General features: G+C 32.8%; 1 long non-coding RNA gene across 1 annotated transcript; it reads left to right on the top strand.

Annotated features, from left to right (window-relative positions):
• Window positions 1-18527: 18527 nt before the first annotated feature.
• LOC143074826 (uncharacterized) lies at window positions 18528-24854 on the top strand. Its single transcript, XR_012978108.1, has 3 exons — window positions 18528-18577; window positions 20281-20543; window positions 24582-24854. It is a non-coding gene; the product is annotated as an uncharacterized LOC143074826 (long non-coding RNA).
• Window positions 24855-72089: the final 47235 nt, after the last annotated feature.

Consider the following 72089-nt stretch of genomic DNA (forward strand, 5'->3'; position numbering starts at 1 on the left):
TATACTAAATGTAGTAAGTCGAGTACACCTTATCAAGCTAAAACATGTTTCATAAGTTTTCAGGATGTGAATGTATTGAAATATATTTGTGTTATTTAGAAAAATGCCACTTTCTAATGTATCGTAAATAACTTTGAAATCACCACTAGAATACAGTGACATAAAGACTGATCATACAGTTTTAAAATAAACAAACGAGACTGATCGTACAGTGAGAAATTCAAACAAGTGTAATTTTCTTATTTCTGGCTTCAAAGATCTGGTTGAAACTTTTACCACCACTTGAAATATACTTCATTGAGTTAATTAAGTCTAGTTTTTACGTTAATTTGTACACTACGAGGGCAAAAAGATTGTTTTTAGGTTCGCCGACTGATTTTTCTTAGTGATGCACTTGAAAATCGCTTGATTAAGGCAAAGACACAAATATTGAATGTGCGGAATTTAATTCTAAACCATTTGAGAATATCGATGTCGGCTGAATTAATCATTAAGCAATGTACAGATGACCAACTTACCGTTTAATTCAGTATACCCATCAAATTTAAAATGTGATCCAAAAAGTTCTCGCTTCGAAAATCGCGACTTCCGGATAGCGTACAGAATAGTATCTACACTGTGGAAATGCTGAAAACAAAGTTCAAAGTTTTCGATGAGGTCAGGGTTTAAGACGTTAAAAACTCATTAAGATATGTAGACGAAAGAGGCATGAACATCTTCAAGCTTCTCTAAAAATTCATTATTTCTACGATATACATTGTATATCCTGAAATTATCACATTGATCGCCGGTGTGTAGTATCATGTGCAATCATACCACATCTCCTTATCTTATCCAAAATCTTATGCTTTTTTTTTAAATGAAACAGTTGTTGGTAAGTAGTATTTCATGATACCCCAAAAACACTCGAATTTGATTAGAAACGTAGACATACTTCACTAAAGGGTCTCGGTGACCGAGTGGTCTAAGAAGTTACTTCTGTAATCACTAGCCAGTCAACACTGATGTTGTGAGTTTGATCCAAGCTGGTGCGGGTGCACTCGTCTTCAACCTTAATTTCGCCTTTCAATGTTGATCTATTTATTATTTTCATTCTGAATGTCTGCACTTGCAGGACTGAATGTCCAGCCAAAAGGTTTCAACTTTCAAGATTTACAGCCGATTTCATTGAGTGTGAAGCCAAAGGTAAAATCTTTGGTAAGTTTGCTTGTTAGCTGAACCGTGAAGTCATTATTATGCAAGGTTTTCTACCCTCCTTTCGAAGTAGAATAGACCATCAGACAGATAGATTGGTTATCTGCTGGACTAGTATATTCTTAAAAGAGGGTAGTTAACCTGACCTAACAATGACTTTATGGTTCATCTAAAAAGCAAGCTAACTAAAAATATTACCTTTGACTTCACACTCAATGAAATCGGCTGTAGTATTCACCAAGTTAAACCTTTCCGGTATTGAATAAATATTTGAAGTTAATTAAAAAATCTTATTTATTGCATTAGGAATATAAAACTGTAGTACTAGTAGTGCAAGTTGTGCCTACAATAGCAAGTGAGAGGGAAAACAAGTTCAACTACCGTTTTTGGTGAATATTCAACAACTACCCTAATTGTTTTTTAAGTAGCAAGAAATATTGACTAAGTTCAAAAATCTGACATTTTTAGAATATTTGAAGAATAATAGAAATCCTATGGCAATACATGCTTCAATTATGTGTACAATAAACCTATTAGGTGTTAAAGCTGTATCTCAAAAACTGTAGGAGGATAACCGACTCTTAATATTTATAGCTTGTACCAAAAACCCCGGACATTTAAAGAAAATTTATTAAAAAATCAAACCCTGTAGACATACACACCTCTATTATAAATAAAAAGCTTTTTAGGTCAAAAACTGAAGGAGATAGCTAGACGTATATGTCTGGACAGAAACAGACGAACGGACGGGTGGATGGACGGACAGATCTAAATAAACGAACGTGCTCGACATTTTGTCCCGTGAGAGGAGGGGGGAATGTGAAATAGTATTAAGAGGACATAGTGTACATGTACATTAAACAGCTAGGTAAGAAGTACCAGTGCACTCAAGGAATCGGTATAGGTTTGACATGAAATTTTGTCACTTACATAGAACTCCAGATAAAACAAAATACACATTCGAAATGGCAAACAAATACACATGTTTTTTTCGCGCATACTTCATAAGTTTGTTTGCCATGGGTCTTATCCATTTTGTATTTATGCAAGTAAAATACGTTACAAGTGATTTTACCATTCTTCATTCAAATCACTTTTAAAATATGGACATAGCACTGGTCAAGTCCTAATACTTATGGTAACATAAAATTTGCACGAAATGGATATGATACATAAATCTATTTTTCTGTAGATGGTTAAATAGAAAACTTCAAAGTGCAAAATATATACGTTTTGATGAAATGATTTTCTTCATAACTACAAAAAGAGTTTGAATATATTGAGAATTTATTATAAAATTCATTTGTAAGATTTCGTTGAATATTTGAAAATTATAATGAATAAAAATTAATTCACCATATGTCAAGGGACACAACTCTGTATTTGGCTGCACAGTTTTAGACTATTTTGAACATTATGGGTCTAATTTCACGTACAACATATTTTTAAGAGAGTGACATGTCTTGATGACTGGATATGACATAACAATCCGTACGTGATATTCTGATCAATTATGGATCCCGGAATGATTTCGTACCCGTGCCGTTCCCTGTGACGTATTATATAATGACTTGTCAAAATATGCAAACAATCGGATTATTTTTCAAATTTTTAGACATGAGCGCCAACGTAGACCACCATGATATTTAATTATGTGAAAGATACATAAGAGTACAGTTGATGGTTGAAAATTTCAAGATGGTCTACGTTGGCGCTGATGTCAAATTTTGTCTCCGAACATGACGAAATTGTAGATTTTTTTACACTTTTCGTCGTTTAGGGCTTTTCAAGGTCTCAGTTTGAACACATTTGAGTACATAACACCTTAAAATAAGATTCTACATGGACGATCAGATACTGCAGTTCATTACACAGGCGTGATAGGTTTCAACTTCAAAGTTAAAATTCTCGAAAAAGGGGGGCCAGAAACGGCCCTTATCATACCTTTTCCTTTTCATATAGGCTAGTTTTGCCTGCTTAAATCAAATATGTAATAAAAAATATACCTTCATGTGCTACTTTTTAAGTTTAATGAGGTCGAAATTTTGTATATTTGCTCAAAATTCGGATGTGTGGCCGTATTTTCCCTTTCGAAAGAAAGCCATAACTTTTTTGTTTTAAAAGATAAACACAAATTGTTTTTTGTTAGATAATTTGTAATTTTTGTATTTTATAAGTATCCTAAAAAATTATGCATTTTTTTAATTTAGAAATAACTCATATTTATCAAATGGTCATGTATTAAGAAAAAAAATTTTTTTGCTGTATATTTATCAAAATTAAAAAAAAATCCTCTATTTACAATTTAATAAAATTTGGTCCACATAATCATCCTGCAAAATGAAACAAAATGTCGTTTTAAAAAATAGGGGTCCATGAACTTGTTTTCAAATTAAATCAGTTTGAATGATAAAAAATAGTCGAAAAATGCATCTTTTCCCGATATGTCGTAGTTTGACGTCGCGAAAATAACATTTTCCGTTAGCAACGTCATTACCCTCCCTTTAACAGTATCGTATGCCCTTTGTATAAAGAAAAAAATTATTTATTTTATAAAAACATTTCTGTACTCTTTACCTTACAACAAAATTATTTTGTTGTTCCGTGTACGTTATTGTATGTGGCGGCATTTTGTCAAATGTTATGGTTGTCTTCCTGACATCGATTTACATCTGACCTCTTTGTTTTATTAATTTTGTGTTTACATTGTGTTATAGATCAAACTATCAATGTATGTTCACTTGTGTTTTTCAATATGTCTTGTGATTGAGTTAAGCCATTACAATGCTGTTCGGTATGAGCCAAGGCTTTGTTTTGAAGGCCGTACTTTGACCTATAATGGTTTATTTTTACAAATTTTGACTTGGATAGAGAGATGTCTCATTGTCACTCAAACAAACGACGCAAAATATAGTACACAATAGCCATATTTAAACCTCAATTTAGGATAGCCTCTTAATTTTTGAGGATTTGAAATAGAATGAACGCATCGTATCAACCCGATGTCAAATATAATACAAGCCCAGACAAAAAATACAAGTCTAAATTGAAAATAAAGTTTAAATTTGTAAAGTTGTAAAAAATATAATTTTTATACGTGTGATCTTCATTAATTAAATGCCAAACCGAAAAATATAAACGAAAAAGATGGAATAACGCAAATAAAAGGAACAAAAATAAATACTAAATATTCGGATTTCGACAAGTAATGTCTCTTCAGTGATGTTAGGAATCAAACGGTATTTGGAAGCCATATTTATACCTCAATTTTGAATAGACTCTTGGCTTTTGAGAAGTCGAAATAGCACGGTAGTGATAGTGTCCGGCTAGGATCGAGGTTTTTCGAGTGATTTGGTCCGTTTTTTTCGAGTGTAGTTCGGGCTTTTTCGAGTGATAAAAAATGCGATAAGTTCAATTAACTGCTATTTCGTAATTATAACAGTTTTTGACATTACTACCCATCTTATATTGTATACTATACATGTTTTGGTCAACAAAGAAGCAAAATTTCCTTGTATTTAACCAAAAAATATAGTGTTTATTGTTGTCCGGTCTTTTTCAAGAGCACCTGTGAAATCGTCCGGGTCTTTAGACAAATGATCCGTTTTTTTACAGAAAATTTTAATAAGAAAAAAGATATTCTAGACTTTAAACAGTGACTTTTCTAGTTTACAGCTGTAATTTAATGAATGAAAATATCGTATATTCTCAATAAATAACATAAATATATTACTACATTGATCAAAATTAACCTTTTTGAATTTAATGAACAGGTTCTATCTGGTCGGAAAACGTTCTACCACAACTGTGCAGTATTAAAATTAGAAATTGTTGGATTCTTTAAAAGGTCTTTAGAACATAGTAAAGGGGAATCATAATCTTTTCAAATTCATTTCATAGTACTTTTGTTGTCAAAGTAAAAAACAAATTTCTGTGGTGAACCATGGAGTGTTTATATGCGACGTATTATGGTACCCCATTGTCCATCTGTCCATTGTCAGCATGTCGGACAAAAACTCAAAAACGCTGTAACCGATTTTCATGAAAATTGTCTTCGGTAAATTGTTTTCTATTGAGGTATCCTCCTTTCCAAATTTTATAAATTTTAGATTTTACGTTTCGGAGATATGGGATTTTATATGGGATTTTATTAAACAAGCTAGAATATCTAAAGAGCATGTGTCACTCACCTTGGTCTATTTGCTGCAGTGCAATTTAAACAAAGGACACTCTTCAACATTAAAGACAAGAATATAATTCATGACACAATTCTCTGTTTTGGAAATGATGACTTGTTTTTAGATCTTACTTTACTGAAATTTCTTGCAGTTATCTCTATCTATAATGAACTTTGTCAAGTAGTTTCAGAGGAGAAGATTTTGTAAAAATTAATGGACGACGAGCTAACGACGAACACTAAGTGATGAGAAAATCTCACTTGACCCTTTTTGGCCAGTTAGTCTAAATGTATATTGCAATATAACAATAAACGAGCCTTTGGCGAGTTATTTATTACTATTTGAATTAAATAATTTAATAAGACACAATTATGTATTAGAGAATAAACTTTGAAAACGTGGCAGGTGTATCGTGCGACCATGTCAGTGGCGGATACAAGGGGATGGGGTTCCGAGGGCGCAGCTGTTTATTAAAAAACGGAGTAGTAATAATAACAAAAATAATAATAAATTTTTTATTTAACGAAGGTTACTCATTTAACATACGATTATTAATCTCATACAAGGCCTTCACACATTTAAATGAACAAGTAAATATCAGTACCGGACAGCAAAGAAGACTCAGAGAATTTCTATGTATTAATAAAACACAATGTGACATTCTACTAAACGAGGCCTTCACAACAAAAAATTCATGAAGAAAAAATGGAGAAAAAAATCAAACACATACACACTTAATCCGCCCAATTTCTATTTTAATTGACAAAAACATTTGAATTAGATTTTATACATAATTAACAATGAAATGAATACCTCATCAGGAATACAAACTATCTCAATCCAAATTATCTATGCTTACATACAATGTAATATGACATCACGAGTATATACTGAACATGTCAGTTATAAGACATGAAAAACCACAATATATTATACAAATGGACGAATGTTTATAGCATTTAAGTATAAGAACACCACTATCAATCTGACGAATGCATTGGTTCGTGCCTGGGAAAGTACCTAATTTGAACCTTTGTTTATTGTTTTTGAACGTAAACATACTGACACATTACATGTATAACGTAACGGTACCCAAATTGCAACGAGTACCCAAATTGCACCTATTTAGCAAAAATAACAGTGGAAATCTCCTAGCGACTAAACAAGTTGTATTTTAATGATCCGACAGTATGCACGTCTTTCAACATAGGTGAATATATTTAGATATACACTAAACGTTTACAGTATTTATCAACAGATGAAGTGTTTACTGAAAAAGCAAAATGTACTGAAACGTCGCCATGCGACGTCATCAAAACGTCATCTTTTTAAAATTAGCAAATACAATATGCTTCAAGTATCCATTTCTTAAAAAAAAGAAGAGTCAGCATGGACAAATATCCAATTGTTCAAAATATTTGAAAAAAGTTAACAAAAGCTCTGTTATCCGACTTTTGACGATGCAAATTTAAGCATGGATGCAATTTGGGTACTCCTCTTTACAGAATCATTGATGGTTTGGAGGTTAGTTCAGACCAATTTTTCGATGATTCCATATGAATTGAATATACATGTATACCTATATATTAATAAAGAAGGATACAGCTACAAAATAAACACAAAATGGAAATGTTTGTCTTGATCATAAAAAAACGTAGTTGAAAAAACTGTCAAAATAGGTGCAATTTGGGTACCGTCACATTATAGAAAATTTTTATAATCACTCGAAAAAAAACTGACACACTCGAAAAAGCCCGGACTGCTCTCGAAAAAAACCCGCACATGAAGAAATGAATTTAGTCTCAAAATGTCGTTTTCAATGCAAAAACAAGAATTTTTGTAAGATGTCTGTATTTCTAAGGATATATAGATTTCATGTATGCAATTCCTTCAACATTATCAGTGTTATTTGTACAAAAATTGCTTTATTCTGTACATGTATTTTGGAATTAAAGTATTTTAAAGCTTATTTAAACTTTTTGAGACGAAAAATATTGTCGGATTAGTTATATCTTTTTATATCAAATACTATCAAACATAATATAACTTTGTATATTAAACTTAAGCGTCTATATCACGTCTTGTTAGAAAGGAAGTCTGTTTGTTTACATTTTTGTTCACATTCACTCGAAAAAGAAATGGTAACATTCGATAAAGCCCGATCTAATCACTCGAAAAAACACGATACCCTAGCCGGACACTAATACAAGTCCACACGAAAAAACAATTGAAAACAACGTTCAAACCTATGATTGCGTTGGATAAAAACTGCTATTATATTTTTATGTGTGCATTCAAAACACATTTCTTGGTAGAGGGGACTAAATACAGCACAAACAACATTTTCCAAAGTGAGAAGGTATATTTAAACAAAACATGCAAAACGCATTTAACTAGCAGGTCGAACGACAGATTTTTCAAAATTCTGCTGACTGAAAATGGCGATGCCAACTAAACGGATCACTAAATGTAACAAAATGGATCTGTATTTATTTAATACCATACCGAAAAACAATTAACTTGCGGAAAAGATAACTTATATCGCAAATTAAAGGTCATATCCGGATTTCGACAAGCAATGTCTCTTAAGTGATGTTGGATTGCAAAAAAAAATCAAGTTCCGGTAAAGCCATTACTTTTCCAAATAAGTTTAGCCTGCGTTTCCCAAATGCATGCTTAGAAGTTGTGATCTGGTCTTGAGGGACATAATTTTACTGATTTCATTATGATAATTATAACAAGAATGTGTCCATAGAACACAAATGTTCCAACCGCACTATTTATATCTAAGTTCAGTGGACAGTGAAAATAGGATGAAAACTCTTATTTGACATTAATATTTGAAAGAGCATATCATAGGGATTACTTGTACTAAGTTTCAAGTTGTTTAGACTTGAACATAAAAAACTGCCACCACCAAAAACTTTAACCTGAAGCAGGACAGACGGACGAACGGACGTCGAGACAAAAAAACATAATGCCCATAAATGGGGCATAAAAATAATGAGATATGGGATGATTGTCATAAAATATTAACTTTAATATAGGTACATGTCTTAACGCAACATACAACACTAAACAAAATCCGCTTAATGAAACAGTGAACATAGAATTCCGCTTTAAGCTTAAACATTTGAACTAAAAACAAAACACGGACAATGTCACAAAACAATCATTTGACTACAATTTAATGGTTGTACAAGTGTACACAGTATTTGACGGGTTAAACATGTGCATTAGCGCTTAACCCCCTCATAAAAATACATCAATGGCTAAAAGTGAAGGTAAAAAAGATTTAAACATGTTGTTTTGCCTATTGTTTTTAATATTTCTTGCAAATACTTTAGAGTATTCAATTTCAATGTCTCTTGTATATTTTTTATATTGTTGATGTTTTTTAAGTTTAAACAATTGAATAAAAAATCGGCAGAATTACACGAAGCGTCGTGTTGTTCAAATATAGAAAGTTCAAGCATGCTATATTTTCGAAATCGAAATTCTCCAATTATTCGATATTTTTTCTGTTATATATTTCAGGCTTTACAATGGCAATTCGTCTTTTTCTTCTACTTCGAGTTTACTTCGTTTTGATGATGTGTATTGTGATGACAACGCAATTTAAAAAAGGTACACTACTTCATATCTTTAACAAATGTACTGCTGACTTAAAAATTTATAGCGTCTCTCTCTTTTGCTATTTTTTTTTTAATTATGTGTATTTAGCGAATAACAGGAACTGTGACTACCAGCAAAATCATTACACATGCCCTTTGAAATTTTTGAACCAAATACATCAATGCTATTAAATATAACAAACACATTTATTCTTACGCTGGTAATGACACTTTATATATTTCGGTTTAAAACAGTTATAAAAGAAAAGTATTTAAAGCTTTTATTATTTTAAAACCTTATTATGCACAGTTTGATACAAACGTTGAAGGGATGAAAAAAATCAAAAAAGGACGTCATAAACAGTCATAAAACAGCATGACCCTTTGCAAAATAAACATATAAGTAAAACAATAGTATCGACAGGATGTAGGGCCATAATATTTCGCATACTAAAATTCTTAAACATCAAACAGTTTGTTCAATTTAATGTACATTAAAGAGAGTCCAAAATAAAAAAGGAAAATCCAAGAATGTCCTTTTTAGAGGTCGAAATTTGCTGTTATTGTGAAAATACCTAATTCTGCAATTTCATATGCTAATATTCTGCTTTTGATGGGTATTTTTTGCAAACAAACAGTGTTAGAAGAAATTTCTTCTCTGGCAAAGGGAACACATGGAGAAAAAACATCATTAATATGATTATTTTATTGGATATATATATTAAATTTGCATTCATATTTTACAAAACTTTCAAATCACAATGAAATGAAGAACATTAAACTATAAATTAATAAAATGGAAAGCAATATTCGTTCTCTATATTTTTTTCATAAAACTTTCCTGTCTTCTTGGAAGAAATTTCTTCCAACAAATTAGAAAATGTATCTCATTCCAATAAAATGTACAATTTTAGTTAATAAACTCAACTTGATCACTTCATTTTCATCCTCTCTCAAGTTGGAAGATGGAAGAAATTTCTTCCAAGTAATATCAAACATTCAAAATTTCTCCCATCAAATATAGAAACATGTAATACATCTACATATTAATTTCAATTTGTTTAACACAGATAGTTCACTTCATTTAATGTTCCTTCTTGGAAGAAATTTCTTCCAACTAATTAAAAAACTCATTTCTAATAAAGTAGGCAATTTTTGTTAATAAACTCAACTTGTTCACTTCATTTTCATCCTCTCTCAAGTTGGAAGAAATTTCTTCCAAGTAATTAATATCAAATCTTTCAAAAAATTTTCCAACAAATATAAAATTTAAACTTGTAATATATTTACAATTTTTTTCCCATTTGTTAAACACAGAAAGTTCACTTCATTTAATGTTCCTTCTTGGAAGAAATTTCTTCCAACAAATAAGAAAATATAATTCATTACTTATAAAATTTAATGCAATTATAGTTAATAATCTCAACTTGTTCACTTCATTTTTTATCCGCCTATCCTCTATCAATGCTACAGTCTACGAATCTCCCCCAGTGTATTGCCAGACCCTCCTATTATGGGATTGCAGAGTATGAATCCTTCAGTTTGTTGCGTCACCCTCCTATTTCCTTGATGCAGGCTATGAATTATCCAGTTGATCATATTTTGTTTGTACACTACATTTACACAATTCCAAGTTCTTTCACGATGACAGTCTGTCTTGTTATTATTAAAAAAACACAATATAAAAGTTATTCAGAGTGTTCAATTTATATTTTGTTTCTTTTATCTAAATAATTTGTAATGGAATTAAGAATTGACAATTTCTGCTCCGCGGGTAATAATATTTTACCATTTTAACATGTCCTTAAAATTCGGATAACAAATAATTTTAAATATTTCAAGAACATCATTGCTGTCCAGCTGAAGAGATGAATCTAACATTTTCTTCTTGCACAGCTGGTTGGTCAGCTTGCCAAGTTTTGCTATAGCTAATGTCATGGTCTTTTCTCTTATTGTTCCCAAATAAACGGTCAAGTTATTGTATTCTAAACTTAAACTGCCACTGCCACTGCATCTGTCACTGCCACCTGCAAAAAAATATATATACATAAAATTGAGAATGGAAATGGGGAATGTGTCAAAGAAACAACAACCCGATCATAGAGCAGACAACAGCAGAAGATCACCAACAGGTCGTCAAGGCAGCGAGAAATTTCCACATTCGGTGGCGTCCTTCAACTGGCCCCTAAACAAATAATTACTAGTTCAGTGACAATGAACGCCATACTAAACTCCAAATTGTACACAAGAAACTAAAATTAAAAATTACAAGAGTAACAAAAGCAAGAGGCTCCTGACTTGGGACAGGCGCATGAATTCGGAGGGGCTAAACATGTATATTAGATCTCAACCCTCCCCTATACCTTTAGCCAATGCAGAAAAGTAAACACATAACAATCCAATACGCACATTAAAATTCAGTTCAAGAGAAGTCCGAGAGAATGTCAGATGATGTAACCAAATAACCATGAAAAGAGGTCAAGATCAAATAACACCAGCCAGTTAGAGATGTACACCTTTCAATCATTGGATACACGAAATAGTGTAGACCCATTGCTCATAGTTTCTGAGAAATAGACTTGACAACGAAAACGACAACAATGACGTAAACGTGTAGTAAAAACAGTCTGGCGGGCATGAGGACCTTTAATGTATGCATAAACCAAATATAGTTATATATTTATACAAGAGTGCACACACTGAAATGTCTCGCCTTCTTTACTAATCATTGATATTATGTTGATACTCCTAAATATAAAGCTTTATTACGACTGTCACATAAACTTAACATGAACCATGATAATGAGGTCAAGGTCAGTTGAACCATATGCCAGGCAGACATGTACAGCTAACAATGCTTCCATACAACAAATAGAGTTGACCTATTGCTAATAGTTTAAGAAAATAGACCAAAACACAAAAACTTAACACTGAGCAATGAACTGTGAAAACCAGGTCAAGGTCAAATAAATTCTGCACGACTGACATATAGATCATAAAATATTTCAATACACCAAATATAGTTGACCTATGACATAAAGTATTAGATAAAAAGACCAAAACTCAAAAACTTAACTTGACCACTGAACCATGAAAATGAGGTCAAGGTCAGATGACATCTGCCCGTTAGACATGTACACATTACAATCATTCCATACAACAAATATAGTACACCTATTGCATAAAGTATGAGAAAAACAGACCAAAACACAAAAACTTAACTATAACCACTGAACCATGAAAATGAGGTCAAGGTCAGATGACATCTGCCCGCTAGACATGTACACCTTACAATCATTCCATACAACAAATGAAGTAAACCTATTGCATAAAGTATGAGAAAAACAGACATAAACACAAAAAATTAACTATAACCACTGAACCATGAAAATGAGGTCAAGGTCAGATGACACCTGCCAGTTGGACATGTACACCTTATAGTCCTTCCATACACCGAATATACTAGACCTATTGCTTATAGTATCTGAGATATGGACTTGACCACCAAAACTTAACCTTGTTCACTGATCCATGAAATGAGGTCGAGGTCAAGTGAAAACTGTCTGACGGGCATGAGGACCTTGCAAGGTACGCACATACTAAATATAGTTATCCTATTACTTACCGTAAGAGAGAATTTAACATTACAAAAAATCTGAACTTTTTTTTCAAGTGGTCACTAAACCATAAAAATGAGGTCAAGGACAATGGACATGTTACTGACGGAAACATCGTAACATGAGGCATTATAATACAAAATATGAAGCATCCAGGTCTTCCACCTTCTAAAATATATAGCTTTTCAGAAGTGAGCTAACACCGTCGCTGCCGACGCCGCCGCCGGATCACTATCCCTATGTCGAGCTTTCTGCAACAAAAGTTGCAGGCTCGATAAAAATGATATTACTAACAAGAATGCGTCCATAGTACACGGATGCCCCACCCGCAATATATTTTTCGATGTTTAGTTGACCGTGAAATTGGGTTAAAACACTTATTTGGCATTTAGAGTAGAGAGATCATAGCATAATCACTAGGGAACGTATGCACTAAGTTTCAAGTTGAATAGACTTCAACTTCATCAAAAAACTTAGCTACCTTGACCAAAAACTGAAGCGGGACAGGCGGGCGTACGAACGGACGAACAAACAGACACACAGACTCGGAAAAAAATAACGTGCGTTAAGTGAAGCATTATAAGAGGGGCACATTAAGTCTTTAACTTTTTTCAAGTAGTCAATGAAACATGAAAACGAGGTCAAGGACAATAGATATCTAAGACTGACAGATGGACACTTTTTAACACAAGGCATCTATATATAAAGTATTAAGGGTTCTACCTTCTGAAATATTAAGTTTTTGATAAGTTTTATAAAACCACTACCGCCGAAGCCGCCAGAGTACTTTATCCACATGTCAAGCTTTCTGGGACAGAAGTTACGTACAGGCTCGATAAAAAATGGTGTATTTCAAGTGTTAGTGCTCTTGTCATAAGACAAGTTCATTGAAAGCAGCAGGTAATGGTTTGATCCTTGCCCATGTAAAATTAAAAACAAGAAAATTGGTATTTGCTGCCTTTCCGCCAATTCGAGCAGACAAACGGTGTCAAGGCAAGTTATTCATATCTTCTAACTTCTGTTACCTTGTGAAAAAGCATGTCAAATATCTGGCTCATCATGCCAGTTAAGTATAAAGCATTGCTTATATTTAGATTTCATAACAGCTCTTCTATAGAAATATGCAAAACAAGACTTTGATCAACTTGCTTGCCTATGTTTGCTTTGATGTAAACAATAGGTAGGTGGCGTTTCAATATATACTGGGATTTGATTGGACATGAATTGAATTTAATGTTTATTGCTCAATCAAATTCCAGTATATAGTAAACACACTACCTACCTGTTGTTTACAGACATCCAAAAAAATACAGCAAGCAAATTGATCAATGGTTTGCTTTGCATGCTTTTATAGAAGAGCTCTAACATGTTCTCATTCTTTCATATTCATGCAATATTTGTCAATGAAGTTTACATACTTATCAGTCATTATAAACTTTAGAAGAGAAAAACTGTGACGGAGAGATCTGGCAAAAAAAAACATTTATTGTTCTTCACAAATAGATGAGTGTCCAAATTGACTGACTATCTTATGTAACAATATATATTGAACAGGGTTGGCAAGTATTACCAAGTCCAGAGGGAAATATTATATGTACTCAGAAAACCAGGGTTTTAGTAATAAAAACAGAATAATATTAAATATTAATATGAAAAGGAATCAGCGATCATTTAGAAACGCACTGATAAATATACAATTTCTTATATATACATGTTGTATATGACATAATAATCTTATTTTTGAGAGAATATATCTAAAGAGTATGAATTGGAAAAAGTAAAGATTCAGCAGCTCTTAAGAGATACACAAAGACATGTGCGAGGGGGCGGGCGTACTTGAGGTTCCTCTTGTTTAAAACTCTGTTTTCTTGATCTTATGCACTGAGCCGTTACATTCTTTCTTAATTTAATCAGGATCATTGATTTAGAAGAATATTTATGAAAAATTCTTCTACTTAGGCACGACATTTTTTTGTATTTTCCATAATTCTATTACTAAATCAAAGAATGGAAGTATTATATTGACAGGAACTCCAACGAAACACTGGCACATTCCCATCCCCCTGATTTCTTTAGGAAAATTTAAGGTTTCGACTAAGTTTTTCTAGTACGTGCTAACTCCTTTGTGGGGTATCTGCGATGCCGCCTTCGCCTTTTCTGTTAACTGAATCTAGTCTTATCTACATACCAAATTGAATGTAAATAAACACGGAAACTCCTGTGGTCATTTGTGAATCACCACATGAATAACGACATCTGTTTTTATTCTATAAACATGTCCAAACGTATTTGATATTTGGGAATAACTAATTAATGGATATATTCAAAAGTTCAAAATTAATTTAAGTACAGTCTTATTTGGGATATTAAAAAAGAAATTGTGGAGGTAATTACAAAAATGCAATGTAAACAAGTAAATATAGTAGCCTTAAAAAATTATCTAAAAGAAAATTTGTTAATTGATTTTTTTATATATAAAAACAAACCATTGTGCACAAAGAGCGTACGACTGCTGGAACCCCTGCCACTATTAATAAAATGGCTATACAAGTATTTTTTTACGTAGTAAAACTATCTACCTAATCAATGCTGCCTAGGTTAGCTTTAAATTTCCTTTTGTACAATTATTAATATTTACTGATAAGTTTGTCAAATGATTAAAAATATCAACCAAATGAACTCTTCTCGATTTTGCTATAAATACGATATGGACTTAATACTTACTATGAGTATTTATACATATAGTTTTTGACAAAAGGTCCAAGACACAATTGTCGTCCCTTGATTCTCGCAAATATAGTCCCTAGTGTTGACAGTGGGTAACTTCCCATTAATTTTCATACCTCTTCCAAATTCATTTCTCCATGTTTAATGCCTCAAATTGCAAGTAGGAAGGGGGGGGGGTGAAATTACACTGTAAAAAAATGGGTTCAGAATTTTAAAGGAAAGTAGTGATTTGGTCCAGCTGAAAAAGATTGAAAATTAACACTTCGGAAGCTTTCAAAAGATTTTAAGACGCCCTAAACATAAAAATTGTCCATATTTTGAGTTAGAGCCGATGAAGTTTTCTATAATTTTGATATAATTTGTCCCAAAAGTAGTACAACACACTGTAAAAATTTCATTATGAAAGCGCAGGTGGGAATTTTTTTAATTTTCGTTTATCTTCTAAAAGAAATAATTTTAATGCACTACGAAATAATTTAGCCTGGGATCCGGCCCAATCTAACTGCACGTCGTATACTGACAAGATTAGCCAGGACCCCAGGCTACGAAATAATTGTGGTCTCGGACCAATAAACACAATGCACAAAAAACACTGTACAGAATCGTGGGATCGCTGAGTTAAAAATTAAGGTTGTAAATTTATATCGAATTTTACAAGAATATTTGATATGGTTATCTCTATCGTCTAAACATGGAAAATATTCTAAACGTATTCAGAGATTTTAAAAGGTTGATAATATTATATGCACGCGATATTAAACCTCTTCATAGCGTGTATCTGGTTACGAGACAGATGAATTGTTACACCTGTTATAATAAAAATCTGAGACTATTATACTCAGTAAAAGTTGAAAAGTTAAAACCCATTTTCAACCTTTAACTTTATTCCGAGATTGCTCGAACTGACGTCTGATAGATTTTTTTTTTATGGGGAGGGGGGGGGGGGGTATGAATTGTTTCTTCAAAGTTGTTGAATTGTATGAAATATTTGCCATTAGACTTCTGTTAACAATTAAAATTTCTGAAATAAATGTTCTTCCGTTTTTTTTTTGTTAAGGGGTCGTTATCAAAATCATTAGATTGATAAATAAGTTCTTGTGTGTCATAATGAGACAAAAATACAATAGCATGTCGTAATAATTTTTACGATTATGTGAATGTTTAATATGAAAAACGGCATCATTGACCCCTCGGAGCTTGACTCCTATAATTTATCCATCTATTTAAATCATTGATTTAACGACTATTTGTTTGCCTACATGTATATATTCTAAAGCTACGTGTGTTTACATACCTCTACACGTCTAAGTTTCGAAGATTCTTTCAAACATTGTATATTGCTATCTTCAGAGTTTTGTTTTTTTACCAAGTGTCCTTCAATTTTCCACGAAACCATATTGTAAATTCTCTAAAGTCTTGTGAATGATCAAATAACACAACTGATTATAAAGTCTTATATATCAATTATTCATAACACCAAATCCTGTGGCCAAGCCTCAAGATATCACTCAGCTTGACGCTTAGATTTTATAATTTACGACATGTCAATATGCGACTTTGATGTACATAATCTAACCATGGGTGTACAAAGTTTTTTATACACCTATGTTCTAATTTAATTAGACGAGTACGGAGATCAGAACAGCAAAAAAATAAAATAGAATTGCTGGGTATCGGGTTAACTTAGGTTAATTTATTTTTTGCAAACTACGAATTATTTATCTGCTTTCAGTAGATATTAACAAAATTCGGTGTTAATCTAAGAGATATTTAAACGGAATTCATTCCGACGAAATCTTTAAATAACAGTAATTAAAACAAATCGATCATAGTATTACATTGACATTGCAAAAATAGTGTTTGGAATCGGAAGCGACAATGTGTCTCCATTACAAAATTATTCCCCTATTTTTTTCTTTTTTTTTTTGATAACTGAAGTAATAGATATAGACTTGTATAGCCTGCGGTCCTGGCTAATCTTGTCCTTACGACGCGCAGCTAGATATCGGGCCGGGATACCAGGCTATAAACATGTAATGAGAGAAAGTCTAAATAAAAGCCAAAATGCATTCTTTCAAGGTCGTCGGATCTTTAGGAAAACACGTACAAGATTTCATCTGTCTAGGAGCTTATAAAAAATAAACAGATACCGGATACATAATTGCGTGCGGCCAAGCAGCTGCAAGCTTTTAGTACAATGCCGGATGTCTGATAGCAAAAGTATTCTTTCAAATAAAAATAATGGCTCGCCTTTACTTTTCAAACTTCGCTTCAAAAAATTTGCAAAATTATTTTTTATTATATTAAAAATTTCAAATCGTTCGCTCGCTCGCCCCAATTTTTGGAGTCGAAAAATTCCGTAGAAGTTCAACATGAAATTAAATTGTTGTGACCTTATCTATAATTTGTAGACATGTCTTTTTATGAAATAGATGATCGTAACAAACTAATGAATATGATTTACTTGTGGCCAAACCATTAATTACTTGTGAGTAAACTAATTATTTTTGAATATATATAGACAAAAGATCCAGAATTTGTTGTATAAAACGGTCATCGTGCATGCAAACAAATGGAAGTTTTTAATGACCTTGACTGGCTAAACAGCCCTTGCACGGTCGGTTAATCCGTGCATGCATGACACTTATACGAGCATGTTTGACTTGCATCTTTAAGTTTCTTTATACCAATTAAAGAAATTTCATATATCTTCTATTGTCATATAGCCAGTCAGATTTTGATTCGTTTATTCAACGGAAAACATCAACGTAATGTGTATAAATGAAATTCATAAGTTTGGTTATGCCGTATGGACAGTTTTACTTCTATGATAAGGATTTGATTTTGTCAGATTTGTCAAGTATGACAAGGAGATGAAGACATATATTACTTAATAATTAGTTTAATAACGATGGGAAATGCATGCCCTTTTTTGTTACATATTAACAGAACTAATATGTCAATTGACCCTAAGCTAGTCTTATCATCAAACGCATCACACAGTGCGCATAACACATCACACTGGGTGCACAACATGCGTCCTAACTGTATTTGTTTCATTTAATAGTCGGGTGGTATGAAACAGTCCATTTGTAAGCAATATTTAATTATTAACACATCATATGTTTGAACAGAAATATTTTAAAATTTTAAGTTTGTGTTAAAAATCGGATGTTTCTTTTTATTGAGGAGAATAATTCTGGTCGTGGCTATGAGCGAACTTGTGGTTGCACCATATACTGACTCGGTGAGTAGAAATTTCAAAAACAATTGGATACAAATAATATCTAAAGTATTGTTTATTTTGTATGTGTACGTAACATCTGGGAACCATATATCTAACATATAAATATGTTCCTGGTAACATTTATCACATTTCAACTGAATGCGATATATGGTGGTTAGTTTTAATTCTCGACTAAGAAACATCAGATCGATTATTCGTGTCATTCTTGTCGGATTATATTTTTAATTAAATTATTTTTAAAAAAACATGTTCACAATTTTGACCGGGCTTTTTATTTTTTTGGTAAATTTTAATTCAAAGTTGAAAATTTGACTTCATCTTTATATTAAACAAGGAAGACTTCCGGTCAATTTCCCCCCGGTCAATTTTTAACCCTTTTTACGTAATGTAAATACATATCATACATTGTATATTTCTTTATATCATATTATTTTACATAAAATTATCTTTAAAATCATTTTCCAGATTTTGATCAGGTTACATGCTTTTATAAATTCGTGAAATTAAGATTTAAGATTCCGAAACGAATTGCTATGGTCACGCTAAGAGAGACTAATTCCAGTCAACTTTTCGGTGAAAATGCATACCTAAATTTTTTTAATCTGATAGTCTATTGTATAAACTTTCAAAATTTGTTTTAATTATTAATTTATCTTTAGCGGTTCTAGAGATATACCATTTTTTTCCGCGTTTTCCACTTCCGTGTTTTAGGCCCTGAGGGCTCCCCTTTTTATACCTGTTACCTGTTACCTAGTCTTTATCTCCCTCCTCTAGCAGGAGCTTAGCTTCTAAAGCGTACTTCTTATTTGCACCCTAACCCTTACACACGGGGCACTCATAAAATCAGTTATGCAATATTGTACATGCTCGTATACGTAGTTATTAATATATTAACAGTAACATATATAGAGCACCTTAAGGATGTACTTAGGTGAGGTTAGGTGAAAATTAAGAAATTAAGAAATTAAAATTGATACTATAAGTTGGTAGAGCATTCTTGAAGGATGAAAATAAGCTAAAATATTGATAGATCATGGACCTCCTTTCGAGATATTTGAGATTTAAAATATGGCGGGAAAAGTCTGACTCGGACTTTTACCTTACATTTGCATTGGTATTATTTGGGTCTCAAAACTAAAGAAAGAAAATCAAGAATCTTCTTAAATTTTGGAAAATGACCTTTCATGAGCTATAAAGTCTTGTATGAGAAAATAAATGGGTGTTATGGGACAAAATATTTTACCTTGTATTTTATGAAAAAACACCAAGGAGTCCGAACATTTGACACAAATTCCAAAACTTCACCTTAGTACATCCTTAATACCGTTGTATATTTAGGTCAATTAAAGGATTTCAGATCATGAGCAAAGCAATGCAAAATAACATTTAGGTCCATACCTCTTAACAGTTTAAGCATTTCACTTATAAAACATTTTTGTCAAATAGAAAAGGGTATAAGCCCAATTCCTGCATAAGTAATTTGACATATCAAATTTTCTTTTTTGTTTTATCAAATTGATAAATTGTTATATCAAATAATTATAATCTGTTATATCAAATTGAGAATCTATTATATTAAACAGATAATTTGTTATATCAAATTGTAAAAAGTAAATAAGCACGACGCTAAAAGGCTTCCATAAAAAATAAATGAAATAGAATATTTTGTCTCTAAAAGTAAAACAAAAATGATTTTTTTTTAGGTGGCAATGCTAGAAGAAAAGAAAAGGACGAAAGCACACTGACATGAGAAACGGAAACCAGCCGCCTTAAATGGCCCATCATGCTCATCTGGAAGGAAAGGAAAGAAACACAAAAAAAATCATCCTCAAAGAATAAAACCAAGCAAAACAGTACTTTAAAAGTTAACAAAGATTTTGGAAAGAAACCAACACATCAGCATAGGAAAATAGTTTCTAAATAAAAAAGAAACGGAAAAAACCAAGCAGCTCAAGAAAAGATTCTGGTAGGAATATAATTATTCTTTTTTTTATATTTTATATAATGATCTGATTTTTAGCTCACCTGGCCCTATGGGTCAAGTCATCTTTTCTCATCACTAGGCGTTCGTCGTCCGGCGTCTTTCGTCCGTCGTCCGTCAACTTTTACAAAAATCTTCCCTGATGAAACTTCTGAGCCAAAATTTAAGTAAACTTGGCCACAATCAACATTGGGGTATCTAGTTTAAGAAATATGTCCAATGATCCGAACAACCAACCAAGATGACCACCATCGCTAAAAATAGAACAAATGGGGGACAAATTTAAATTTTGGCTTATATCTCTGAATCCAAATCATTTAGAGCAAATTTGACAAGAAACAATTGGTTTTCATGTTTAGATCTATCTGTCCTGAAATTTCAGACGATCAGACAAGCTGTAAATTGTTTTGTTTTTGTCCCTGAATAAATAATTTTAAGGACATTTTAGTTATTATCTTGAATATTATTATTGATAGAGATAGAACTGTAAACAGCAATAATGGTCAGCAAAGTCAGATCTACAAATAAGTCAAATGACCAAAATGACTAATTGACCCCATAAGGAGTTATTTCTCTTTAAAATCAAATTATATATATTTTTTTTCGAAATCTTTAACAAAAGTCTTCTCCTGAAAAAACAGAGACAAATTTAATCAAACTGGCCAAAATCAGCATTTTGGTATATAGTTAAAAAAAAAAAAAATGTGTCCGATGACCCTGCTAACCAACCAACATGGCAGACATGGCTAAGAATAGACAATAGGGGGAAATGAAGCTCTTGACTTGTATCTCTGAAATTAAAGCAAAAGTTACAACGGTTGCATTATTTCATGCATCAATTGTAAATAAAAATATCAATGTGAGCAATGGAGCATCTTGTTCTATCTTACAATCACCTTTTACTAAGTGTTCCGAGCGACTGAACCGAACCCATCTGGTTGAGTTGGATTCCTCAATAGATGTCCTCTATACTGTCTGTTTTAGCAGTATTGACTCAACACATGGAAATATTTTGCAATATTACTTCAAAGAAACTGGTCCGTAACGGAAATTCACACTTCATTTACACCTTAAATGCTGGTTTACCTAATACATTTCTACAAACAAAATTCATGTAAATTGATTCCCTACGAAATCAACAGTTGCTGTTATTAAAAAAAGTTACACTTGTTTTTATTTAGATTGATATTTTATAGTGTGTGTTTCTAGGTTGTGATGTTATGCTACTGTTTCTGAAAAGGGAGAAGGTTTGGTACCATTAAAACGTTTAAACCATGATTCTGGAATCTGATGTTCAGTGGTTGTCGTTTATGTATGTGGTACATTAGTGTTTCTCGTTTCTCTTTCTAATAAGACCACAAACAAAAATGGTATCGTATAATACTATGATGTTGTCGTCTACGTGGTCGTCGTCGTCCGAAGACACAATGGTTTCCGGACAAAAACTTTAGTTTACGTAAAAGGATCTTTATGATTTTTGTTAGAAGGTTCAATATCATGCCTGTGATAAACTTTGGGCATGAGTGTCCCAAACGTTTAGGAATAAGAGGCCCAAAAGGGTCCTAAACAAGCATTTTTCTAGTTTCAGGATAATAACTTGTGTATGAATATTTCTATTGGTTTGAAATTGTACCAAAATGTTAAATACCACAAGTAGAAGGTTAGGATTCTGTTTAGGGGTTATGGGACCAACCATTTAAGAATGAAGGGCCGAAAAGGGGTCCAAAACCAGTCTTTTCTAGTTTTCAAATAATAACTTGTGTTTAGGTGTATCATATGGATCTCTCAAAGAGAATGATGGGATTGAGTTTGGGGTTTATTGCCCCAAACATGAAGGAATTAGGGTCAATAAGGCCAAAAAGAAGCATTTTTCTAGTTTCAGACAATAACTTGTGTTAAAGTATATGGATCGCGCTGGAATTGTACAGTAAGGTTCCAGATGAAATCTTCAATTTGCACACTGACAGTAACGAGCAATAGCTATAGATTTGCAAGATTTTTGACCACATTTATTTTGTGTCAAAACCTATATTATTTCAAACATTTGACCACATTCCAATTTCAGACAGTACCAAACTTGAATGTTGTGTCCATACTTGCCCAACTGTTCAGGGTTCAACCTTTGCGGTCGTATAAAGCTGCGCCCTGCGGAGCATCTAGTTTATGTTTTTACACTAGTAATTTTTGGGCCCTTTATACCTTGCTGTTCGGTGTGAGCCTAAGCTCTGTGTTGCAGACCTTACCTTGACCTATAATGATTTACTTTTATAAAATGTGACGTGGATGGAGCGTTGTCTTATTGTCACTTATACCACATCTTCCTATATTTATTATCATTTTACATTACTGTGTTATTAAAATAATTCGATTCATGCATAATTTTGAAATTTTTGTCTGTTGTTTCTTACACTTTATCATCTTCGCTTGGCAATGGTTACAATGTTATGCCCATTTCAACTACACAGCGATTTCTTTTAAGATGGTACTCTGACTAAAATCTTGTATGGGTTCTAATTGGACGATACAGGATTGCAATTACTTCTTATTGAAAGCTTATCCAATTTGATGTATAGAAAATATGTTTAAAAATCTTCACCTCAAGGTCATTAAAATTTACTTTTTTCATTAAGTGAAAGATTACATGTAGTTGCTGTTTTAAGCAGCATTTTAATATCACCATACGGCCTTCAACAATGAGCAAACCCATACCCAATAGTCGATCAGCTATACAAGGCCACGAAATGACAAGTTTAAATCAATTCTAACAAGAAAACCAACGGCCAAATTCATGTACAAAAAAATTAACTAAAACAAAAAAAATATATGTATCGCATCAACAAACGACAATCTCTGAATTACAGGCTTCTGACTTGGGACAGGCACATACATACAGAATGTGGCGGGGTTAAAAAGTAAAATCACAAAAATATAAAACTCCGAGGAAAATTCAATCGGGAAGTCCCTAACCACATGACAAAATAAAATGACAAAACACACCAAACGAATGGACAACGACTGTCATATTTCTGACCTGGTACAAGCGTTTTAAGTGTAGAAAATGGTGTATTGAACTTGATTTTATAGCGCTTAACCTCTCACCTAAACATGTTAGCGGGATCCAAAACCTCTCATAACCTGGGAAAGTGGCACAACAGTACAACATACATTTGTAAGAACGAACTATAAATTCAGTTGAAAAAGCCTAACTCATCAGGTGGATAAATAGAAATACATATAACAAAAACACACTGTGGACGTGGCCGGGTACTTGTATATCCCACAACAAAAAAGACGCTATCCATTTTTGCTGCATACCATGTATATGGCTTTGATTGTTGTGCAACACGGACATATCTAGTAACAGGAAATGCTACCCATTTTTCCTGTATAGTCTACATTGAGAAAAAATGAAGAATATACCACTGGTACCCTATGGGAATTGCATTATAGGAATAATATTGTTCTTTCGTAACATTCTTGACCAACGGAAACACTTGCACTCACTGAAGTGTTGAGGTTTTAAAAAAAATTTTGTCCACTAGTATAACATACATTCCTGGAAGCAGGAACCAGAAGGATACGTTGATATTCAAACATTTGCGTGTAAAGTAACATATAGGAATTTCAATTAGTTGATTAAGAACTTTCAAATTGTCGTCTTATAATGTTTTTGGGTTTCAGACTTGATGCATAATCACCACATGGCAATCGTTTATTATTTTTTCTACATTCACACATGCTCATTAAACATGTTAAAGGCCCTTCGAATCATTTTAATTGAATGCTGCAAGTTACAAATGGGACCAATATATTCATTACCTCACTGATACAAAATTCTATCTTAAACAGCCAAGAGTGGAGAGGATGGGACTTGGTCATATCCCTTAGCCAGATTATATAACTTAAAAGAAATTTATTTTGTTTTTATGAATATTGGTGTATTATTTGAGTTAAGTTCATGCTATTGATACATCTTCATGTTTTAGACAGAGAACATAATTATGCGGTTCTCTATTTTTTCAGATAAAACAAAGGCAACAAAGAAACAGAAACAAAGTACATTCTTGTGTGAACTAATAATACTATTACCAGAGAACTGCAGGAATAGACAAACTAAGAAATTCCTTAGAACTAATTTTGGTTTTTGAACTTAATATTATGTTTTGTTGATATTGTATTGCAATGCATTTATCTGTTGTAGAATTATTGTTTGTGTTCGATTAATTGATCATATTTCATCTTGAAGTGACTTTACATAATCTCATTACTACTGTTATTACCGGAGAAATGAATTGCTTTGTTAATGCCCGCGTCACACTGTCCCGATTTTTACGCCGATGGCAACACGATAATGGAAATTTTCAAAATCGGGACTGATCGTATCCAGATCGGGCTATTCGTAGTGCCATCTTTAACCATCTTTAACCATCGGCCACTTTTTCTAGCCTTCGGGGACAACTTCGAGAAGGGTTCTAAATTTTTTAACATGTTAAAAAATCCCCGAAGGTGCGTCCGATGTTGCTAGTTCGTATTGAGTTCGGTTCACCATCCTCACCATCGTAATGTCACCGGGAATGCATCTTTGCACATCGTATTGCATTCGTGTTTTCATCGTTTCCATCGGGCAGTTTTGACATTACGATGTCTACATGAATGAATCACGAAGATACCCGAAGGTCTTACGATGGCAACACGACTTCGTGAAGACCTCGTAATCCAGTCGTGTTGCCATCGAATAAAAGTACGAAGGCGACAAGATGGAACTACGACGGCAATAAATCCAGCTAAATGTAAATTAATTTTCGCGCTAAAATACATTTATTTGAAGTGCCATGCGCGATATGCACTGGTCAGTCTAATACGACAGTTAAGAAAGACGTTCACAAAACATGGAGCTCATATCATATGATTCTATGAAAACAAGAAAGGCGACAGCGTTGTTTCTATTAATTCAAATGGAACAAGAAGAGCAGCTATTACAGGCTTAGGATTTACTTTTACAAGAAAAATATTATTTTTTGTCAATTTTTCATATCAAGTAGCATAATGAAAATCATAAACGCGCCTCGTACACCAACACTGCAGGTACACGTATATAGGGAAACCAACTTTTTCTTCATTATTCTAATTTTTTAGGTATCGTCTGAGTTGTTGTCACACGAATGTTTACTCCATAACCATTTTTTTTCTATATGTCATATTTTGCCGCATTTGTTGCTTTCCCCACATCCTTCCTTTTGTCTATATTATTATGATATTCTCCTGGAAAGAGCTCTTTTTGAATAAAAGGGATCAACGAACCCATTACCTTACCTTTAAGATAGATCAGTAAACATGGGCATAATTATGGGTGATTATTCAGACGTGCACACATTTTACAGTTCAAACATGGCAATGCCGAGCGTGGCATCCCCTCGTATGTAACATATTGGTGACAAATATGGACACTATATTTGTATATGACACATGCAGAAAATGGTAAATTGAATATGCATATATACATAAACTATTTTGTTTAGAAATCAACCAAAACATTCAGTAACTGGAAATACCTTTAATATTGTCTTTAGAACCAACAGGTAAAAAATGAGCAACCAATTTCCTGTGTATTATGCTATTTCAAGGAGAAAAAACAAGTCCATCTGCATGACCTTGACCTTTGGTCTTGAACGTAAAAAATGTCAGATCATTACAAGGAGGAACAATATACCAAATGTGGTTAAAATCTTTTGAAGCATATTGGTTTTAGAGTGTCCACAAGGGTGATATTGCCTTGTATTACAACTGCCACTGTGACCTTGACCTTTGAACTTTAAAGTCCATAGCGCTTAAGATATTCTTAACGAGTAACACCATACAAAGTTTTGATCATTTTGGTTCTAGAGTGTCCATAACAATTTCATCTACACGCAACTTACACGTAGAAGCCGAGGGGATAATAAACTAAGTTTTATAAGAATTAGACAAAAAGATCGATTTCCCGCCATGCATGGCAGACTTGTACAGAAACGATATGTTGTCGAAATTCTGTTCGTATCTTTTAGACATCGTATGGCCATCGCACCATCATCGTAATCCATCGTTTAGCCTTCATAATCCATCGTTTAGCCTTCGTGGTCCATCGTGTAGGCTTCGGCTGAGATATGAAGCTTAAATACCCGTCTTCGGTTAACCTTCGTATGTCCATCTTTTGCTATCGTATATAATTTCGGCACCATCGTATAGACTTCGTTATTCATCGTACTTGCTTCGGTCACTTTTTGGTATTTTAACGAGATCGGGACCAACTTCGTACGAACTTACAATTTTCGCATTCGGGTGTCCATCGTATATAAAAATCGGGACAGTGTGACGCGGGCATTAACGATATGCCAAAACCAGCTAATAGTAGTGTACTGTTAAGCATTCTAGTTAGTGGTTGTAGTGCATAAGGCAACAATTAGTACCTATTTTGTAAAATCACATTCTCTTACTTTTGAAACCTCTATGTTAAAAACAGTCAAACAAATATGTAAGCTTCAAATTTATGGCCAGCCTCAAATCTGTTTTCTATATTGTACTGTCGTAGACGTCACAAATCTATGTCCTGTCCTTTTTATAGAAATTTAATATGCACTGTTGGTGTCAGAATTAGCAAAAAGTCTTGAAGGATAAGAATAGACATGTTCGAAAAATGCCTTTAACCAAATATTAGTCTGGGAGTAGGGTATATGAATCAGGGACGCATGTTCACCCCTTCTACTGTACATTAAAAAGTGCAAATAACTAATTCTTCAGATTCCCCCTCCTTATTGTCTCCCCCTTATTAATATTAAATAGTAACATGTATTTGGTGTTTTGCATTATTGTTTTATGTAATATGTATGTGCTAGCTATTTAAAATTTAATAAATTAACTTCAGCGTTCAAGTCTAACATGAGTTCTAAAAAAAACTGTTTCATGTAATACTTGTTAAAATGTACTTCATTTTTTCTAGAATTCTTAAAAGGTTTAAAATAATTTTATAAATGTAGAGGAATAAAATATACTGTGGGAAAAAAATGACGAAATAAAAAAAATATTCCAAGAAATGACGAAGCCTTTATAGGAAACGAAATGACAATATTTCACATGGCTATAAATGCACTTGGAAGAAATTTCTTCCAACCAGTATCACTAACAACAAATTTGTACACTCAACAACAAAAAATTCTTACGGGTGTAAATGAACTTGGAAGAAATTTCTTCCAAGTAGTGGTGGAGACTTTATACAGAATGGAATGTTTTTTTTCTTTCTACTGTAAAAGTTCTTGGAAGAAATTTCTTCCAAGATTGAGTCTTGAAATGGAGTGACTTATTTTTTTTATAATATAAATACCAAATATAAATATGTTTCTTTGTTTAATATGTTGAAAATTATGTTGAATAATTAATAATGTATTGGCAATTTTTTTTTTTTGCTAAATTCAATTGAAACTTCTGCAGTGCACTGTGGAATTTTTTTTTTTTAATCTTTAAAGAAATTTCTTACTGTTGTAAAAGTAACTGGAAGAAATTTCTTCCAAGAAGGAACATTAAATAAGTGAACTATCTGTGTTGAACAAATGGACAATAATTTGTAAAAATATTACATGTTTCTATATTTGTTGGAACAAGTTTTGGATGATTTAAATTTACTTGGAAGAAATTTCTTCCAACGTGTGAGGGGATACAAAATGAAGTGAAAAAGTTGAGTTTATGAACTAAAATTGTACGATACTTTATTGGAAATGAAATAAATTTTCTAATTTGTTGGAAGAAATTTCTTCCAAGGAGACGGGAAATTTATATGAACAAAATTTATTGAACAATTTATGGCTTTCCATTTTATTAATTAATAGGTTACTGTTCCTTCATTTCATTGTAATTTGAATGTTTTGTAAAATATGAATAGTAATTTAATATATATATCCAATAAAATTGTCAAACTAATGATGTTTTTTTCTCCATGTGTTTCCTTTGCCAGAGAAGAAATTTCTTCTAACACTGTTTGTTTGCAAAAAATACCCACCAAAAGCAGAATATTAGCATATGAAATTGCAGAATTAGGTATTTTCACAATAACAGCAAATTTCGACCTGTAAAAAGGACATTCTTGGATTTTCCTTTTTTATTTTGGACTCTCTTATTATTAAATGTTTCTCAATTTACAAAATTTAGTAAACATTATTGGTTGAACCATTTAAGTCGAAGATAGATTTTGAAACGAAATAAATGTCGGTGTTATTTTGCATTTTGTTTTTCTTTTGCCAACAGACTTCCTTCCAAGGTTGATAATGCTTCAAGTAAAACGATTGGATTTTGACGAATCTATTTTGTTAAAACTTAATTGCTCCTCTACAAGACAAAGTTTTGGCAACAGTGCGGAATTTATAGTCAATGGACGAACCGTAGATCACATTTCGTTTCATGCCAACACATGTTATAATAGTAAAAGAGAAGAATGTATTACAGACAACTGCCAATGTTTCCCAGATGACAATGTTTACATCTATAACTTTAAAAAGAAAGAACAAACTGCTGAACTAACACTTGGATGCCAGATGAGATTTGCTGACAATATCACTTCACAAATATTCCAAGTGATTACTTCTGTAAAGATCAATGGATCGGGTAATTTGTTGTATATTCTTTGACATATTTTTTTTCCATCTTTTTTTCTTTATGAGCTCAGTAGTAGAACATATTTAAGAAGCATAAGACCACGCAAAACACTTCGCGAATTATTTTCTTTTGAAGGAGAATATATTTTAATATAAAACAAAATCATAGGGCTTTATTTTATTTTTTCTAACTTAAAACGATACATGTAAAATTTTATACTGATCATTATCAATCAACACGTATAACAGTAATTAAAATGCAGATACTATAATAAATTAACACATGGCAAGAGTAAAATCTCTTTTTTCTTACTGTGCTATAATCTGGATAATGGACAGCAAAGGTGTGCATTAACTACCTCAGATATACTGCACAGTTCAAATATATGTTTACCTTTTGGGGCGGTTCCTGGATTTTGAAAGGGGCGGTATTCTAGTTTAAACATATTTTTTATTGTCCAAAAAAAAACATTGACAATAGGATTGGACACAAGTTTTGCAACTTAGAACGTCTTCTCCATTACATACAAATAATACATATCCGAACAAATATGAAATACATAATAATAACATCATAAACAATATTAATATGAAGACATGAAATTAACAAGAATTTATACGACATGGTTCATCGATTCAGTCGAGTTGACCGTAAATTTTTATGAAAGACCTACCTAATAGGTTGTTTTAATCTTGGAATAAATATTCACTCAAAAGGTAAGTTTTTATTGTATTTTGAACAATTAAATTAAAGTGTTGTTGTCAACTGATGGATAATAAAATCAAATTGATGATCCATGTCTTAGGAAAAATTCGAAGTCAACAAAAAGTAATAACATTGTTATTGGTATATATTTAACCATAATGTTTATAAACTATGAAAAGCGATTGGTCTCTTTAATATAATTCTGCACTTTTATAAAAATTAGCGTGTTTATGTTGATATTAAACAAAGCATTGCCGTACATTAAATTTTCAAAGTCGGTAGGTATATTTTCTTTTCTAAGTTCAAAAAATAATTTATTCCTTTGCACTGTATAATTTTTACACGAGAGGAAATAATGTTGAGCATTTTCATATAAATAACCACATTGACACATTGCGTTAGTTTTAATATTTGCGTGATACAGATCCATGTTCAGGGCACTGCATTTGTTTCTTAATCTTGCGTGTAAAACATTTAAATATCTATCGCCAATATTGAAATATGTAGGGGGTGATTTGTTTTTAAAATATTTCTGTTTAATTTTTAATTCAAACATATTTAAAGAAAGTTCATTTCTAATACTTAAATCGAGCGAATTCCACAGTTTGATACTAGATGGAATAAATGATTCCTGATAAAGAGACAGTCTGCTAGAGGTTTGGTATATATTTTGACTGCTTCGTAGATTGTAGTTGTTCGTTTCTGCAATTGTAGGGGGTATTAAATCTAATAAGTATTCTGGGGCGTCCTCTTTCATAATTTTGTAAAATAAAGTTAATTTCTTCACTTCCCGTCTTGTTTTTAATTTTTCCCATCCCGTCTCTAAATAAAGTGATTGAGTGCTAGCATAGCTTGTTAGACCAGTGACAATACGTGCTGCTTCCAGTTGTAATTTTTCTAATCTTTCAGAATTCAACTGACCACAATTATCCCAAACTTCAGAAGAATATTCTAGAACAGGCCTTATAAAAGTTAAATATATTCTTTCTAAATATTCCCTTTTTAGTCGGAATTTCAAACGTCTAAGAACATTTAATTGTTTTGATACCTTTTCTATTAGAGAATCAACATGCTTGGTCCACTTACAGTCACTGCTAAAAAATATGCCTAAATGTTTATGACTAGTAACCGTATCTACCTGAACTGCGCCAAAATGAAAAATCAAGTTATTTTTTGAATTTTTGTTACTAAATAACATAATATTAGTTTTATTTGGATTGAATTTAACTAGCCAATCATTTGCCCAGGAATTAATATTTTGCAGATCGATATTTATCATAGATTGAGAGTAGTTTCATCTGGAGCAGTATTTCCAATAGATGTATCGTCTGCAAACATTCTACTCAATCCAATCATATCATCTGCAATGTCATTAATGAATATTAAAAATAAAAGAGGACCCAGTACCGAACCCTGTGGAACACCAGCTTTAAGATTACCTAATTCTGAAGTCGCATCTTTTAATACTACCCTCTGAGTTCTATTTGTTAAGTAACTTTCGATCCATAATAACAGATTACCTTTTATACCATATCTTTCTAACTTAAGAAGTAGACCCCTTATCCATACTCGATCGAATGCCTTGCTTACATCGGCAAAAGTTAAACTTGTATAGAATTTATTGTCTAAAGCATATACGATAGAATGATACATCTCAATTAGTTGATGAAAAGTAGAGCAGCCGGGTAGGAAACCAGACTGAAATTTATACAAAAGTTTATTAGAAACTAAATGATTGAATATATGTTTATATATTATTTTTTCTAGTACCTTGCTTACGCAAGAAAGAAGTGATACTGGTCTATAATTACACGGCATTGACTTATCTCCATTTTTAAATAAAGGAATAACATATGCCAATTTCCAATCTTTAGGAAATATATTTTGAGAGAGCGATTTGTTAAAAAGAATACATAAGGGAAGAGCAATTTCATTTTTTACTGCTATAAGCATTCTATTACTAATTTTGTCAGGACCAACAGCTTTATTTGGATCTAAAGTGGAAATAATATCTTTAACGTCTTCTAAAGTTACTGTAATTTTAGACAAAATGTTAATACCTCTATCATCGAACTCGGGCAATTTTTTGTTTTCATCATCTAGACTAGCTATTGAACAAAAATATCTATTTAGAATATCAACTTTTTCTTTTGCATCATAAGAAAATTCAAAATTATTACTAGGGTTTTGCATCGGTGGAATATCATTTGAAGATCTGTCTTCTTTTAATAAGGAGTTTATTATTTTCCAATATACTCTACTACTCGTTTCAATTGCTTTAGTTCATTTAAGTTTTCATTAATATTTTCATAAAAGTTTTGTTTAATTTGTTTCTTTAAATTATTCACTCGATTCCTTTGGTTTTTAAATTTCTTTTCGTTTGTCATGCTTTTATTTTTTATAAATATTTTACGAAACCTGTCTCGTTTTCTTATTTCTTTACGGAGATTTGAATGAAACCAAATTTTATCATTAGATCTAATAATTACTTCTTTTTTCGGAATGCAAGATTCAGTCACTTTTAAAAATTCGTCCGTAAATATATTGCAAGATTCATGGATGCTAATATCATTATCCAGTAATTTATTCCATTCGACCTCTGAAACCATCTGTTTCATTAAATTATAATCCCCCCTTTTATAGTCCCATATTGTACGTTTGAAACTCTTCGAGTTACTGAACCCGCTTCTGACTGTTATGTAAGTACCTTCATGATCACTTATGTCTCTATTGATAGGTATAATACCCGAGTCAATAAATTGAATGGAATCAGTTATCAATATTGGGTCTAATAAGGACAACGATCCAGTTCGAGAATCAAAATGAGTAGCATCGCTAATTGTATTAAATAGACCATTTATACTTAGTATATCACTGATACAGTTAGGAAGGTTGAGAAAAAAATTTTTGTTTAGATCACCCAAACAAATAATATGATTACTTTCGTCTAATGCCCTTATCAACATCATATCGTATAACGACCAAAATTTGGACGGTGAAAAACGTTCAGATCGATAAGTTATGTTTATCAATATCACGTGCAATTTTGTTTTCAACTCAAACCACATAATTTCTATACTATCATGCTCCAAATCCAGGCGCCGCTTTATGTTAATGTTACTTTTATAATACATAATAACACCGCCTCCATCGGAGTTCCTGTCTTTTCTTATTGGTGTTTCAAATTCCGGGAGTGCTATTTTTTTATTGGTAATAAAAGGGGCCAGATGAGTTTCTGTGAAAAATACGATATCGAACTCTTCTATAACATTTGAAATATAATCCAGTTTGTTTCTCAAACTGCGTATATTACAGTGGAAAATTGATAAACTTTGATCAGAAATGTCAACTGCGGGGCCTGGATTTGATTCAACATCTCCTGCCAAAATCAACATATTTACATATATAAGACATATAAACAAGAATGATAAAATGTTTTTCAGCATGGATAATTGGTTTTTAACTAAGCCACACAGCCATAGTATAAATGAACAAAATATATCATATATATTGACATGTATTTTTATCGCTTTTCTTGTAAGTACTCCACTAATTTTGTCGTAAAATAGCCCTGTTGTTATTCTATGTGTGATTGCGTCACTACCCATTGTCAAAAATGGATCTGACACACATGCTTAAAAAGGGCTGTATAAAAACTAAACAAAGAAAAAATAACATAATTGTTGACTTCGAATGGTAAGAATGAAAACATTTGAACATAAAAAACAAAAAACAGTATATGTACAAGGAATATTTGCGTTCTGTAAATCGATGTATGGTTGCAAATATCAAAATTGGAAAAAAGGAAATGATATACCTTTTAACTGTAGATTGAAAAATCATACTATAAATGAATATATATATTTATATTTGTTTATACCTATTAAATTTTATCATGATAGTAATTGAAATTTGAATATCTACATTAGTTTTAATTTAACTTGGAAAGTCTAAAACTTTAAATATGTGATCAGACACAACGATTTTTTAATTTTAATTTTTTTTTTAATTACTGAAATACAACTAGCACAGGTAAGTCACTGAAAAACAAATCAAAATTTCCGGTTGGGTGGTTTTAGATTAATAATAGAACTGTTACATCGAGAAAGCGCTTACTAGTATCTATTTTAAGACAAGTTTGTATACAGTATAGAGTTTGTAAACAATGATACACGTGTAGCCGTAAACGGTTTAATAATCTTCGTCTTCATCGGAAATTTCACCTCCTAGGTCTCTGATATCCTGGTTGCACGAAATAACGATATAATCTTCCGATTCTGGTGTTTCTTTAGCTATGATTTTACCATCATGGGTCCAAAAAGTATGAATTTTTTCGGTGAACCGTAGGACATTCAAATGTTTCAGAAGCCCATAGCGGTATGTTGTAAGGTTTTCCGAAATAAAAAGTTTATCTTCGTTGTTTTTTAGTTTCCTTTTGTTTGAGAAAACCAATTGACGTGTTCTATAAGACAGGAAACGAACTATTACAGACATTTTACCATTCTTAACCTTTCCTATTGGATGTGTTCTACCAAGATCCTTTAAATTTATATCAAGACCTAATTGCTCATTGCAGATCTGCAAAACTAGATAGTCAGTAACACTGGACACTTTAAATTTGCAAAACACTCATTTGCAAATCCGCCGCCGCCTCAAATAAGAGCTACAATGTCATGTATATAACCAAAATGTGCGGAATTACATGGGATTCAATAATTTCATTTGTTTTCTACTGTTACTATTATATTTATTTTGCTATTTGATTTATAAAAACATGGGATTTTCAATATCCCATGGGACAGGGCAAAATCCCATGGGATTTACCATTATCCCATGGGATTTTTTTTGGTCCCATGGGATAATTGTAGTCCCATGGGATATTTGTTGTCCCATTTTTCGTTCATTTATTTATATAAATAAGGCCATTATTTTTCTCGTTTTAATTGTTTTACATTGTCTTATCGGGGCCTTTTATAGCTGACTATGCGGTATGGGCATTGCTCATTGTTGAAGGCCGTACGGTGACATTTAGTTGTTAATTCTGAGTCATTTTGGTCTCTTGTGGACAGTTGTATCATTGGCAATTATACCACATCTTCTTTTTCATATTTGTTCATTGTTAAGGTTGTAGGGTGACCTTGAGTTGTTAATTTCTGTTTCATTTGGTCTCTCATGGGGAGTTGTCCAATTATACCCCATCTTCTTTTTTTTATATTGTCCTATGTACTATGAAAATAAAGTAAGATGAAACTTCTCAGTCAGACATATGCACCTAGTCATGCTAGTTGACCTCTTGCTAATTTGAAAATAGGAAAATAGAGAAACTGGCCAAAAAAACAAAAAAGTAACATTAAGCAATGAACCATAAAAATGAGGTCAAAATTAAATAAAACATGCCAGTCTAACATGTACATCCCTAAAAATTTTCATACAACAAATATACTTGACATGTGCATACAATATTAGGAAACCCGACCAAAACACAAAAACTTAACAATAATCACTGAACCATGAAAATGGACCTCAAAGAGGATAGAAAACCATATAAATTGACACAAATCCCTGTGGTAAGACAAAATGTGCCATAATATTAGTCCAAATGATAATGAAGTCTTGCATGGCTATTCTGTTCTGTTCTGGTTTAGAAAATCCCTCCTTCAAAGGAGCACTTCGCACAATGACGAATAAATGTTTATATATATATATATATATATATACCTAAAAAGACATACTAGGTACGCCTCGTGAGATGAGTGTTGGTTACTGTAAAAGACCCTTACGCTTGCTTGGCAGAAGGTTTTTAATTATGAATACGAGTTCGTAGTCCATGAAGAGCAAAGCAAAGCTTCCTTGTTATGTATTCTAGTGTAGCAGGCATCCATGCATTTACATTTGCAACCACAAGCACATATAAAGCTACTAGGGTCCAATATAAAGTTAGTGTCTAACGTGACGGTACCCAAATTGCACCTATTTTGACAGTTTTTTCATCTACGTTTTTTTATGATGAAAACAAAAATGTCCATTCTGTGTTTATTTTGTAGCCCTATCCTTCTTTATTATAAAGGTACACCAATTTGATTTTTATTCCTTATGGAATCATAGAAAAAGTGGTCTAAACTGACCTCCAAACCATCAATGATTCTGAAATGAGGAGTACCCAAATTGCTTCCATGCTTAAATTCACATAGTCAAAAGTCTAATAACAGAGCTTTTGTTTAATTTCTTTAAATATTTTGAACAATTGGATATTAGTCCATGCTTACTCTTCATTATTTTTTAAATGGATACTTGTAACATATTGTATTTGCTCATTTTAAAAAGATGACGTTTTGATGACGTCGCATGGCGACGTTTCAGTACATTTTGCTTTTTCAGTAAATACTTCATCTGTTGTTTGATACTGTGAACGTTTTGTGCATATCTAAATAGTTTTACCTATGTTGAAAGATGTGCTTAGTATCAAATCATAAAAAAACAAATTGTTTAGTCTCTAGAAAATCTTGTAAGATTTTCGCTGCTAGTTTTGCTAAATAGGTGCAATTTGGGTACTCGGTGCAATTTGGGTACCGTTATGTTAGCTATTTCAACTTTTTTCTTGGACGCCGTCATAGTAAAAAAAAATCCTTTCAAGGCGTAATAATTGTTTGTATTACAAAAAGAAGAAACCTAAATCTTACTTGTTAGTAAAAAAGATTTTTTTAAAGTTGGTTATACATACAATACAACATAAGCTCTAGAGCTTTTATCCAACATACATATATGACAAGCACAATACATAAAACATTAAGTTCATCACTGAGATAGTAGTCTCAGAAAGAGGGAGACGGGGTCAACCAAACCCCTATTCAATCTGAATGTAGGACAGAAAGTCACAGGACAAAAAGTCACGGTCAACAAGTCACAGACAAAAAGTCACAATTCAGTTAGAGATTATTTTTCTTTGACATGTTTGAACAAGAAAACACTTTTTTTTGTATTTTTCTTGAAGTTTAATATAAGAAGCAACTTATTAATTAAAATTTATTCAATAAATATCAATAATAATCAAATAATTGTTATGAAAACAAAATGTCAAAGTGGCTTGGTACTTAAATGGCTTCAATTTGCCAATAAATATGGCCCCATAAATATATCCTTTGCAAGATTAAAATCTAATACATTTCCATTTATCATGTTTATGAAGCTTTATGAGCAATTTCCGAATGTATGTAATAAAAAGAAAATATTTCAAGATCTTTTTCATATATATTCAAACAAATTGTCAACAATTTGTTTGTGACTTTTTGTCCAATCAAATTTGTGACTTTATGTCCTGTGACTTTTTGTGCTGCGACTTTCTGTCCGTTTACCTTCCATCTAAATCAGTTAACTGAATAATTGTTTTTGCAGTAGTCCGGGTAACGAGTCGATATCTGTTATTAATCATGCAAATTGCGAGTAAACACTTACACACCTTTTTTAGAATGTCAGCTAAAAACAAAGAATCACTGGTGATAGGGGAGTGTAACCGATGAATTGATCCTAAATCAGATAAGATTTTCCAAGTATTACGGAGAAACCTCTTTATTTGATCACACTCGCCTGGAGATTTAATAATAGGCTACTAAAACATTTTATTTCCCCATGTTCGCTGTTTTTCGCTATAATTATTAAGCTGAATAAAGCTATTTGAAAAATACATTAATTTGTGTTTTTTACTGAGCACACTACAAGATATTTGAATAAAATGCTAATTACGCACCAGTTGCTGAGCAGAGAATCATTCTAAGCCAGGAACAGTATATACTAACTGTTAACAGTAAGAATAGAAATTCCCTGTAAAAAGGCAGTCAAATCTTAACAGTACTGTAACTTAATGATACATGTATATCAAGTTCCAGCACCTCACCCAGCAAACTGGTGTGTGTCAGTCCATGGAAGTAACATTACTTCCAGTCTTATAATATAAAACTGCGTAGGTTCATATCGTTAGATTTATCGTTTGATTGGACATTTTTAGGATCGTTGTAAAATTATATATCTTAAACTTTGTTAAAATACTATTTTAAATTGTTCAATTCCTTATATTTCATAATTTTGTCAAAGTGTACTTTTTAAAGTTTTAAATTTTAAAGATATAAAAATGAATATATATATATATATATATATATATATATATATATATATATATTCCATTTTGATTTGAGGAAAATCTGTTTGAACTGTAATGACATGGTCAGTCAACTGATTTGTTGCAAAGCTGATTACAGGTAATTATAACATACAGTAATTTTCCATTACGACCGTGCGTGTACTCTCCGGTGTGTATAACGTAAAGTTTTCTAGAGAACATCCTGTCTACGTGTAATACAGATTGATGGCATTACACACTAGTGTTGGATAATCGGTTGAAATTACCAACCGATTATCTATTACAATCGGATGACAGCAACCAACCGACTATCGGTTATAATCGCTTCATAATACCTTGCCCTTTTGTTTTAAATGAAATCATGCATTTAGTCTCATTGTTCATGTCTAATGTGTATATTCCATATCATTGCAGAGTTTATATATTCATATTTATGATCTTTTATTTCCCTTTCATATTCTGGCGTACTAAATTATAATCCTGGTACCTTTGATAATTATTTATTTAGCAGTTAAAACAATGAATTAATAAGAATCAAGATTCATATAAAAGATATTTTATCTCATAATTACAACATTAATTACCAACAGTGACACTAACATTTCTAAATTTCAATGGTGTAACTCACAATAAAATTTCAATAACATAGCTGTATAAACATTTGAATGCTTCTAATTAGGAAAAGATATAATAAGTTTTTAACTTTAAGAAATTTAAAATTAACAGAAAAAAATACAACAATGCATTTGCATTATAATATATACAGTAAACAATTGAAAGGGGATTAAACCAAGTCTGTTAATTCGTGTAGAATGCTTTTTTTTTCATTTTTGTGATCATTATTTTCTGTCAATTGTGTCATTTGTGCGTCTGAACTTATAATTGCAAGAATGCGGAATTATTACATAGTTGAACCGTATCCGATTCGTGATTCTTATATTTATTAATGGCGGACAAATTTCGGAAATTTTACAAAAATAAACGATGTTTGGCAAGCAATTTGGAAAGGAATATGACGTTTTTTATGCTACAAATGGATAAAACATTAATAAAAGGCAATTTGCAATACGTTCTAATGAAGCAAAAAATTATTTTGTCTAAAATCAGAATGATTTGTACGCTCTCATGTTACAAGTACTGGTATTGAAAGAAAGTATTTCATACAAAGTTATTAATCTTAAATAACATTCCTTCAATCTACAATTTGGCCCGCTTGGAGATCTTAATAATTGTTTGTTCTAATGAAGCAAAAAATTATTTTGTCTAAAATCAGAATGATTTGTACGCTCTCATGTTACAAGTACTGGTATTGAAAGAAAGTATTTCATACAAAGTTATTAATCTTAAATAACATTCCTTCAATCTGCAAATATGTATAGTCAATGCTTTTGTCACGTTTATAAAGAAGGAAATTGGTTATTGGTAATTATAGGATGTTTGACATTGTTATTGTCATCGACTGGTATTTTTGTTATTATTTGTTTGACTGCGCATATAAAATGCAAACCGTAAACGGACCGGAAGTTGACAAGCTAAAAGTCCGGAAACTTTAACGACAATCGATTGAACAAAATCCCAATCGATTATCGACATCGCCAGGCCCAACCAACTGATTTCCGACTTATTCCGATCATTGGAACAACACTATTACACACAATTTCTGTTGTTAAATGTGCTTAGGTATCTGTGTCTATTCCCTATTTAAACACCACAAATTTTTCGAAGAAATTAATAAAAAAAAATCAATTATATGAAATAAAGAAGAAAAGTAGCAAATATCAACTTCAGTAACTAGTAACTGAGCATTGAGTAAACATAATTTCAATATTGCATGAACCAACAAATGGAAGTTTTTAACGAATACAGCCCTTGCACGGTCGGTAATGAATCAACCCTTGACAAAACGTATACATGTAGGCCTATGTAGAAGTGTTTAAAAAGACCATTTCCTATTGGTTATATTTCACACTAGGACCTTAGATAACTAGAACTAAGCAGTGGTTGATCCAGAAATTTTCATAAGTGGGGACCCATTGACTCCCTAAGAGGGGGTCCCTGCCAGTCATGCTTCAGTGATTCCCTATATAACCTCCCATTTTCCAAGATTACAAAATGCTTCAAATATATGCATATATAATAATGGTGCGTCTAAAAACCGTTAAGGATCTCCTCGGTGCACGCAAGACATAAAAGTCACTTAGGACATGTATTTTAGTGTTGAGGGTATTCATTCGATTCATAACTTATTTCATAATCTTGTAATTTTTGTTTTGATAAAATTTGAGACATAAATACATGTATTGAGACATATATTACATGTATTATATGTCTCTGATAAAATAAAACCAACTTTAAAGAAGTTATTTAAGTTTGAATCGGCTGTCACTTGTGCTTTGCATTGGGATGCCAAAACATTAATGTTATTTACAAAAATGCCAAAACCTGCAAATATATTTTAGACAAAAAGAGACATTTATAAATCGATGATTTTTACACTAAACGTTTTTGTAATTTGTTATAGAAATATTAATAAGTACATGTTCATAGTTTTATCAAGGATTTGTATAGTAACTATACACATCCTTGGTTTTATAAAGTCCTTCATTGCTTCAACCCCTTGGTGAAATTTAAATGGCGAGACGATAATTAATAAACTATCTATCTATCTATCGACATGCGCCGTTATTTGGGATTTAAGAATACGTCACGGATGACCGATGATCATATTCAATACCAATCATCATTTGAATTTGGTCAATTGATCTTTAATGATTAGGACTGATTGGTGATGGCAGAGAATGTGTCTCTGTTGATGGTTATAAACACATAGAAGTACACTTTACAAAAAAAAGTTTACTTGGAAAAAAATATAAAATTATATGAATATGCTAAATAATTTTTTCTTTGGTATGTAATAATTGAAGACGTTTAGAAAATATAAAAAATCTTCACATAGTTGGGAAATTTTCTATTCAAGTTATATCATTTAAAAACATTTAGAAATATAGATCTTTTTCGATGTACAATTTGGCCCGCTTGGAGATCTTAATAATTGTTTGTCTACTTTCGTCTATTTATATTGCTGAAATTCTTTAATCAAGGATTTGTGCAAGCCCTTGCTATAATATAATGAATCTCGTCGTCAATATCACCATAATAACTTAAAGAACAGATACAATTTTATCCTAAATAGTTTGCCATCTAACAATTCAAAAAGAATTTTTTGAGTCGAAACTGAAGTACCAAATCTTTAAAAAGAATCACCTTTTTGGAACAGTATAGACGTCGAAAATTAAACTGTATATATATATTCTTTTTTCAAAACTCCTGAAATAATTTAAAATTATCTTTAGACAGCTTTCATATGCAAATCTTTTTAGAAGTATGTGAGCGTATTACCCCCCCTTTTTTTTCCTTCTATAATAAACTATTGAATGAATCTGAATCTATAAAATTTATTTGTAAACGATTTTGTGTCTTAATTTGTGTTTGCTAATTAATTGCGGTCCATGCTGTCAAAAGTCAAAAATGTAACGTCTCCTTGTGTATAAGTTATTGATAAAAAAATATTTGAAGCCGCCAGAAGAATAAATCATTTCCTGAACTTAAATACATTTATCTGTAAATAAAGACAATTTGCCTAAAACATTCTCGCATATATTTAAACAATTGTAAAATAATTAATTCAACGACTTTCTTTTCCTTTTTACTTTTCTTCTTCAGTTTTTTTTTATACCCATTGCTTTTTTTTATCCTATTTTCGTATAACATGTTAGCAGTTGAACGGAATTAAGTACATTTTTCAGGAATTTACAACTTAAATTTTCAACAACAAAATTCCACACTTTTTTACTTGATTTTTTTTTCTGTTTTGAAGGCGCCACCAGTGACCCCGTAGCACACATAACCAACACCTCACATGGCGTATTCACGATGTTGAGGTATTGATATACAATCACATTTATCAATATACAGCAAGTAGGTAATTTGTGTTGAATGCCAGTAGGTCAGAATTTGTTAATTGAATTTTACCTGTAAAAGGGTCACTACTAGCTGTCAAATTCATGTTCATCGATTTTAATCAAATTCACATAACGTGTGGTGTTGAATTGTTTATTAAAATTCCACGCACAATCTTGGCTGATATGCATAAAACCATTATTTCATGAACCTGCATGAAATATTGACTTATCACAGAACTAAAAAAAATAAACCACCGAAAGTCCACATAAGAGGGTATGGTGGATGTGAATTAACAGAATAGAGAATAACGGGCAAAGAAAAAAAGGAACAAAGAATAGTGAAAGAAAAAGAATATTGGTAAAACGTGTAAGTCATTAAAAAATATAGCTTAAAAAAAGAAGCCTCTGTCATCAATTTGAGGAATTTACCCAAGGTTAATTTTACGGCGGCTTATTTTATTTTGGATTAAAAATAAACACAATTGACAAGTTTCCTTCCCCTGCATTTTCGATCGCACATGTAAATAGCACGTTGGTCTCAAATAAGACACTGATACATTACAACACTTGCCGTCAGTATATGAAAATATTAAGAAGGTATAGAAAATTAATGCACGCACACTATTATCCTTCACAGTCCTAAATCGTTAGTCCGCAAACAACGAGGGTGATAAAAAACCCAGCACTTTGAACACAGCCACCGGCATGCTATGAATTTGAAAGCTTCCCAAATTAGCAACTATCAATTTCTACCCATAGAAAACTTTTGTCCTTCTTTAAGAAAAATGAAATATGTTGATATTAATGGTATAAAAGTTAAATCAATTTATTCATATATTTGACCGACTAGAATTAATTGGGGAATTTAAACCAATTCCTATTGTAAGTGATAAAACTATTAAAATTTATATCAGATCATATCAGGGTGATTGAAATGAGGAAAAGGGGGGTGGTGGTGATCAGGTATTTTTGGGGGAAGAAAGAAGGGAGGGTGAGTCCCTTGGGGGGTAATCCTCACCCTCTTCAATTTGAGAATATGCTATTATCTTGTAAACGGTTTAGATCCCCACCCTTAAACCATATATATTCTTGAATGGGACAATAAAACGAATCAATTAAAATTAAAGGGAAGTCCCTGGGGGTCACCCCACCCCGTTCAATTGGAGAATGTGCTATTATCTTGTAAACAGTTTAGATCCCCACCCCTAAACCATATATATTCTTGAATGGGACTATAAAACAAATCAATTAAAATTAAAGGTTAGTCCCTTGGGGTCACCCTCCTGTTCAATTTGAGAATGTGCTATTATCTTGTAAACGGTCCAGATCCCCACCCCTAAACCATATATATTCTTGAATGGGACGATAAAACAAATCAATTAAAATTAAAAGGAAGTCCCTGGGGGTCACCCATCCCGTTCAATTTGAGAATGTACTATTATCTTGTAAACGGTCAAGATCCCCACCCCTAAACCATATATATTCTTGTATTGAACAATTAAACACATCAAATGAAATATAGGGAGAGTCCATGGGGGGTCAGGGGTCACCCCCACCCTCACATGTTTGAAAAACTTTGAAATGGTTGAGATCCCCAGTGGTTAAGTGAAAAAAAATCCGGATCACAGGGGGGGGGGGATTCTAGGGGTTGGAAGTTCAATTTGGAACCCCCCCTTTTTTTTTGGACAATCAATGCATTTGAATGGGAACATAAAGTTGGAACCACTCCTCCTAAATCCTGGGTTGGGAACAGGGAACCCCCTTTATAAAATGGCTGGATCCATCCAGGCATACCATCTAGCTAGCTATTAAGGCTTTAAAAATATGAAATAAATTAAACAAGGAAATTAACGGTGTAGGCAACTGTTTTGAATTTAAAAAAAAAGCCTTTATTAACAATGTTAAATTTTGTGTGCATTTATTTTTGCTTATTTTCAATAACAAATAAATAATGGACAGAATTGCGTGATTGATTATTGTAATTTACGAAAAATCTGCATACATGTTATAAAATGGGAAGTAGAAACTGGGAATTTGTCAAAGAGACAACAACACAACCAAAGAGCAGACAACGGTTGAAGGTCACCTATGGGTCTTCAATGCAGTGAGGAAGTTTTGGCACTGGTCTTCAGCTCATAAATATGTCTCAGAAATGAGAATGATATACAGCTCTCATTTGCATTAATAAAAACCTCACAATATGTTCTGAATATCCGAATATACAGTGTTGCAAGATACTCTCATATTGTACACATGGAGCTGAGAAACTGTAAAATTAATCATGCTAATTTAACATTCAAGTCCTCAGAATTAATCTTAGTATGCATACAAAGGAATATAAGTATGCAAAAGACATATATATATATATATATATGGTCTTCAAAAATAAGAGTATCAATGCTATTAATTTATGACAAGATCTTAATCAAGTAATAATTTTGGTTTGTTTAAATATTTCGGAGGTTAGTATGACCTCCTTTTTTGTGATGATGTTTTCCTTTTAAGCTGGGAAAAATTGTTTGTATCAACAAAAATAAAAACACAAAGTTAATCTAGAATTATGTTTTTATCATTTTTTTATGTTTAGATCATGTAGATTGTCAGCAAGATGAAAAGAAAAAAAAATATGCAGTTCAAAAGTCAAAATGTGGTTAAGCTGAGGTTCAAGGTCCTACTTTTGCAGATTTTCATATTTTGCATGAAGAATTTAAGGTTTATACCATGGACAGCAGAGAAAGAAAAAAAAAACTTTTCAATTTTCCTGCTTCTGAAGAATAAATGTAAAACATCTTGTTTTTGGTAAGTTTTATGCTCTGTCTTAATAGTGTTTGTGCATTCATCTGTCCAGTCCTTCCTCTAAATTGTATCCTCTTTAATTTTTTGGTGAGTGTTTGCCCTGAATTTCAGTAAGTAGCCTGTGGATTTACATATATATATACTCAAAATTAAGTACTATTATTAAGGGATTTTAGCATGACATCCTGTCGAATGCTTGTTAATCATGTTTATGTTCCAGAACATATGAGTATTAAGACTACGCGTACAGTCTGCCCAATTTTAAGAAGTTGGTCAAGTTTATTAGAAACAAATATACATTACAGATCAACATAACTGAAATCTTTAATAGATTAATACAAAAAGTTTAATTGCAGTAGAAATAAAAATACATGTTTGGTTGAGCTCTGGTATTAGACAGTACAAGTACTGGGTATACTCAAATGGTCTGATTGTATGCATATGGTCGGACTGTAAGAGTATACTTATATGTTTCGGACCGTAAACGTACGATCCAAATACTTATGGTCTGGAACATTTAAACATGTCTTAAAACTAGTATCTGACAAACACGTTGGTGTTTGTGAACTTGGTAATAAGTTATTCGATAGAAATATAATGTTTTCAGATTATAAAAATAATATCCCATATTTACTTTTAATAAAGAAGAAGATAATTGATGTATGTATAACTGTAAAATGAGACAGCAAGCCAACAACACAAAAAATAAATATAAAACAATATATTTTTTTGTATCAATGTTATAATTTCCAATATGTCCGAAGATTTCAAGGTATTTTTACATTGAAATTAAACAGAAATTGAACTCTGTCAGAACTTCAAAAGCTTAAAGATATATTGTTTCTGTTGTCTGCATTTTGTATAATATATTGAAAATTCTAGTGAATAATGGAATATGTTATTATACTTGCCTAAAGTTTTAACATTGATCTTTATATATATATGATATATATAACTTGGGAAAATACCCTAAAGTTTTAACATTGATCTTTATATATATATGATATATATAACTTGGGAAAATACCCAAATATTTTAAAGAAGAATAAATTAATTGATTGTTATATACCGGTAGTATTAGAATAGGAAGATGTGGTATATTGCTAATTTGACAACTCTCCATCAGAGACCAAAGGATGCAAGAGGTTAGCAACTGATGACACTGGACAACCTTTAACAATCAGTAAAATCCATACCGCATAGCTATTTTTATTAAAAATCATATTATTGCTACATGTATGCAAAAAAATTTATATAATACTTCAGATTTTATTGGTTCTTTTTCAGAAGGATTGAAATTCATCACCTAGAATAAATGGAGAAAACATAGAAACAAGACCAGAATAAATTCAAAGACATAAGTTGGTTCAGCTATTATTTTCATCACTCAGTCAATGATTTGAAGATCTTTTAAATACCAAAAGATATTGAAACCACAATAATTTCAATGTTCTGTGCTGAATGACCAAAAAGTGGACTATAAGATCACACAATGCTGGATGATAAGAAACTATTAATGTTTTGTGTGGAGAGATATTGTGAAAAAAATAGATTTACTTAAATAGCTACTGTAAATTCAAGAATTATTGTGAGGGTTTATATTTGCAAAAATTGCAACACAGTTGTAAAAGCAATAATTTAAACTCCCATTTAGAAATATTTCATATGAATTAAACTGATCTCAAAATCGTAAAAAATTAAAATCTCATTTTAGTCTTAAATGACAAAAATCCAATAATAAATGCACGCAATAATTTCTGAATTTACAGTACTAGTATGATCTAGTATGATCAGCCTTATATTAGAGTTTTTCATTGATTTCAAATGGTAAATAATAGTGTTTCAAAGTATTCTATATTAAATTCATAAATAAACATATATTGATACTTACATTATCTACTTTGTTGTTTAAAAGTTAAGTTTTGAACAGTTATAGAACAATATGTTGAATTAACATTTCCAAAGAAAAAAGATATTCAATTAAAAATATTCATCTTATAACAATTTACTACCAAATAGAATACATTGTAACATACACATTACTGTATATTTATATCTATATATTTATAATTTGAATCCCATAGGATTTTATTTTGTCCCATGGGATATTAAAAATCCCATGGGATAATAATAATCCCATGGGACAACAAATATCCTATGGGACTACAATTATCCCATGGGACCAAAAAAAATCCCATGGGATTTAACCAAAATCCCATGGGATAATGGTAAATCCCATGGGATTTTGCCCTGTCCCATGGGATATTGAAAATCCCATGTTTTTATAAATCAAATAGCAAAATAAACATAATAGTAACAGTAGAAAACAAATGAAATTATTGAATCCCATGTAATTCCGCACATTTTGGTTATATACATGACACTGTAGCTCTTATTTGAGGCGGCGGCGGATTTGCAAATGAGTGTTTTGCAAATTTAAAGTGTCCAGTGTTCAGTATTAACTGGTTTTATCATTCTACCATTGCCATTTGTTGGTATCTTGATGTTGTTAAAGCGAAGACTTGTTCTTCTTGAGTATTGCTCTTGCTCTTCAACCCTTTTTCCAAGATTAGTTAATTTGGTTTGCAGCTTATTGATTGTATCTTGTTGATCTTTAATGGTTATGTTTTGTGATGTTAAGGCTTGTTTATTTTGATCAATTGTTTCTATATAAGGTTGAATTTTGTCAGATACCATTTGCTCGACCATGGGTTTTATATCTAGAAGCACTTTTTCTAACACCATTGGAAATATTGCCTGGACGAACTGAGGGTTGTTTATTACGGACAATACCACTTCTGATAGCTGAAGCACAGTCTCGCCCTGAGCGGATATAATTGTGGGTTGTGACATCTCAGAGACTTGTAATGAGGTATTTGGAGATGTTGAATCTGGAATTGTTTTTGCTGATTTACCTACTTGTATTTGTGAAGGAGAAATATCAGATGGGCTAAATGAGAGTTCCCTTTTCAAACCTGCTTTATTCGGAGTATTGTTCATATTGTTTACATGTCCAGTCTGTGTGTCCTTGTGTCCTTGAATATTAATCACAGGTATATATTCGCACTAACTACTAAATTGTCACTAAATTGTTATCTCAAACATATATATTCACATATATTTACAGTTGTTAACGTTTCTACAGCATTTACATATCTCAAAATTAGATGTTTTTCACCTTTTTCACCTTTTTTTTCTCGTTCAAAATTTCATGTCACCATACCAAGGACCGGTAACTCTCTTTCGGCGGTATTCTATCAAATTAAAAAAAAATATCACCGAGTGTAGCGAGACTAAAGACAATATTGACGATTTTAAGCTAAAACACGATACTTTGTCCAATCCAAGGGTAAACGACCCGTTCGCCCCCACCCCCGAATCTGCCATCTGCCTTGAAATTACGACAAAGTTGAACTTCGTACAAACATCGTAATTTCAAAATAGGTAAAAAGATAGGTTTCTCATTCCTTTATTTTTTTTATCTAAGCTGGGACATCCAGTATTTTATTATATTTTGTGTTTAACGTAAATCTAAATCAGTGTTTTAAAGTTAGAAAGATAGTTTAACAATTTCTGGTAATTTCTGCCAGAAAAAAATGTATCAAAGAATATCCGAATTAAAGAAATATGATTTGGATTAGGTTCAGACTCAATGGAAATTATAACGACTTTTTGAATAATTATTCCTATAAAGAGACTATTTTTGGATCGGATTTAATGAGGACCATATTTAAGTTTGTTTTAAAACCGGGTGATTAGCTGGAGATCAATCAGACTTTATTTAGTGGACGTGTCTTAAAAAGTAATACCGCAGATTAAAAGAAATTGGGGGGGGGGGGGGGGGGTGCGGTGAGTAAAAGGTTTTGAAAGAGAATTATTTAACATTTTAAATTTAGGTAATACAACATCTTCCTCGGTTCTTTTAAGCATATCATTGAGGGAAAGAAATTCAAAAGCAAATAATCTTATTTAAACTCAATAACCCTTGCAGTTATGTTTTTTTTCAAACACCGATTTGAAAGTACACAATTTATCAAAGACTTAATAGTCACCAATTAAATAAAAATTGGGAATAAATTAACGGAAACAATTTAAAAAACATATACCATTAAATCGCTATTTTTAGAATGAGTCTAAATATAAAAAAAAAGGATTAATTTAAAACTTACCAAAGTCGTATTTCCCCCTTTTTTTACCCTACAAGAAATTTTCCTATGACCCGTGTATTGCAGAATAACGTCCACATTTCTAAAACGTTCACGTAAATTGATTGCGTCATGTGTTAAAACAGTAAATCGGTATATGTAATTTAATCTGCACAGCACGAGATGACCCAATAACCCGAACTTCTTACTCCTGCGTCGTTTGGGTTATTGGGTCATCTCGCGCTGTGCAGATTAAATGACATATACCGACTTGCTTGGTCAATAACTATAACAAAGTGTTTAGGCTTTCGAGGACCCAAATTTCTATTATGTGTTATTCTTGTTTTTCCTTTTTTTCTAAACATATTTTATTACTTATTTCCTATAACATCAACCCTAAGTGTCCCAGGGAAGTAACTAAGGCGGCCCCAAATTTGTACAGTCTCATTAGTCGGGAGAAAAGCAAATGAGGAAAAAAACCTCCAATTCTAACTAATAAACATCTATCTTTATTATTATTATCTATCAATGTACAAATGTACATGTAATTATCCTCTTTCTATACATTTATACATCTCACCACATATATCTGTATTTATACTGCAACTAGTTGTGTTTTTTCCTAAATACAGTAGTGTTGTCAACGGGTAACCGTCGGAATACCAAAAACGCTAGCCGGTTAACCGGGCTTTTTTTTTTTTAGTAGATTTGATATAAAAGTATATTAAAATCATTTATATAAAATATATCGTCGTAGTAATTAATTGGACAGATCAATTTTCCAGTATATTGATTGCTGTTGTTAATAAAAAGAATTATTAAAATTAATAAGAATATAGCAAAGTGCTCTCGACTAATGAAATATAATAGGATCTGGGGTTTCTTAATTGTTAAGAATGAATGAAATCATGTTCGTAGTAAGGGATTATTCTATTGTTTAGGCTTATTTACATGGACACCATCACGAATCGGTTGATCCATACGATATATCTTTGTCTAAACTAACTATATATATAGAGATTTTTACCACGTGTTAGACTGTGGTTTGTCATTACGTCGTCTGATCTTTTTATAACCGAACGTGACTTATTCCCGAATGTGACTGTTTTGCTGAGTGTGAATACACCTTATCGCTATTTGTCCGCCATTACTAGATATCACAAAGGTTCTCGCAAAATTTTGACGTCATAAAATAAAATATCTGACGTCACAATGAAAAAGTGATTGTTGTATGCGTCAAAAGTTCAAGCGGCCGGGTCAGCCATGATTAGCGATAAGGTGTATTCGTATTACTATCACTGGGTCAATGCCTCTGCTGGTAGACTGTTAGTCTCCGAGGGTATCACCAGCCCAGTGGCCAGTACATGAAAATACAGTTTTTTTTGTGTTATTAAAATTTGATGTTACAAAATGTTAGAAATTATTATAAATTTAGGAATGTATCAGAATTTATACTTTGGCAAAGACCCCACCCAGAGACGAAACATTATCTCGTTCTCTTTAATAACCCCCTTGATCGACAGCCCATCAAAAATTGTATTTATTTGTTCATAATTAAAGTATCAGCACCTGATAGTCTTTTTTGCTTGAGCCCTATCGTCGGCTATACTTAAGGGACCATGCAATATTTATCAGGCAGCTGGCACCGGTTCAAATTCTAATTATGACCAAAAAAAGCGCATGTCCTATACTGATTTGGACTGTAAAAACTCAATATCCTATTACTTGAATGCAGAAAAAGTATATATATGTACTTTTACACTACAAACTGCACAGAGTATGAACCAAACTGACATTGGTAAAAAGCTGAAATACAAATAAAATACAATTTTACAATGTGTTGAAATAATGTTATAACGATATGTCATATATAATTGATAACAGTCGATGGAATTCGAGAAAATATTGTACTTTCAAGAACAGTTAAATTTCCATAAATTTTCAAATATGTAGAAAGTAATTTGAAGGCTTCAGATACAATGTTATAAAATTAACTCACTCTGTGGTTAGCCAGGAATTGTGTCCGAGGTGACGTTTGTCCTTAAATGTTTTCCAGTACTGGGATGACACTGCAATTCAGTTCGAGATACGTATACGAAAGGGAAACGGTAACGATGATACGATGTTTTTAAATTAAAGTTTTTACAAGTTCTGAACAGTTCTTATAAGGTTATAGATGAATAATCCTCCTTAACTTGATCACTTAAACAGATTAAGAATATAATCAAACAAACTATTTATATTAAGGAACAGGATACTCAACGTCAGTAGTCCTTTTAACAAAAAAAATCATAAGTGTTTAATTGATCGTAAGTCTAAATATTCCTTAACAATTCAAAAAAATATTTTTTATCGTAAGACTAATTTTACACTGAAGATTTTTTGCGAAAAGGGCTACTGATGTCTATCTGCAGGCGCGGATCCAGAGGGGGGGTTCCGGGGGTTGGAACCCCCCTTTTTTTGGACGATCAATGCATTTGAATGGGGACATGTAGTTGGAACCCCCCCTTTGTCCTGGGTTAGGAACCCTCCCTTTTTAAAATGGCTGGATCCGCCCCTGATCTGATATCACATTTCCATAACTAAAACGCATATGAATATATGATAAATAATAAACCCAAACATAAATTGAATATGTAAGAAAGAAATGTCCACAGGTTGTGTTAGAAATATCGTTATCACCAGCCCAGTAGTGAGCTCTTCTGTGCTGACATTAATTATCATTGATATGGTCATATTTATAATTAACTTTTAACAAAATCTAAAATTTTTGAAATACTACGGCTTTTCTACCTCAGGAATAGATTAACCTAGCTTAGCACTTGGCACAACTTTCAGGAATTTTGGTCCCAGTTCTTTTCAACTTCGTACTTTGTTTTGCCTTTTTAACCGTTTTTGGATTCGAGCGTCACTGATGAGTCTTTTGTAGACGAAACGCGGGTCTGGCGTATATACAAAACGTAATCCTGATGAGTTTGTCTGTTCGCAACTTTACACTTTAAGTTTCCTGAATAAATATATCCCACGAGAAACCTGGTTCGGCACAGTTTCTTGTCCTTCAGAAGAAGGATTTCTCCGATGAGATCATTTGTGATAGTAGAATGTTCCATTCTTGCCGTGTCGGTAGTGATTGTGGGACAGTATGACCCGTAAACCTCGGACGCAGACGCGAACGCTATATTTAGACCTGCGCGTGTACACTGACGCTATATGTGGGCATAAACGCGGACGTCATAGTTGGTCTTGACATTGGGATGCATACCTAAGGTAGCACTCCACAGTTAGAAAATAAAATCAAAAATGAGTCACAAAATGTTTTATCATCTCCTATTCATGGATTTCTAATACATTAACCTAACTGTTTGTGTTGTACCATGTGCATATGTATGTAATCAGTATATTCCATAGATTTGATTTTCAAAAGTTAAAAGAGTGAAAATTAATTCCTTTTATGTGTATCCATGGCAACATTCTGCATTTATTTACCATAAAATATTGCAAAAAGGGGGTGGATATGTCACATATCCCCCCCAAAATTTGGATCAAACTAGAATTTCAATGCCTTTGAGTGATATCTTTTTAGAGACTGTTTTCACAAATCTTCCAAATGATCAAATAAAAAATGGGTGTCTTTCGCCTCATTTTTTTGTAAAATCCAATCAGAAAGTTCGTGCGATAAAAATTTGAAAAAAACATTTCAATAATTGACAGACCAATGTATGGTAGGGACATGCAAATACGGACTGTCATACAGAAAACAGCCTATATAACATACATTACATAATCTTGATGTTCATATAAACCCAATACAAAGACTATTTTAATACTCAGCTATCCAAAAATGAATTTTATTGCACACTAGCTCTAATATTTGAAAAATCCACAGGGGCCAAAATGCGAAACTACACATCTAACTGTGGAGTGCTACCTAAGGATATGACTCGCACGGACGCCGTATTTGGGCGCGGACGCTGACGCTATATTTGGGCTTTAACCCTGGACACCATACCTGAATGTTAGACCAGGCGGACACTTTTAATGACCTTAGAAATTGGTTTTCGGATAAATCTTTCTCAAACTTCCAGATGCCAGATTTTGTTCAGGACTTGAGACCTGCTACACATCCATTTAGGTGTTTAACGATTGTTTTCTTCTTTTTTATATCATTATTTTTTTCTTCTCTTTTGTATCAATATTTTTTGTTTAACCAAATAGGGCTACGAGTTTGCTGTCATTCTTAATCATTGTTAATCAAGTCAGTGGATGAAAAGTTGTTGAAATGTCCTTCATCTCGAGTCCGTGACATCTCAATTTGACGTAATAAATGCAATAAAGGCCACAGGTATTTGCATTATTGGATTGGATTTGATTGCCAACCACACAGTATTCCGGTCCATTAACGATGAGTACATTTCTGAATAAGTGTTGGTACGTTTCCGGGTATCGTCCTAAGGAGTCGAAAAATTCGGGTGGACCCGATGCGGGGAAATGAGAAGCAACCCAATGACTCTCCTGTTGGTCGCAGTTGTCCGTATTGACCATAAACGTTCTAGGCCTGTCGCACACATATCTAGGCAAGTCTTTTGCACAGCACACAGTCACGGGAAATCCGCTTAAAGCATCCTCTACATCTTTCCCGGTCATCGGGAGAGCAATGCCGTTTCTCTCTCACACCCTTGTTGACTATGGACTTTTAATCCACGAAAGTGAGCAAACACAACTCCGCAATCCCGACAGGCTATGAAATCTTTTCGTCTCTCAGCATCGACTGACCAACTATGTATTGTCTCGTCGGCAATATCTTCGTCTGATAAGACCGAACTTTCGTCTTCGGAGAGACGGTAGTCCTCCCTCTTTTCGTCTGGTGTCTCTCCTTGACCGACCTGCAAGACCTCTTCGCGCAATCTGGATGCTTCTTGGGTTCTAGCTTTTAGGTCAACAAGAAGGTACCAGAAAGGTGTCCTCGTTGCATCTTTGAATTTCCGGATAAAGAAGTCCCCTCGAGAAGGATAGATCTTTCGACCAAGAGTGATGATGGGCTGTCGATTAATGGGGTTATTAAAGAGAACGAGATAATGACAGTTTCGTCTCTGGGTGGGGTCTTTGCAAAAGTATAAATTCTGATTTAAAACGACGACCGATACATTTCTATGGTGACTCCCTTCCGTAAACAAATCCGCGAAAGGAATCAGAACTTTACATGAGGGAGATACATTCCTTAAGGTAGTCCAGGGGTATAGAAAAAAAAATGACAGAATTTTCTTATACTTTGTGAAGTTAAACTTTGAAATATGGTAAATGAAAAAATGCAAAAAACAATTGGGGGTCGGCCATCTAAGAGATATTTTGACCTCTGAAAATGAGTGCAAATAGGCTATATGTAAATATAGGGAAAATGGTCAAAAACCCGCTTTGATTGAATTTTCAAAGCAAAATTAATGATAGAAGTTGCTAATTTTTTCATACTGAAGAGCTTGATGTCTATATTTTATAACATTGGAATAATATATGGGGGTCACCAGCTATCCAAGAGATTTTTTGACCTCTGAAATGAGTGCAAATAGGCTAAATATAGGGAAAACAGACATAAAATCTCTTTGATTGAATTTTCAAAGCAAAATAAATGACAGAATTTGCTCATTTTGTCAAACTGAAAAGCTTGATGTTTCTATTTTATAACATTGGAATAAAATTTTCGGGTCATCGGCCATCCAAGAGATTTTTTGACCTCTGAAAATGAGTGCAAATAGGCTAAATATAGGGAAATCAGACATACAATCTCTTTGATTGAATTTTCAAAGCAAAATAAATAACAGAATGTGCTCATTTTTTCATACTGAAAAGCTTGATATTTCTTTTTTTAACATTGGAATATAATAGTGGGAGATATTATGAACATAATTGTGCAAATCGTGATACAAGCATGAAATTTGGTATAAAGGTTGACTAAATAATACTTACAAAAAATCCGCTGCTGGCCAGAAAAAAAAAATTTTTCAAGATGGCCACCACACATTTCGGAAATAGCGTCATTACAAATTGACAATAATTCGTTAATCCTTTAAAAGGTGTGTTATATGTAAAATCCAATGTAAGATTTGATAAAAAGTAAATGACAGTTCCTAAATTACGACTAGACAATACATTAATGACACTAAAGGTGACTTCCGGTTTCAAAATGCCGGCAAAAAAGTCAAAAATTTCAATTTTTATACTTTCAAGCAACTTCACAAGGGATGTAAATTCTTGAAAGATGTGTTATAGGTATAATTCAATGTAAGTTATGATAAAACGTTAACAAAAAGTTCCTAAGTACGACAAAACAACACATAAATGAAGAAAAATAGTGACTTCCGGTTCCAAAATGGCGACAAATACGTAGAAAATATCTTTATAATTTCCATCAACTTAACAAGTGTTAACACTCTTTGTTAAGTTTAAATGCCTAGTTTGGTTAGAAAGACAGGTTACTTATTTTATAATTATCTGATAGTTGCCTATACAACAACCCGTACAAGGAAGGCCAGAACGGTAGCATCTACAGTTACCAACACAGCTTGATTTTCGCCTCCGCATTTCAAAATTTTCTGACACCAGGATGCAACGGCAGTCAAAGAAGTCCATGTTGGTTTCCAACTGTCATTTATTCTTTCTTTCTTCCAACCCCAGTGTTCATGACTTGGAACACGTACCTGTCGAATACATGAATCAGGCTGAGCCCTAACAACTCCTCCTTGATATACTTCTCTTTTGATGTGCTCTGGAAAAGAACCTCTTGTAGGCACAATTGCATCACAATGCCACTGCTTCCTGGCAAACAATTCATATCGTGCCTCGCTTAATACTTAAGCCTAAAAAAAAGCGTCCTTTACATCTGGAAAACCTTCCATTGTTAGCCAAGCTGACCTTTTGCCTTTGTCATGACAATTCGACAAAGTGCCACATCCACTAAATGCATGGACGAAAGGAAGGGCAGCTACACAAGGACCAAACGCATTTGATATGTCACGTGCAGGAAGCCATCGACAGTTGTTATTCCTTCCATAGCCTATCCACAATTTGTTCTACCTAATTTTGCGATTGCTGCAATTCTTGATACTATTACATCTGTGTCAGTACTACCTAAAATTACATTTTACAACACTTTTCATAATCATGCCGAACATGGACAAACATTCGTGTATCTGCTTCTTCATGATTACAAGGGGATAGATAGGCAGTATCTTTATTGAAATTGCAAAGAATATTTTCACCATGAGTAAGATACACATTTTTATTAGTCTCTTAAGAAGCAATTTTGTCAGCAAGAAACTTGAACAATTTCGTTTTGTTGTCATCTTCACAGAGAAAACTACTCCATACCCTTGGTGTTCTACCAGAACCAACACCTTTCCATCTGGCACAAGAACCTTGCCTTTGTCTTGTCACAGCCTTTAAATTAATCATTTAGTAAACATCAAATACAATGTCTACTTTTGAATACTTATCAATGCAAGATTTTTTTATAAGGCAATATGACATCATTAGCATAATCATCAAATATTTTGGCCCAACTTTGTGACCTGGAATTAACCATTGCTGCCCCACCAACGATAAATGCGTCCGACTTTGGATCAGCAAATCGCAGAATGTTTCAAGTAAACCCATTTGCAGCGATTTAATACCACTATTTCAAGTGACATCCTGAGATAAAGACGGAGGAGCATTTTGGTTTCTATGGATAAAGAAATATTCCAAGTAAAACTGTCTACTGTGACAAGAAATGAAAAGTCTAGAAAAGATATCGCTATCACTTTTAAGGTTCTCTAGCTTTGTTTTTGACAAAGACGTTTCCAGTTTCATTTTGCGGTCAAAATAGGAAGTTGTTCTTTTTTATTTGGTTACAAAAAGCAGGTTCTCCGTCGTTTTGCATTTGCTTCAAAAGATCTTCGTATTGTTTGGAACAATATCGTGGAGTTTATTTACATATCTTACCTGTTTCCGAATCAACAAGTTCCTAAATGGAGTATTTTTTTTACAAATCTGACGACTCTTCTAGAAATGAATTTCCAAACTCGTTCATTACCTTGCAAAGCCTTTAAAGCTATTTTAGAATGACCCAAACCACTAGATCTTTCAAATTAATCTTCTAGTATACTGACTCCTGGTCCAGCAACCATCCATTTGTATAAAAGTGATCTTCGGTTAACCCTATGGCACCAACATGAGCATAATACCAAAATCAGAAGAAGTTCTTAATTTATAATTGAACGCCAGGAATTAAACTGTGGTCGAGATGACTCTATTTCCTTGCATCAGTCTTTTAAATCATTGAACGTCACAGAGTCATGACATAATTATATATTCTGAGTTAAGCTTTCATAATCTGAAATTAACCATTTTTAAGCAATATAAATGCAGTTGTCTGATGCACCTGTCTAGTCCTAGGTACATTTGCACATACATAAAAAGAATCTGCCGTTCTTGGTGTTGCAATATTGGCTTCAGTAAGACAACATGTCTATCCCCTATCACGCAATATATCACCCAGAATTTTATAACAAGTCATATCAATGTGCAATCCACCAAACATGACGATACACTTATAATTTCCTTACAAATCAAGCCATTCCCACTGAATTTGCTTAGGCATTTCCAAAAGTGGTTGATCTGCAGTTACAATTTATGTTTCTCCGGGATTAACCACATTTTCGTTTAACCATCGAAACCTAAGAATTGCCTGGTAGTGCATACAAATCGCTCTTGGTATCTATAAATAGTTTGCACATGCGCAAAAGTGTGTAACACATGTGTCTCATAACCTTGAAAAATGTTATTAAACCAATTCATAATATCATTAGAAATCCAAAAACACTTAAATATATAGTAAATTGTTCAAATACTTTTGAAGAATTTTGTTACATTTTCGCGCATGCGCAAATACTGGATATGTCAAATATTCATTTTTTAATAAATATGTGATGTAAGGAAGGTAGCCACCAATCCTGGTAATTGGTTTGTACTAAAAGAAGTTCAAAGAAAAGTTTTCTAGAACAATAAGTATTTTCAAACTAAAGAAAACAGCCATTTTAGAAAATGGGCGTGGCCATCTTGAATTTTTTTTTTTTTTTAATGGCCAGCAGATATTTCTTACAAAGTATATAATAATGATGCTTTGTGGTAATTTTTATGCTTGTATCATCATTTGCACAATTCCCTCGATTTTGCTTGCTAATATCTTCCACTATAATTTGAGGGTCACCGGCCATCCAAGAGATTTTTTGACCTCTGAAAATGAGTGCAAATAGGCTAAATATAGGGAAAATGGACAAAAACCCGCTTTGATTGAATTTTCAAAGCAAAATTAATGATAGAAGTTGCTAATTTTTTCACCTTGAAAAGCTTGATGTCTCTATTTTATAACATTGGAATAATATTTGGGGGTCACCAGCTATCCAAGAGATTTTTTGACCTCCGAAATTAGTGCAAATAGGCTAAATATAGGGAAAACAGACATAAAATCTCTTTGATTGAATTTTCAATGCAAAATAAATGACAGAATTTCCTCATTTTGTCAAACTGAAAAGCTTGATGTTTCTATTTTATAACATTGGAATAAAATTTTGGGGTCACCGGCCATCCAAGAGATTTTTTGACCTCTGAAAATGAGTGCAAATAGGCTAAATATAGGGAAAAAAGCAAAATAAATTATAACAGAATGTGCTCATTTTTTCATACTGAAAAGCTTGATATTTCTTTTTTTAACATTGGAATATAATTTGAGGGTCACCGGCCATCCAAGAGATTTGTTGACCTCTGAAAATGAGTGCAAATAGGTTAAATATAGGGAAAATGGACAAAAACCCGCTTTGATTTAATTTTCAAAGCAAAATTAATGATAGAAGTTGCTCATTTTTTCACATTGAAAAGCTTGATGTCTCTATTTTATAACATTGGAATAATATTTGGGGGTCACCAGCTATCAAAGAGATTTTTTGACCTCCGAAATGAGTGCAAATAGGCTAGATATAGGGAAAACAGACATAAAATCTCTTTGATTGAATTTCCAATGCAAAATAAATGACAGAATTTCGTCATTTTTTCATACTGAAAAGCTTGATGTCTCTATTTTATAACATTGGAATAACATTTGGGGGTCACCGGCCATCCAAGAGATTTTTTGACCTCTGAAAATGAGTGTAAATAGGCTAAATATAGGGAAAACAGACATAAAATGTCTGTGATTGAATTTTAAACAAGGAATTAGCTATTTGTGTGTACTCTATATATCTTCTTTCGAGGAGTACCACCATGCGATATGGTGTAAATAAGACATTGTGTTCATGGAACAGGCATATATTAATGTGACATTTGCTTATTAATTTCAATAGTTAGGCTGTGGTGGTTCTTACTGATCCTTACTACCACATGGTTAACTACCATCCAATTCTGTGTGTGGGGAGGGGGCACTTCAGTAATTTTTGGTAACGATAAGAAGCCGCTATATCTAATTAATTTGCTGTTGTCTGTTCTATGATAGGGTTGTTGTCTCTTTGACACATTCCCCATTTCCATTCTCAATGCTACATGTATATCTAGTTCCCTGTCATTTTCATATATTTTGAATATTTTAAATCCAAAATAGTGCCTCCCACAAAACATTAACATTTCAAAGTTTGCATGGTAAATATAGATAAAGAGCTGCGCCATCAGCGCATAATACGCCCGTCGCTTTTACAACAAATAAAGTTCCATTACTCAGTCCTCAATGTTATATCAGAAATTTCTAAAAAAAAAAACTAAAGGGAGGTTATTTGTATAGATATAAACTAGTCACCAAAGTTTCATGAAATCTGCTCAAAGCACTTTTGAGTTATTGTCTGAAAACTGGAAAATCCCCCCTTTTTATGTATAAAAACTCGGAAACGTGAAATCTAAAATTTATAAAAGTCAAAAGGGAGCCTAAGTTAATAAATATAAAGACGTTACGCGCGATGTTCGTACCTCATTGGAAAATCGGTGTAGCTGGCAAGATACAAGTCCAAAATATATAATTTTGTAATATCATATTCATTGCTATTGTACGTATTTTAAAAAATAATGTTTTTTTTAAATAAAAACGAAAAAAACAATTGTTGAAACAATGTTTTATACTGCATGCGGTAAGCTTCATTTAAAAAAATGGCTATTTTTAGGCTGTCCCGCGTAACATATTTCATTTATTGTAACCACTAAACTAAGATTTTCGTCTAAACTATTAAATATTTTGAAAAACGGTTTTTTCCATTATTTAACAGAAAGGTTCCGTCAGTCTTTCATGCATTTGTTATGACGTTATGATGACGTCATAGAACACAAAAGCGTTCCATACGAGAACGGCAAATCTGTCCCACGGAAAAAAAAGTTGGGATTACTGATTTTAGAATCCAAAAATATTTATCAAAAATGGAAAAAGGTTAGTATTTGTATTTACTACATCAATGTTAATTTGCTTAATTCTATAAATTTAAAGACAAATAACCTGAAAAATGATATATGGTAATTTATGAGCGATTTTTCAAAGGATTACAAGATTGTCGCACCGCCATTTTTTGACGTATCAAACGAACTCAAGTCAAATTTACGTCAATTGTTTGCTTATCTGTGCTCTTAAAATGGAAGAATTTTATGATTTTTTAAAATGTTATTTTCCTTAATTTTTCAAAAATATAAAATACATCAATTTTCAATAAGTAGTTAAAAAGCATCGTCGATTTTGCGAAGGCTTACTAGAATGTCGCACTTGATAAAAACAACGTTTTTGTCGGAGTTTTGGTTTGAACGTTACGAATTATTCTTTTGATAATTCCAGAAATTATGAAAACGGTTAAGATATGAATATTTGTCGTATTTGAATACTTTCAGTTGATATTTGTATTAGCATATGTAACTTTGACCGAGACCCTATAAACTTTCATTTACAGAAGTAAAGAAATCTGTCGCCGACAGAATAAAACTGTGGAAAACAAAGAAAATTTTGAAAATGAAAGAAAAAAACAAAAATTGTTATTTGAAAAAGAAACTAAGTAATGAAACAAAACAGCCAAAACAAGAAACCCTTTCAATGACAAATTCTGCAGTAAAAAAGAGAAAAGAGAGAAAAGACAAAAAAGAGAAAAGAGAAAAGGAAACAAAAAGAAAACAATCCTATCGCAAATCTGCGAAGAAAACTGCCGCTATTGAGCAAATATTCCTATATCGGAAAACTTTCGTAAATAGAACGGAAAAAAGTCGCGCCTTAAAAAAATTAAAACAATCTTTACCATTAACGCCGAACCGAAGAACTGCGGTAATGGCTTCTTACTTAAGCAGTAAAAAATCACCGACCGTTTTCAATTTGGAAAAAATGAATGTTGTTGTAACGCCAGAGGATAAAAACGACATACACCTAGGAAAGGCGGTTATTCACGATTTACGTGAAATTGTCGACAAAACCAAGTTATTAAGAACAGATGGTGCAAGAACTGCAATCGGCATCATAACGGCGTCTACAAATGGATCAAATGTTCAAAATGAAAAGAAAAAAGTTTTATTAGCCAAAAAAATAGGACTTCCTGTAAAACGAATTTCCGGCGGAAAAAATGTAAGAGCCAAAATTTTAAGTTCAGAAGAGTCCTGTTGGAAATATATTCAAAGGAAAACCAGAAAAGACGCAATTTCCCCGGAAATAAAAAAAATTGCATATGACTTTTGGTTGCACCCCGACAATTCCCGACCGTCCCCGAATAAAACAGATATTAAACGTGTTCGAATCGCACCAAAACAATTTTCAAAACATACTATACATATTTTGGATAAAACCCAAACAGAAATATTTCATGAATTCAAAATAAAATATCCTGAGATCAGTATGAACCAAAGAACTTTTGAACGTTTGAAACCATTTTTCGTTAGAGCAGCTTCTCCAAAGGACAGACTCACGTGTTGATGTCGTTATCATGTCGAGGCTAAGTCCTTATTTCTGAAGTGTATGGAGTTTAGAAAGAAACATATTCACCCGCAATTATCGGAAGAAGAAAAAAATAAGTTCCCCGTATATGAGCATCTTACCGACATAGCGGTTGCTACTTTGTGTGGCAAAGACAAAACACATGACTGTTTTAATAAAGTCTGTCTTGATAGAAAATGCACCGAATGTGGTGTGCGCTTACTTGATTTCTCCGATCAGGAACTTAATGACCACCCAGAGGCTCCAACTGTAAATTGGGAAAAATATGAGTATATAACAGTGCATAATAAAAGAAAACTCACATTAGTACGAAAATGCTCAAAGCCGTCTGAAATGTTTGCACACTTTAAACATGTTCTAGATCATTTTGCAGGTCATCAATTTCGCGCATACTGGCAAAATGCTCAACTCAAATCTCTAAAGGAAAATTTACCCCAAAATAATTGTATTGTGATTCATGACTATTCAGAAAACTATGCATGTAAGGAGAGGGTGGAGGTGCAATCGACATATTTTCAGAGAACAGAAGTTACGATTCATGTTTCGATCATTTATAGACATTCTGTTTTAGAGCTGGATGGTGTTGAAAGTTTTCCTGATGATCCCTGTATCGTAACCGAACATTTCTTCGTCATCAGTTCTGATGAAAAACATGACCAGTGTTTTACTAGTAAAGTTCAGTCTTTGGTTAAAGAATATCTTGATTCAATTAGTTACAATGTGAATGTTTTTCACGAATTTACGGACGGGTGTCCCGTGCAATATAAATCTCGCAATTGTTTCGGTACATTGCGTAATATTTGTGTTGAAAATAATTACGATCTATTTATAAGGAACTATTTTGAAACAAGTCATGCAAAGGGGCCTCAGGACGCTGCTGGAGGTTTTTTAAAAAATCACGTCGATTTAGCAGTTTTGCGAGGCAGCGCCGTTGTTCAAAATGCGTAAGATTTTTTTAACTACTGTGAAAAAAACCTAAAGGATACGAAGTCACATTATTGTAAGAGGAGAATATTTCGCTTTGTAGAGACAATTAATCGTGATTCGGTTAAAGCCTATAAACCTATTCCGGGTATAAGAAGTTTACACCAAGTTTTAAATTCAGAACCGGAAAAACTAACAGTTAGGTATATGTCATGTTATTCGTGTGAAGAATGTGTGACAGGAAATTATAACATGTGTACAAACAACGCCATTGGTCGCAAAGAGATCGTGCCTATTAGACCTGATGACAAAGGTACTATAGACGACGATGAAAACGACAATGAATATACAATGTCTGACTTGATTGTAGAGGGGACAGTTCTCGCCCTTTATACTGATGAAGAAAATGCCGAGTTTTATTTATTGCGCGCATCTTCTTGTCCTGAAAAACTAAGAACAAGTGAAGTTGACGATTGGGGTGTTTCTTTTAGAAAAACACAAAAATCATTCGAGGACAGTACTTCAAATCAGACTTAAATAGATCAGAACTGTCATATAAATTAATTAGACGAAAAAAGGCAATTGTACCAGAGGCATCTGTAATTTATATTGCACCACAGTTAAGAGTGAATTCTCGATTTGCACTTACTCTTCCCGAAACCGTGCATCTGGACATACTATCTGTACTAGATGAAATGGAAAGTTGAACTTATATAATATAATAAAGTTTACTATGACAAATTATAATCTTTGATTTATTCACAAGAGAAATAAATATAGATTAAGTATTTCATATCATTGGAATGTCCTTAATATATGTTATATTGGAAAAGAAATTGTAAATACATGTGCGATAAGCGATACGTCCCAAACAAGCTAGGTCCCAATTCTTGCTTTCGTTTTTTTTTTTTTTTTTTTCATACAATATAAATCAGCAATTAAGGAATTAAAATAATTGTTTGTCATATACTAGTCATATTTAAAGGAAAAAGAAAAAAAAGGTGTGTTGTTTACATACAAACAAACATTTTCCCCGATCAGTATATCAATTATAATAGTGTTTCAGGTCTTTCTCAAGTTCGCCTCTGATGCGGGATTTTCACAGTGTTGAAGGCCCTTTGTTGGTCGTTGATTTTGTTTGCCTTTTTGGTCGGGTTGTTGTCTCTTTGACACATTCCCTGTTTCTATTTTTTACTCTAAACAAACAAACAAAGGAACACATATTTATGGTCAATCACATAAACGTAAAAAAAACCTTTAAAATACGACGTTTTGTAGATAAAAACGTCGCGCACTGGTTCTCCGTTAATTTAAAGCGCCCATTTTATGACGTTATTTTGTCCCATCGTTAGAAAGCAAACCTAACGACTTCGAGTAATATACCCGTAGTTTGTTATACTTATTTCTGAGAATTTTTAGTTTCTTTATTATCTATATTTTTGATTTATATCAAGTTTAGTATAGTTTTCACAACGATAGTGATCGTACCGGCCGTCTATAATGTTTTCTTCGTAAACCTGAAATTTCCGTAGATGGATAAAAGACCAAGCAGGACAAAATATTTAGTACAACACAGAGTGTGATATAAGTAAAATTTGATCATAAGGTTACCATAAATAGTTTTATTTATAACAATGGTCATTTATTTCAAATTACATCAGTCTGAAAAACTAAACAAAGTTGAAAACTGCAGAGATTTGTTAAGCATGTAATCTCCGTGGAATGGTCAAATCTTAACAAACACTAATTTTGTAAATAAACTCCACATCCAACAGATCGATAACGGTGTCAACATTTAATTTTAGAACAACTTTTATCTTCAGATACTCGTATTATGGTTCATAAATGACGAAATCGTCGAAATGTAACCTCCGTGGAATGTAATCTCCGTTGACGTTTTGGTAAAGGGTGCTTTCTATCACGTCCGCACTTTTTATCGAGTATGGCATGCCAAATAAACATATTAGATATTTATAACGGATGGTGGATATATCACTTAAATATCAATAATATATTGTTATCAGAAGACATACGAAGACACCATATACCAATTTTAATAATCAATTGTTTGAGTGTAACAGAGTTGCTTATTTCTTAAATCTAGAAGCAGAAGAAAAAAACGGACGTTTGTATAGCAAGTAAATAATGTAAACCCGTTATCAATATTCAAGATATGAAACTTCTATGAATAATATAAATTTGATATCGAATTCAACAAGATTTAACAATTATGCAACTGCAAGTAGCCATACAAATTACTCTTCCTTATGAGTATTTTCGTATTGCACAAGGAGGGAAGCTTTTAATTACACCACAGCCCGGTCGGATTTTGCTTTTTCCACCGGCCCACCGTGGGCAGCCTACCCTAGCTATAATCTCATTTTTGTAAAAATAGTGATTACAAATATTTTATCAGGGCCTTTTATAGCTGTGCTTATTGTTGAAGGCCGTACGGTGACCTATAGTTGTTAATGTGTGTCATTTTGGTCAGTTGTCTCATTGGCAATAATACCACATCTTCTTTTTCATATTATCTTCTTTTTTTCAACTGACTGTACTTGCCTGCCAGTCTTTTGATTAAACAAAAGAAATTGCATGCCCACTCCTATGGGTGGGCAGAGGGGGCAAGCTAGAAATGTTGACTAACCGGCGCCCCACTGTGAACGGGTGGACAAAGCAAAATCCACCTGAGCTGTGGTGTACTTTCTTTCATTATTAAAATGAAATTACGACGTCAGCCTAAAGGACATTATATATATTATTAACAAAACCTTGTACAACATTCTTTTCGAAAATAGACACAGTAAAATAGATTAAACACAAGAGTGCTCACGCTGAAATGTCTCGCCTTCTATACTAATCATTGATATTATGTTGATAGTCCTAAGTATAAAGCTAAGCTTTAATACAACTGTCACATAAACTTAACATTAACCAAGATAACTAAACAAAGACCAATGAACCTTGAAAATGAGGTCAAGGTCAGATGAACCATGCCAGGCAGACATGTACAGCTAACAATGCTTCTATACAACATCTATAGTTGACCTATTACTTATAGTTTAAGAAAAATAGACCAAAACACAAAGTCACATGACATCTGCCCGCTAGATAGGTACACCTTACAATCATTCCATACAACAAATATAGTAGACCTATTGCATATAGTATGAGAAAAACAGACCAAAACACAAAAATTTAACTATAACCACTGAACCATGAAAATGAGGTCAAGGTCAGATGACACCTGCCAGTTGGACATGTACACCTTACAGTCCTTCCATACACCGAATATACTAGCCCTATTGCTTGTAGTATCTGAGATATGGACTTGACCACCAAAACTTAACCTTGTTCACTGATCCATGAAATGAGGTCGAGGTCAAGTGAAAACTGTCTGACAGACATGAGGACCTTTCAAGGTATGCACATATCAAATATAGTTATCCTATTACTTATAGTAAGAGAGAATTCAACATTACAAAAAATCTGAACTTTTTTTTCAAGTGGTCACTGAACCATGAAAATGAGGTCAAGGACATTGGACATGTGACTGACGGAAACTTCGTAACATGAGGCATCTATATACAAAGTATGAAGCATCCAGGTCTTCCACCTTCTAAAATATAAAGCTTTTAAGAAGTTAGCTAACACCGCCGCCGCCGCCGCCGCCGCCGCCGCCGCCGCCGGATCACTATCCCTATGTCGAGCTTTCTGCAACAAAAGTTGCAGGCTCGACAAAAACTACCCGTTACAATGATACACTGTATATATATATTACGGTCTGTTTTAGGTGAGGGAATCTACATTTCTGAACTCTGTAATTCTTTAGCCATTTTTCGCTCTAGTCAGTAAGAAATATATGATTTTTTCTGTAAAGTTCTTATGTTCAGTTCCTGCATTTGAAAACTTCTGTATAGTACGATAAGATTTTGACAAGATATATTGTCTTGCCTGTATCAATAACACACGTATGACGACACTACTCCATGTAACCCTCTTTTTATTCTGTCGCTGTACTGCTTAAATGATACCATGTATCAATTAGAATTAAAATCAAACTTGGAGGAAAAAAACACCAAGTATTTCATTTTTTTCAAAATAAGTTGGAAAGTTTAGATAATATACAAAAGTAAAGATGACATGAAATATATTTGATCATATTTTCCTTGTGATCTGAGGTACTAGTAATGTGGAGCTGAACGTTCAGAGACAGTACCGGTAGTTAACCGACATGAAAGATATCTGAAATCGGAGAGAATAAAAATTTGATCATCAAAAATAGATTTTATCCTTGATTACTTAATATCTGTCCAACACAATATAGAAAGAAACAATGCCTATCAATCAATTGTTTCGGGAGAATATTAAAATATATCTAAGATTTTTTGGTACTAAAAAAAATATTACACCCCAAAAAAATCGAAGACAATGTCAACCGTCCTCAAGCATCAGTATGAAACTGAGGACGCAAGAATTATGACAATGTTTTGATTTTGCAAATCCTTACAATTCCAATCAATTGTCCATTAATATGTTTTAGAACTATAAAGATACCTAAGGTTTCACCTCAATCAATCAATATTACAATCGACTGATTTGACTATTTTTGTCACAGTCCTTTTCGTAATATAGCTCATCAACTCATTCATTTCTTGGACATCCTTATATTTCAAATACTCGTCGCTGGACGTAAATGATGAAGATAAATTAAAAAAAAAAAACGCTTCGGACGCATGGAATCAAGGACGTATATATGTTAGTTATACGTCATTGATGGAATTTATATTTTTTTTTCACCAACTATTGCAGATCTTTTTGTTGCTTATGATTATCGTGGTCTGACATCTGTCACAAAATATTTTTTCAAAGTGTGTAAAACTATAAAAATAATTGTTGACACAATGCAGGAGGAGGATGTAAGGTTAAATTTGCCTGCAATAGGAGAGGAAATGATACGTTAACTCATGCAAGATCGGGAGTTTAGCGAAAAACACCGATGCTTATGAATGTATGAAATATGCATCGTAATTTCATTTGAACAGTTGCGTTTACTACCAATTTGAAAGTTAAACATTTCATCCGGAATGATCTACTAGAATATTGTCAATAATACATTTAATATGCAGAAGACGCAAAGTTTCATTATTCTTCAAATCATTTATCCCTTTTATTTTTTATTTTACCTTTTTTCAATTTTCATTTTTTTTTTTTTTACCTTTCAACCAAATAATGTATTTTCTATTCTTAACTTGATTGCCTTTTTTCTTTATTCTTTTTTTTAGGGGAGGGGATGTTGTCTTTTTTTTTTTTATTTGTAAACCATCTCATATATCTTGAATTATTTCAAATAACTATCTGATATTCAAGCGGAATAGGATGCATAATTCTACTAGCATAAGAGGATCTACTAGAAGAAGTTGTTTATTTGGTCGTTTATGGTTGTCTTAAAATTAAAGTCAGTGAGATTAATAGACTACAGTAAACCAACAAAGAGGATGAAAAAATAATTCATGAAAATGATTTTATATTTCATATTTTGCTTGATTATTTTTTGTCGTGTCTCTCTCGTCGTTGTTTTTTTGTATATTTATATTGAACCTTTTCAATTATTTATCACCGACAACGCATGCAAGATCTTATTAATTTTTTAAATGTTCTTCTCCCGGTCATAAATCTACATGAAATATTTGCCACTGTGCGTTCAGACAACATATATCAATAAATCTTATATCCTATATTTGTAAATTGCAGTATTATAAAAACTGTAAACATAATCAAATAAGTGATTCGTTTAAACTTTGGTCAAATATTGTCAGTTACATAGTGTGTTAGTGACTGACCTACATGTAATACGATATATACGGGGTCAGTAAATTCCATAATGGAGTTTGAGCCAAAATAAAACCTCATATAGAATTTACTGACCCTGTATATATCGTATTAGGTCACTAACACACTATGTAACGAATTAACTCTATCATACCGACTATCTTGATTTGTTAAATGTATACTGAAGTTGTCTCATTTTCAATCATACCATATCTTCTTATTGTTAGATTAGAGTGTTCAATTTTAAGGACATACTCCCATTGGTCTGCACAAAAAACTAATAGACACTTCTCGTCTCTCTCCTATTTTTTTTCAAATTTCCGACACATTGAACGCATCAAAGATACAAGAGTCGAGTTTCGGCTTCGAAAGAAATTTTCAAAACAGTACTAGACCAAAGCAAGGGATTCAAGCGTTATACGCCATTCTTGTGCATTTTGAAATTGAAACAGTTTAAAAGTTATATATTTGTTTACAGTATAAGTATGACCACATCAGTGATAAGTCATGGTAACACAGATTGGTAAATAAGATTATGATGAAAAGGAGGAGGATTCATTGGCGAATTATATACATATTCGGGTTGAAAGCATGTTAATACGATATCAATATTGATCCTGCTTTGTACAGGTCTGACATCCTGACTGGATTGTTTAAGCCCCAGTCCCACTAGACCACGATCGCACCACGCTCACCGCGATCTAAAATAATTTTAGATCGTGGTGAGGTCGCGGTATGAACGGCATGAAAATGTAAATTTTCGTTGCTTTCACGATGCTACTACGTCCTCTCTACGCTTCTACAAAGATCCCGCTACGATTATACCACGTTCTCACCGCGCTTATTCTGCGACCTCACTACGCTTATCAAGATCTTTCTACGCTCTTCACGTTCTCACTACGACCATATACCACGAGTTATCCGATTGCAACACGATCTTACTGCGATTATAACACGTTCTTACCACGATTATACTACGTTCATAGCGCGATCTTACTACGTTCTCGGCAATAACGTCAACATCGTGTTCCATATCAATACAGTTCAAATCCTTCTATTTCTGATTAAATCGTAGATTTCTCGGAAACAATACAGTCATGCCACCAAAATCTACCAGAACACTTGGGCATGGTGGTAGGAGTTGATGTAGAGACAGAGGGAGCAAAGTAACGAATCCTGATCAAGCAGAGATGTCGGACCGACCAATCCAACCTAAATTACAACCTTTTGCTGGTCCATAAAGCTTAATGACGATATTTTAGTGAACGATAGCAGATTACATATATGTATCAATATATATAGGAAGATGTGGTATGAGTGCCAATGAGACAACTCTCCATCCAAGTAACAATTTATAAAAGTAAACCATTATAGGCCAAGGTACTGCCTTCAACACGGAGCCTTGGCTCACATCAATCAGCACGCTATAAAGGACCCAAAATATTACTAGTGTTAAACCATTTAAACGGGAAAACCAACGGTCTAATCTATGTAAAAACGAGAAGCATGGTTGAGCCGTTAGAGCAAATGGATAATTACATTCAAACAAACAAAATCTAGGGAGTTTTTTTATATATTTTATGTGAAAATGACAATGAGAATGATGGTCGTAGTGTGAACGTAATCAGGTCGTAAGAAGAGCGTGATGAGGACGGCAAGGGCGTGCTAGAATCGTACTATGGTCGTAAACAGCGTGGTATAGTCGTAGTGGAAGCATAGTTGGGTCGCAGTGAGAACGTGATGGTCGTAGTGAGGTCGTGATAACGTCGCTGTGCGATCGTAAAGCAGTCTCTCCGAATAGAACCACGCTTTCGCTACGCTCTCGCTACGATTGTACAGCGACCTTTGCAATCTTACTACGATCTTAGTGCGCTCTCACTACGCTTCTACTACGACCTGATTTCGCCACGACCGCACCACGATTGTTTTGAACATGTTCAAAGTTGGCCACGCTCTTCACGATCTTGAAGACCTCACCACGACCGTGATACGACCTTACTGCGATCTACACGATCGCCCTACGATCATCAAAATTTGCATTTTTTTCACAGATCGTAGTGCGATCGTGGCCTAGTGGGACTGGGGTATAAGCATACTAGTTCACACGGAAAAAGCCTAAAGGCAGATTTATCACCTTAATTTGTGTTGAAGAGATAAAAAAGACATACAATGTATATAATAATGCAGACATGACTGAATATTATGCTTAATTTAAACTTACAAGAAAAACGAGAAACAAGAAATAAAAGTTTACGTGAAATAATAAAAAAAATGTTAAGTATTTTGGTATTGAAAATCACGACGTCAAAGCAAATAAAATGACGTTAAATATATCTTTTTTTAATTTTCTTTCATCTAAACTGTCTCGATCATTACAAATTAACGGTAAAATATTACATGCTGAAATTTATAGGGTGGGTAGAATACACTATGAGGATGTTCCATGTTCTTTATAAACAAGTTTTGATGAAATTTATATTTTATCATTTTTAACTCTGACGTTGGGCGCTTTAACGGAGAACCAGTGCGCGACGTTGTGTTACGCTTACATGTACGAACATCGCGCGTAACGTCTAATAATTCTACAAAGTTGCATGTAAACAGCTAAAAGCATTTTTGAATTATTGTACGAAAACTGGAAAATCATTTTTTTAAAGAACATGATGAATAAAACCCCAAAACTTGGAAACCTAAAATCTAAAATTTATAAAAATCTAAAGGGAGCTCACGTCAATTGATATATTGAATCCACCAAAATTTCATACAAACTTGATGAAGCGTTTTTGAGTTATTGTACATGTGAACGACGGACGGACGGACAACGGTATACCATAATACGTCCCGTAAACGGGCAAATAAAAAAGAAGATGTGGCATGATTGCCAATGAGATAACTCTCCACAAGAAACCAAAATGACACAGAAATTAACAACTATAGGTCACCGTAATGCCTTCAACAATGAGCAAATCCCATACTGCATAGGCAGCTATAATAGGCCCCGAAATAACAACGTAACACAATTTAAACAAGAAAACTAACGGCCTTATTAAAGCATGGACAAAACCATTTCTACAATGGTCATTTGTTATAATTCACATATCTCATATATGCAACTTCACATCCTTATTTTAGTTTTTAATTTTAGTGATTCCATGCACCATCGATTACCATAATCTTATGATAGTCTCAATACATTTCATTCTCTTTTTTACACTTTAACAAACATGGCTTGTCTTGCATGGATAGATGGTTATGATAAGCAAAATTCTATCCGAATGAAATATCATCAGGCAGATCAAATATTACAGATGATATTGTTATTTTTTTTCCGTAGGGGATCCAACCATTTTTAAAGGGGGGTTTCAACCATATGTCCCCATTCAATAGCACTGATTGTCAAAAAATTAGGGATTCTTACCCCACGAAGCACTGCCTTTCACTTCC

This window comes from Mytilus galloprovincialis, chromosome 5 (genome assembly GCF_965363235.1).
Source record: "Mytilus galloprovincialis chromosome 5, xbMytGall1.hap1.1, whole genome shotgun sequence".
NCBI lineage: Eukaryota > Metazoa > Mollusca > Bivalvia > Mytilida > Mytilidae > Mytilus > Mytilus galloprovincialis.